Here is a 72,089-nt window from a genome sequence, read left to right on the forward strand (position 1 = left end):
GTCCTCTTGTACTTAAGTCGGCATTGTGCCTTTTGAATTTAATTCCAATGCAATTTCTGTGTTTCATCGTCAATAAGAAGGTCCAAGGTATTCAGTAAACCTGAAGTGTAGCATCGGAATCTAAAACTGGAATCACAGGAGAGGTTCAAATAATAGAACGTTAGAGTGTCAGTCCTCTTGTACTTAAGAAGGCATTATGTCCTTTGGTATTAATTTCAGATGCAATTTCTGTGTTTCATCGTCAATAGGATGGTGCAAGGGATACAGTAAAACTGAAGTGAAGCATCGGAATCTAAAACTGGACTCACAGGAGAGGTTCAAATCATAGAAAGTGGGAGTGTCAGTCCTCTTGTACTTAAGTCGGCATTGTGCCTTTTGAATTTAATTCCAATGCAATTTCTGTGTTTCATCGTCAATAAGAAGCTCCAAGGTATACAGTAAACCTGAAGTGTAGCATCGGAATCTAAAACTGGACTCACAGGAGAGGTTCAAATCATAGAACGTTAGAGTGTCAGTTCTCTTGTACTTAAGAAGGCATTATGTCCTTTGGTATTAAATTCAGATGCAATTTCTGTGTTTCGCCGTCAATAAGAATGTCAAGGTATACAGCAAACCTGAAGTGAAGCATCGGAATCTAAAGCTGGACTCACAGCAGAGGTTCAAATCATAGAAAGTTAGAGTGTCAGTCCTCTTGTACTTAGGTCTGCATTGTGATTTTTGTATTACATTCGGATGCAATTTCTGTGTTTCATCGTCAATTAGAAGGTCCAAGGGATACAGTAAACCTGAAGTAAAGCATCGGAATCTAAAACTGGACTCACAGGAGAGGTTCAAATCATTGAAAGTTGGAGTGTCAGTCCTCTTGTACATAATTCGGCATTGTGCCTTTTGTATTAAATTCGGATGCAATTTCTATGTTTCATCGTCAATTAGAAGGGCCAAGGGGTACAGTAAACCTGAAGTGAAGTATCGGAATCTAAAACTGGACTCACAGGACAGGTTCAAATCATAGAAAGTTAGAGTGTCAGTCCACTTATACTTAAGTCGGCATTGTGCCTTTTGTATTAAATTCGGATGCAATTTCGTTGTTTGATCGTCAATAAGAAGGTCCAAGGTATACAGTAAACCTGAAGTGAAGCATCGGAATCGAAAACTGGACTCACAGGAGAGGTTCAAATCATTGAAAGTTAGAGTGTCAGTCCTGTTGTACTTAAGTACGCATTGTGCCTTTTGAATTTAATTCGATGCTATTTCTGTGTTTCATCGTCAATAAGATGGGCCAAGGGATACAGTAAACCTGAAGTGAAGCATCGGATTCTAAAACTGGACTCACAGGAAAGGTTCCAATCATAGAAAGTTAGAGTTTCAGTCCTCTTGTACTTAAGTCGGCATTATGCTTTTGAATTTAATTCGATGCAATGTCTGTGTTTGATCGTCAATAAGAAGGTCCAAGGTATACAGTAACCCTGAAGAGAAGCATCGGAAACGAAAACTGGACTCACAGGAGAGGTTCCAATCATTGAAAGTTAGAGTGTCAGTCCTGTTGTACTTAAGTCGGCATTGTGCCTTTTGAATTTAATTCCAATGCAATTTCTGTGTTTCATCGTCAATAAGAAGGTCCAAGGTATTCAGTAAACCTGAAGTGTAGCATCGGAATCTAAAACTGGAATCACAGGAGAGGTTCAAATAATAGAACGTTAGAGTGTCAGTCCTCTTGTACTTAAGAAGGCATTATGTCCTTTGGTATTAATTTCAGATGCAATTTCTGTGTTTCATCGTCAATAGGATGGTGCAAGGGATACAGTAAAACTGAAGTGAAGCATCGGAATCTAAAACTGGACTCACAGGAGAGGTTCAAATCATAGAAAGTGGGAGTGTCAGTCCTCTTGTACTTAAGTCGGCATTGTGCCTTTTGAATTTAATTCCAATGCAATTTCTGTGTTTCATCGTCAATAAGAAGCTCCAAGGTATACAGTAAACCTGAAGTGTAGCATCGGAATCTAAAACTGGACTCACAGGAGAGGTTCAAATCATAGAACGTTAGAGTGTCAGTTCTCTTGTACTTAAGAAGGCATTATGTCCTTTGGTATTAAATTCAGATGCAATTTCTGTGTTTCGCCGTCAATAAGAATGTCAAGGTATACAGCAAACCTGAAGTGAAGCATCGGAATCTAAAGCTGGACTCACAGCAGAGGTTCAAATCATAGAAAGTTAGAGTGTCAGTCCTCTTGTACTTAGGTCTGCATTGTGATTTTTGTATTACATTCGGATGCAATTTCTGTGTTTCATCGTCAATTAGAAGGTCCAAGGGATACAGTAAACCTGAAGTAAAGCATCGGAATCTAAAACTGGACTCACAGGAGAGGTTCAAATCATTGAAAGTTGGAGTGTCAGTCCTCTTGTACATAATTCGGCATTGTGCCTTTTGTATTAAATTCGGATGCAATTTCTATGTTTCATCGTCAATTAGAAGGGCCAAGGGGTACAGTAAACCTGAAGTGAAGTATCGGAATCTAAAACTGGACTCACAGGACAGGTTCAAATCATAGAAAGTTAGAGTGTCAGTCCACTTATACTTAAGTCGGCATTGTGCCTTTTGTATTAAATTCGGATGCAATTTCGTTGTTTGATCGTCAATAAGAAGGTCCAAGGTATACAGTAAACCTGAAGTGAAGCATCGGAATCGAAAACTGGACTCACAGGAGAGGTTCAAATCATTGAAAGTTAGAGTGTCAGTCCTGTTGTACTTAAGTACGCATTGTGCCTTTTGAATTTAATTCGATGCTATTTCTGTGTTTCATCGTCAATAAGATGGGCCAAGGGATACAGTAAACCTGAAGTGAAGCATCGGATTCTAAAACTGGACTCACAGGAAAGGTTCCAATCATAGAAAGTTAGAGTTTCAGTCCTCTTGTACTTAAGTCGGCATTATGCTTTTGAATTTAATTCGATGCAATGTCTGTGTTTGATCGTCAATAAGAAGGTCCAAGGTATACAGTAACCCTGAAGAGAAGCATCGGAAACGAAAACTGGACTCACAGGAGAGGTTCCAATCATTGAAAGTTAGAGTGTCAGTCCTGTTGTACTTAAGTAGGCATTGTGCCTTTTGAATTTAATTCGATGCAATTTCTGCTTTTCATCGTCAATAAGAAGGTCCGAGGGATTCAGTAAACCTGAAGTGAAGCATCGGAATCTAAAACTGGACTCACAAGAGAGGTTCAAATCATAGAAAGTTAGAGTTTCAGTCCCCTTGTACTTAAGTCGGCATTGTGCCTTTTGCATTAAATTCGGATGCAATTTCTGTGTGTCAACGTCAAAAAGACGGTCCAAGGGATACAGAAAACCTGAAGTGAGGCATCGGAATCTAAAACTGGACTCACAGGAGAGGTTCAAATCATTGAAAGTTAGAGTGTCAGTCCTCTTTTACTTAACTCGGCATTGTGCCTTTTGAATTTAATTCCTATGCAATTTCTGTGCTTCATCGTCAATAAGAAGGTCCAAGGTATACAGTAAACCTGAAGTGAAGCATCGGAATCTAAAACTGGACTCACAGGAGAGGTTCAAATCATATAAAGTTGGTGTGTCAGTCCTCTTGTACTTAAGTCGGCATTGTGCCTTTTGAATTTAATTCCAATGCAATTTCTGTGTTTCATCGTCAATAAGAAGGTCCAAGGTATTCAGTAAACCTGAAGTGTAGCATCGGAATCTAAAACTGGAATCACAGGAGAGGTTCAAATAATAGAACGTTAGAGTGTCAGTCCTCTTGTACTTAAGAAGGCATTATGTCCTTTGGTATTAATTTCAGATGCAATTTCTGTGTTTCATCGTCAATAGGATGGTGCAAGGGATACAGTAAAACTGAAGTGAAGCATCGGAATCTAAAACTGGACTCACAGGTGAGGTTCAGATCATAGAAAGTTAGAGTGTCAGTCCTATTGGACTGAAGTCGGCATTGTGCCTTTCGAATTTAATTCCGATGCAATTTTTGTGTTTCGCCGTCAATAAGAAGGTCAAGGTATACAGCAAACCTATAGTGAAGCATCGGAATCTAAAACTGAAATAACAGGAGTGGTTCAAATCATAGAAAGTTAGAGTTTTAGTCCTCTTGTACTCAAGTCGGCATTGTGCCTTTTGAATTTAATTCCGATGCTATTTCTGTGCTTCATCGTCAATAAGAAGGTCCAAGGAATACAGTAAACCTGAAGTGAAGCATCGGAATCTAAAGCTGGACTCACAGGAGAGGTTCAAATCTAAAAGTGGACTCACAGGAGAGGCTCAAATCATAGAAAGTTAGATTATCAGTCCTCTTGTACTTAAGTCGGCATTGTGTCTTTTGAATTTAATTAGATGCAGATTCTGTGTTTCATCGTCAAAAAGAAGTTCGAAGGTATACAGTAAACCTGAAGTGAAGCTTCGGAATCTAAAACTGCACTCACAGCAGAGGTTCAAATCATAGAAAGTTAGAGTGTCAGTCCTCTTGTACTTAGGTCTGCATTGTGATTTTTGTATTACATTCGGATGCAATTTCTGTGTTTCATCGTCAATTAGAAGGTCCAAGGGATACAGTAAACCTGAAGTGAAGCATCGGAATCTAAAACTGGACTCACAGGAGAGGTTCAAATCATTGAAAGTTGGAGTGCCAGTCCTCTTGTACATAATTCTTCATTGTGCCTTTTGTATTAAATTCGGATGCAATTTCTATGTTTCATCGTCAATTAGAAGGGCCAAGGGGTACAGTAAACCTGAAGTGAAGTATCGGAATCTAAAACTGGACTCACAGGACAGGTTCAAATCACAGAAAGTTAGAGTGTCAGTCCTCTTATACTTAAGTCGGCATTGTGCCTATTGTATTAAATTCGGATGCAATTTCGGTGTTTGATCGTCAATAAGAAGGTCCAAGGTATACAGTAAACCTGAAGTGAAGCATCGGAATCGAAAACTGGACTCACAGGAGAGGTTCAAATCATTGAAAGTTAGAGTGTCAGTCCTGTTGTACTTAAGTAGGCATTGTGCCTTTTGAATTTAATTCGATGCTATTTCTGTGTTTCATCGTCAATAAGATGGTCCAAGGGATACAGTAAACCTGAAGTGAAGCATCGGATTCTAAAACTGGACTCACAGGAAAGGTTCCAATCATAGAAAGTTAGAGTTTCAGTCCTCTTGTACTTAAGTCCGCATTGTGCCTTTTGTATTAAATTCGGATGCAATTTCTGTGTTTGATCGTCAATAAGTAGGTCCAAGGTATACAGTAAACCTGAAGTGAAGCATCGGAATCTAAAACTGGACTCACAGGAGCGGTTCAGATCATAGAAAGTTAGAGTGTCAGTCCTGTTGTACTTAAGTCGGCATTGTGCCTTTTGAATTTAATTCCGACGCAATTTCTGTGTTTCGCCGTCAATAAGAAGGTCAAGGTATACAGCAAACTTGAAGTGAACCATCGGAATCTAAAACTGGACTCACAGGAGAGGTTCAGATCATAGAAAGTTAGAGTGTCCGTCCTTTTGTACTTAAGTCTGCATTGTGCCTTTTGTATTACATTCGGATGCAATTTCTGTGTCTCATCGTCAATAAGAAGTTCCAAGGTATACAGTAAACTTGAAGTGAAGCATCGGAATCTAAAACTGGACTCACAGGAGAAGTTCAGATCATAGAAAGTTAGAGTGTCAGTTCTCTTGTACTTAAGTCGGCATTATGCTTTTGAATTTAATTCGATGCAATGTCTGTGTTTGATCGTCAATAAGAAGGTCCAAGGTATACAGTAACCCTGAAGAGAAGCATCGGAAACGAAAACTGGACTCACAGGAGAGGTTCCAATCATTGAAAGTTAGAGTGTCAGTCCTGTTGTACTTAAGTAGGCATTGTGCCTTTTGAATTTAATTCGATGCAATTTCTGTGTTTCATCGTGAATAAAAAGTTCCAAGGGATACAGTAAACCTGAAGTGAAGCATCGGAATCTAACACTGGACTCACAGGAGAGGTTCCAATCATAGAAACTCAGAGTGTCAGTCCTCTTGTACTTAAGTCGGCATTGTGCCTTTTGTATTAAATTCAGATGCAATTTCTCTTTTTCATCGTCAATAAGAAGGTCCGAGGGATTCAGTAAGCCTGAAGTGAAGCATCGGAATCTAAAACTGGACTCACAAGAGAGGTTCAAATCATAGAAAGTTAGAGTTTCAGCCCCCTTGTACTTAAGTCGGCATTGTGCCTTTTGCATTAAATTCGGATGCAATTTCTGTGTGTCAACGTCAAAAAGACGGTCCAAGGGATACAGTAAACCTGAAGTGAAACATCGGAATCTAAAACTGGACTCACAGGAGAGGTTCAAATCATAGAAAGTTAGAGTGTCAGTCCTCTTTTACTTAAGTCGGCATTGTGCCTTTTGAATTTAATTCCGATGCAATTTCTGTGCTTCATCGTCAATAAGAAGGTCCAAGGTATACAGTAAACCTGAAGTGAAGCATCGGAATCTAAAACTGGACTCACAGGAGAGGTTCAAATCATAGAACGTTAGAGTGTCAGTCCTCTTGTACTTAAGAAGGCATTATGTCCTTTGGTATTAAATTCAGATGCAATTTCTGTGTTTCATTGTCAATAGGATGGTGCAAGGGATACAGTAAAACTGAAGTGAAGCATCGGAATCTAAAACTGGACTCACAGGTGAGGTTCAGATCATAGAAAGTTAGAGTGTCAGTCCTATTGGACTTAAGTCGGCATTGTGCCTTTCGAATTTAATTCCGATGCAATTTCTGTGCTTCATCGTCAATAAGAAGGTCCAAGGTATACAGTAAACCTGAAGTGAAGCATCGGAATCTAAAGCTGGACTCACAGGAGAGGTTCAAATCATTGAACGTTAGAGTGTCAGTCCTCTTGTACTTAATTCGCCTTGTGCCTTTTGTATTAAATTCGGATGCAATTTCTGTGTTTCGTCGTCAATAAGAAGGTCCAATTGATACAGTAAACCTGAAGTGAAGCATCGGAATCTAAAACTGGACTCACAGGAGAGGTTCAAATCATAGAAATTTAGAGGGTCAGTACTCTTGTACTTAAATCGTCATTGTGCCTTTTGTATTAAATTCGGATGCAATTTCTGTGTTTCATCGTCAATTAGAAGGTCCAAGGGATACAGTAAACCTGAAATGAAGCATCGGAATCTAAAACTGGACTCACAGGAGAGGTTCAAATCATTGAAAGTTGGAGTGTCAGTCCTCTTGTACATAATTCGGCATTGTGCCTTTTGTATTAAATTCGGATGCAATTTCTATGTTTCATCGTCAATTAGAAGGGCCAAGTGGTACAGTAAACCTGAAGGGAAGTATCGGAATCTAAAACTGGACTCACAGGATAGGTTCAAATCATAGGAAGTTAGAGTGTCTGTCCTCTTGTACTTAAGTCGGCTTTGTGCCTTTTGTATTAAATTCGGATGCAATTTCTGTGTTTGATCGTCAATAAGAAGGTCCAAGGTATACAGTAAACCTGAAGTGAAGCATCGGAATCGAAAACTGGACTCACAGGAGAGGTTCAAATCATTGAAAGTTAGAGTGTCAGTCCTGTTGTACTTAAGTAGGCATTGTGCCTTTTGAATTTAATTCGATGCTATTTCTGTGGTTCATCGTCAATACGAAGGGCCAAGGTATACAGTAAACCTGATGTGATGCATGGGAATCTAAAACTGGACTCACAGGAGAGGTTCAAATCATAGAAAGTTAGAGTATCAGTCCTCTTGTACTTAAGTCGGCATTGTGCCTTTTTGTATTCAATTCAGATGCTATTTCTGTGTTTCATCGTCAATAAGAAATTCCAAGAGATTCAGTAAACCTGAAGTGAAGCATCGGAATCTAAAACTGGACTCACAGGAGAGGTTCAAATCATAGAAAATTAGAATGTCAGTCCCCTTGTACTTAAGTCGGCATTGTGCCTTTTGTATTAATATCGGATGCAATTTCTGTGTGTCATCGTCAAAAAGATGGTCCAAGGAATACAGTAAACCTGAAGCGAAGCATCGGAATCTAAAACTGGACTCACAGGAGAGGTTCAAATCATACATAGTTAGAGTGTTAGTCCTCTTGTACTTAAGTCGGCATTGTGCCTTTTGTATTAAATTCGGATGCAATTTCGGTGTTTGATCGTCAATAAGAAGGTCCAAGGTATACAGTAAACCTGAAGTGAAGCATCGGAATCGAAAACTGGACTCACAGGAGAGGTTCAAATCATTGAAAGTTAGAGTGTCAGTCCTGTTGTACTTAAGTAGGCATTGTGCCTTTTGAATTTAATTCTATGCTATTTCTGTGTTTCATCGTCAATAAGATGGTCCAAGGGATACAGTAAACCTGAAGTGAAGCAACGGATTCTAAAACTGGACTCACAGGAAAGGTTCCAATCATAGAAAGTTAGAGTTTCAGTTCTCTTGTACTTAAGTCCGCATTGTGCCTTTTGTATTAAATTCGGATGCAATTTCTGTGTTTGATCGTCAATAAGTAGGTCCAAGGTATACAGTAAACCTGAAGTGAAACATCGGAATCTGAAACTGGACTCACAGGAGCGGTTCAGATCATAGAAAGTTAGAGTGTCAGTCCTGCTGTACTTAAGTCGGCATTGTGCCTTTTGAATTTAATTCCGACGCAATTTCTGTGTTTCGCCGTCAATAAGAAGGTCAAGGTATACAGCAAACTTGAAGTGAAGCATCGGAAACGAAAACTGGACTCACAGGAGAGGTTCCAATCATAGAAAGTTGGAGTGTCAGTCCTCTTGTAGTTAAGTCGGGATTGTGCCTTTTGAATTTAATTCCAATGCAATTTCTGTGTTTTATCGTCAATAAGAAGGTCCAAGGTATACAGTAAACCTGAAGTGAAGCATCGGAATCTAAAAATGGACTCACAGGAGAGGTTCAAATCATAGAACGTAAGAGTGTCAGTCCTCTTGTACTTAAGAAGGCATTATGTCCTTTGGTATTAAATTCAGATGCAATTTCTGTGTTTCATCGTCAATAGGATGGTGCAAGGGATACAGTAAAACTGAAGTGAAGCATCGGAATCTAAAACTTGACTCACAGGTGAGGTTCAGATCATAGAAAGTTAGAGTGTCAGTCCTATTGGACTTAAGTCGGCATTGTGCCTTTCGAATTTAATTCCGATGCAATTTCTGTGTTTCGCCGTCAATAAGAAGGTCAAGGTATACAGTAAACCTGTAGTGAAGCATCGGAATCTAAAACTGGAATAACAGGAGTGGTTCAAATCATAGAAAGGTAGAGTTTTACTCCCCTTGTACTTAAGTCGGCATTGTGCCTTTTGAATTTAATTCCGATGCAATTTCTGTGCTTCATCGTCAATAAGAAGGTCCAAGGTATACAGTAAACCTGAAGTGAGGCATCGGAATCTAAAGCTGGACTCACAGGAGAGGTTCAAATCATTGAACGTTAGAGTGTCAGTCCTCTTGTACTTAATTCGCCTTGTGCCTTTTGTATTAAATTCGGATGCAATTTCTGTGTTTCGTCGTCAATAAGAAGGTCCAATTGATACAGTAAACCTGAAGTGAAGCATCGGAATCTAAAACTGGACTCACAAGAGATGTTCAAATCATAGAAAATTAGAATGTCAGTCCCCTTGTACTTAAGTCGGCATTGTGCCTTTTGTATTAATATCGGATGCAATTTCTGTGTGTCATCGTCAAAAAGATGGTCCAAGGAATACAGTAAACCTGAAGTGAAGCATCGGAATCTAAAACTGGACTCACAGGAGAGGTTCAAATCATAGAAAGTTAGAGTGTTAGTCCTCTTTTACTTAAGTCGGCATTGTGCCTTTTGAATTTAATTCCGATGCAATTTCTGTGCTTCATCGTCAATAAGAAGGTCCAAGGTATACAGTAAACCTGAAGTGAAGCATCGGAACCTACTACTGGACTCACAGGAAAGGTTCAAATCATTCTAAGTTAGAGTGTCAGTCCTCTTGTACTTAAGTCGGCATTGTGCCTTTTGACTTAAATTCGGATGTAATTTTGTGTTTCATCGTCAATAAGAAGGTCCAAGGCATACAGTAAACCTGAAGTGAAGCATCGGAATCTAAAACTGGACTCACAGGAGAAGTTCAAATCATAGAAAGTTAGAGTTTCAGTCCTCTTGTACTTAAGTCGGTATTGTGCCTTTTGAATTTAATTCCGATGCAATTTCTGTGTTTCGTCGTCAATATGATGGTCCAAGGTATACAGTGCACCTGAAGTGAAGCATCTGAATCTAAAACTGGACTCACAGGAGAGGTTCAAGTCATAGAAAGATAGAGTGTCAGTCCTCTTGTACTTAGGTCGGCATTGTGCCGTTTGTATTAAATTCGGATGCAATTTCTGTGTATCATCGTCAATAGGAAGGTCCAAGGGATACACTAAACCTGAAGTGAAGCATCGGAATCTAAATCTGGACTCACAGGAGAGGATCAAATCATAGAAAGTTAGAGTGTCAGTCCTCTTGTACTTAAGTCGGCATTGTGCCTTTTGAATTTAATTCCGAAGCAATTTCTGTGTTTCATCGTCAATAAGAAGGTCCAAGGGAGACAGTAAACCTGAAGTGAAGCTTCGGAATCTAAAACTAGACTCACAGGAGAGGATCAAATCATAGAATGTTAGAGTGTCAGTCCTCTTGTACTTAAGTCGGCATTGTGCCTTTTGAATTTAATTCCAAAGCAATTTCTGTGTTTCATCGTCAATAAGAAGGTCCAAGGGATACAGTAAACCTGAAGTGAAGCTTCGGAATCTAAAACTAGACACACAGGAGAAACTCAAATCATAGAAAGGTAGAGTGTCAGTCCTCTTGTACTTAAGTCGGCATGGTGCCTTTTGAATTTAATTCCGATGCAATTTCTGTGCTTCATCGTCAATAAGAAGGTCCAAGGTATACAGTAAACCTGAAGTGAAGCATCGGAATCTAAAGCTGGACTCACAGGAGAGGTTCAAATCATTGAACGCTAGAGTGTCAGTCCTCTTGTACTTAATTCGCATTGTGCCTTTTGTATTAAATTCGGATGCAATTTCTGGGCTTCGTCGTCAATAAGAAGGTCCAATTGATACAGTAAACCTGAAGTGAAGCATCGGAATCTAAAACTGGACTCACAGGAGAGGTTCAAATCATAGAAATTTAGAGGGTCAGTCCTCTTGTACTTAAGTCGTCATTGTGCGTTTTGTATTAAATACGGATGCAATTTCTGTGTTACATCGTCAATAAGCAGGTCCAAGGCATACAGTGAACCTGAAGTGAAGCATCAGAAACTAAAATTGGACTCACAGGAGAGGTTAAAATCTAAAACTGGACACACAGGAGAGGCTCAAATTATAGAAATGTTAGATTGTCAGTCCTCTTGTACTTAAGGCGGCATTGTGTCTTTTGAATTTAATTCGATGCAATATCTGTGCTTCATCGTCAATAAGAAGGTCCAAGGTATACAGTAAACCTGAAGTGAAGCATCGGAATCTAAAAGTGGACACACAGGAGAGGTTCAAATCATAGAAAGATAGAGCGTCAGTCCTCTTGTACTTAAGTCGGCATTGTGCGTTTCGAATTTAATTCCGATGCAATTTCTGTGGTTCATCGTCAATACGAAGGTCCAAGGTATACAGTAAACCTGATGTGATGCATGGGAATCTAAAACTGGACTCACAGGTGAGGTTCAAATCATAGAAAAATAGAGTATCAGTCCTCTTGTACTTAAGTCGGCATTGTGCCTTTTTGTATTCAATTCAGATGCTATTTCTGTGTTTCATCGTCAATAAGAAGGTCCAAGAGAATCAGTAAACCTGAAGTGAAGCATCAGAATCTAAAACTGGACTCACAGGAGAGGTTCATATCATAGAAAGTTAGAATGTCAGTCCCCTTGTACTTAAGTCGGCATTGTGCCTTTTGTATTAAAATCGGATGCAATTTCTGTGTGCCATCGTCAAAAAGACGGTCCAAGGGATACAGTAAACCTGAAGTGAAGCATCGGAATCTAAAACTGGACTCACAGGAGAGGTTCAAATCATCGAAAGTTAGAGTGTTAGTCCTCTTTTACTTAAGTCGGCATTGTGCCTTTTGAATTTTTTATTCCGATGGAATTTCTGTGTTTCGTCGTCAATATGATGGTCCAAGGTATACAGTAAACCTGAAGTGAAGCATTTGAATCTAAAACTGGACTCACAGGAGAGGTTCAAGTCATAGAAAGATAGAGTGTCAGTCCTCTTGTACTTAGGTCGGCATTGGGCCTTTTGTATTAAATTCGGATGCAATTTCTGTGTGTCAACGTCAAAAAGACGGTCCAAGAGATACAGTGAACCTGAAGTGAAGCATCGGAATCTAAAACTGGACTCACAGGAGAGGTTCAAATCATAGAAAATTAGATTGTCAATTCTCTTGTACTTAAGTATGCATTATGCTTTTGAATTTAATTCGATGCAATGTCTGTGTTTCATCGTCAATAAGAAGGTCCAAGGTATACAGTAAACCTGAAGTGAAGCATCGGAAACGAAAACTGGACTCACAGGAGAGGTTCAAATCATTGAAAGTTTGAGTGTCAGTCCTGTTGTACTTAAGTAGGCATTGTGCCTTTTGCATTTAATTCGATGCAATTTCTGTGTTTCATCGTCAATAAGAAGTTCCAAGGGATACAGTGAACCTGAAGTGAAGCATCGGTATCTAAAACTGGACTCACAGGAGAGGTTCCTATCATAGAAAGTTAGAGTGTCAGTACTCTTGTACTTAAGTCCGCATTGTGCCTTTTGAATTTAATTCCGATGCAATATCTGTGCTTCATCGTCAATAAGAAGGTCCAAGGTATACAGTAAACCTGAAGTGAAGCATCGGAATCTAAAAGTGGACTCACAGGAGACGTTCAAATCATAGAAAGTTAGAGCGTCAGTCCTCTTGTACTTAAGTCGGCATTGTGCCTTTCGAATTTAATTCCGATGCAATTTCTGTGGTTCATCGTCAATACGAAAGTCCAAGGTATACAGTAAACCTGATGTGATGCATGGGAATCTAAAACTGGACTCACAGGTGTGGTTCAAATCATAGAAAGTTAGAGTATCAGTCCTCTTGTACTTAAGTCGGCATTGTGCCTTTTTGTATTTAATTCAGATGCTATTTCTGTGTTTCACCGTCAATAAGAAGGTCCAAGAGATTCAGTAAACCTGAAGTGAAGCATCAGAATCTAAAACTGGACTCACAGGAGAGGTTCATATCATTGAAAGTTCGAGTGTTAGTCCTCTTGCACTAAAGTCGGCATTGTGCATTTTGTATTACATTCGGATGCGATTTCTGTGTTTCATCGTCAATAGGAAGGTCCAAGGGTAAAGTAAACCTGAAGTGAAGCATCGGAATCTAAAACTGGACTCACAGGAGAGGTTCAAATCATAGAAAGTTAGAGTGTTCGTCCTCTTTTACTTAAGTCGGCATTGTGCCTTTTGAATTTAATTCCGATACAATTTCTGTGCTTCATCGTCAATAAGAAGGTCCAAGGTATACAGTAAACCTAAAGTGCAGCATCGGAACCTAATACTGGACTCACAGGAGAGGTTCAAATCATAGAAAGTTGGAGTGTCAGTCCACTTGTACTTAAGTCAGCATTGTGCCTTTTGAATTTAATTCCAATGCAATTTCTGTGTTTCATCGTCAATAAGAAGGTCCAAGGTATACAGTAAACCTGAAGTGAAGCATTGGAATCTAAAACTGGACTCACAGGAGAGGTTGAATTCATAGAACGTTAGTCAGGTCTCTTGTACTTAAGACGGCATTGTGCCTTTTGTATTAAATTCAGTTGCAATTTCTGTGTTTCATCGTCAATAAGAAGGTCCAAGGTATACAGTAAACCTGAAGCGAAGCATCGGAGTCTAAAACTGCACTCACAGGAGAGGCTCAAATCATAGAAAGTTAGAGTGTCAGTCCTCTTGTACTTAAGTCGGCATTGTGCCTTTTGTATTAAATTCGGATGCAATTTCTGTGTGTCATCATCAAAAAGACTGTCCAAGGGATACAGTAAACCTGAAGTGAAGCATCGGAATCTAAAACAGGACTCACAGGAGAGGTTCAAATCATAGAAAGTTAGAGTATCAGTCCTCTTGTACTTAAGTCGGCATTGTGCCTTTTGAATTCAATTCCGATGCAATTTCTGTGTTTCGCCGTCAATAAGAAGGTCCAAGGTATACAGTAAACCTGAAGTGAAGCATCGGAATCTTAAACTGGACTCACAGGAGAGAATCAAATCATGGAAAGTGAGAGTGTCAGTCCTCAAGTACTTAAGTCGGCATTGTGCATTTTGAAATTAATTCCGATGCAATTTCTGTTCTTCATCGTCAATATGAAGGTCCAAGGTATACAGTAAACCTGAAGTGAAGCATCGGAATCTAAAACTGGACTCACAGGAGAGGTTCAAATCATTCAAAGTTAGAGTGTCAGTCCTCTTGTACTTAAGTCGGCATTGTGCCTTTTGACTTAAATTCGGATGTAATTTCTGTGTTTCATCGTCAATAAGAAGGTCCAAGGAATACAGTAAACCTGAAGTGAAGCATCGGAATCTAAAACTGGACTCACAGGAGAGGTTCAAATCATAGAAAGTTAGAGTTTCAGTCCTCTTGTACTTAAGTCAGCATTGTGCCTTTTGAATTTAATTCCGATGCAATTTCTGTGTTTCGTCGTCAATATGATGGTCCAAGGTATACAGTAAACCTGAAGTGAAGCATTTGATCCTAAAACTGGACTCACAGGAGGGGTTCAAGTCATAGAAAGATAGAGTGTCAGTCCTCTTGTACTTAGGCCGGCATTGTGCCTTTTGTATTAAATTCGGATGCAATTTCTGTGTATCATCGTCAATAAGAAGGTCCAAGGGATACACTAAACCTGAAGTGAAGCATCGGAATCTAAATCTGGACTCACAGGTGAGGATCAAATCATAGAAAGTTAGAGTGTCAGTCCTCTTGTACTTAAGTCGGCAATGTGCCTTTTGAATTTAATTCCGATGCAATTTCTGTGTTTCATCGTCAAAAAGAAGGTCCAAGGGATACAGTAAACCTGAAGTGAAGCTTCGGAATCTAAAACTAGACTCACAGGAGAAACTCAAATCATAGAAATGTAGAGTGTCAGTCCTCTTGTACTTAAGTCGGCATTATGCCTTTTGAATTTTATTCCGAAGCAATTTCTGTGCTTCATCGTCAATAAGATGGTCCAAGGTATACAGTGAACCGGAAGTGAAGCATCGGAATCTAAAACTGGACTCACAGGAGAGGTTCAAATCATAGAAAGTTAGAGTTTTAGTCCTCTTGTACTTAAGTCGGCAATGTGCCTTTTGAATTTAATTCCGATGCAATTTCTGTGTTTCATCGTCAAAAAGAAGGTCCAAGGGATACAGTAAACCTGAAGTGAAGCTTCGGAATCTAAAACTAGACTCACAGGAGAAACTCAAATCATAGAAATGTAGAGTGTCAGTCCTCTTGTACTTAAGTCGGCATTATGCCTTTTGAATTTTATTCCGACGCAATTTCTGTGCTTCATCGTCAATAAGATGGTCCAAGGTATACAGTAAACCTGAAGTGAAGCATTTGAATCTAAAACTGGACTCACAGGAGGGGTTCAAGTCATAGAAAGATAGAGTGTCAGGCCTCTTGTACTTAGGCCGGCATTGTGCCTTTTGTATTTAATTCCGATGCAATTTCTGTGCTTCATCGTCAATAAGAAGATCCAAGGTATACAGTAAACCTGAAGTGAAGCATCGGAATCTAAAACTGGTCTCACAGGAGAGGTTCAAAACATAGAAAGTTAGACTGTCAGTCCTCTTGTACTTAAGTCGCTATTGTGCCTTTTGAATTAAATTCGATGCAATTTCTGTGTTTCATCGTCAATAAGAAGGTCCAAGGTATACAGTAAACATGAAGTGAAGCATCGGAATCTAAAACTGGACTCACAGGAGAGGTTCAAATCATTCAAAGTTAGAGTGTCAGTCCTCTTGTACTTAAGTCGGCATTGTGCCTTTTGACTTAAATTCGGATGTAATTTCTGTGTTTCATCGTCAATAAGAAGGTCCAAGGAATACAGTAAACCTGAAGTGAAGCATCGGAATCAAAAACTGGACTCACAGGAGAGGTTCAAATCATAGAAAGTTAGAGTTTCAGTCCTCTTGTACTTAAGTCGGCATTGTGCCTTTTGAATTTAATTCCGATGCAATTTCTGTGTTTCATCGTCAATATGATGGTCCAAGCTATACAGTAAACCTGAAGTGAAGCATTTGAATCTAAAACTGGACTCACAGGAGGGGTTCAAGTCATAGAAAGATAGAGTGTCAGCCCTCTTGTACTTAGGCCGGCATTGTGCCTTTTGTATTAAATTCGGATGCAATTTCTGTGTATCATCGTCAATTAGAAGGTCCAACGGATACAGTAAACCTGAAGTGAAGCTTCGGAATCTAAAACTAGACGCACAGGAGAAACTCAAATCATAGAAAGGTAGAGTGTCAGTCCTCTTGTACTTAAGTCGGCATTATGCTTTTTGAATTTTATTCCGACGCAATTTCTGTGCTTCATCGTCAATAAGATGGTCCAAGGTATACAGTGAACCGGAAGTGAAGCATCGGAATCTAAAACTGGACTCACAGGAGAGGTTCCAATTATAGAAAGTTAGAATGTCAGTCCTCTTGTACATAAGTCGGCATTGTGCCTTTTGTATTAAATTCGGATGCAATTTCTGTGTTTCATCGTCAATAAGAAGGTCCAAGGGATACACTAATCCTGAAGTGAAGCATCGGAATCTAAAACTGGACTCACAGGAGAGAATCGATTCATAGAAAGTTAGAGTGTCAGTCCTCTTGTACTTAAGTCGGCATTGTGCCTTTTGAATTCAATTCCGATGCAATTTCTGTGTTTCGCAGTCAATAAGAAGTTCTAAGGTATACAGTAAACCTGAAGTGAAGCATCGGAATCTAAAACTGACTCTGAGGAGGGGTTCAAATCATAGAAAGTTAGAGTGTCAGTCCGCATTTACTTAAGTCGGCACTGTGCCATTGTATTTAATTCCGATGCAATTGCTGTGCTTCATCGTCAATAAGAAGGTCCAAGGTATACGTAAACCCGAAGTGAAGCGTCGGAATCTAAAACTGGACTCACAGGATGGGTTAAAATCATAGAAAGTTGGAGTGCCAGTCCTCTTGTGCTTAAGTCGGCATTGTGCCTTTTGTATTACATTCGGATGCAATTTCTGTGTGTCAACGTCAAAAAGACGGTCCAAGAGATACAGTGAACCTGAAGTGAAGCATCGGAATCTAAAACTGGACTCACAGGAGAGGTTCAAATCATAGAAAATTAGATTGTCAGTTCACTTGTACTTAAGTATGCATTATGCTTTTGAATTTAATTCGATGCAATGTCTGTGTTTCATCGTCAATAAGAAGGTCCAAGGTATACAGTTAACCTGAAGTGAAGCATCGGAAACGAAAACTGGACTCACAGGAGAGGTTCAAATCATTGAAAGTTTGAGTGTCAGTCCTGTTGTACTTAAGTAGGCATTGTGCCTTTTGAATTTAATTCGATGAAATTTCTGTGTTTCATCGTCAATAAGAAGTTCCAAGTAATACAGTATACCTGAAGTGAAGCATCGGAATCTAAAACTGGACTCACAGGAGAGGTTCCAATCATAGAAAGTCAGAGTGTCAGTCCTCTTTTACTTAAGTCGGCGTTGTGCCTTTTGTATTAAATTCGGATGCAATTTCTGTGATTCATCGTCAATAAGAAGGTCCAAGGTATACAGTAAACCAGAAGTGAAGCATCGGAATCTAAAACTAGACTCACAGGAGAGGTTCAGATCATAGAAAGTTAGTGTGTCAGTCCTATAGTACTTAAGTCGGTGTTATGCCTTTCGAATTTAATTCCTATGCATTTTCTGTGTTACGCCATCAATAAGAAAGTCAAGGGATACAGTAAACCTGAAGTGAAGCATCGGAATCTAAAACTGGACTCACAGGAGTGGTTCAAATCATAGAAAGTTAGAGTTTTAGTCCTCTTGTACTTAAGACGGCATTGTGCCTTTTGAATTTAATTCCGATGCAATTTCTGTGTTTCGTCGTCAATATGATGGTCCAAGGTATACAGTAAACCTGAAGTGAAGCATTTGAATCTAAAACTGGACTCACAGGAGAGGTTCAATTCATAGAAAGATAGAGTGTCAGTCCTCTTGTACTTAGGTCGGCATTGTGCCTTTTGTATTAAATTCGGATGCAATTTCTGTGTATCATCGTCAATAAGAAGGTCCAAGGGTACACTAAACCTGAAGTGAAGCATCGGAATCTAAATCTGGACTCACAGGAGAGGATCAAATCATAGAAAGTTAGAGTGTCAGTCCTCTTTTACTTAAGTCGGCATTGTGCCTTTTTGAATTCAATTCCGATGCAATTTCTATGTTTCGCAGTCAATACGAAGTTCTAAGGTATACAGTAAACCTGAAGTGAAGCATTGGAATCTAAAACTGACTCACAGGAGGGGTTCAAATCATAGAAAGTTAGAGTGTCAGTCCTCTTTTACTTAAGTCGGCATTGTGCCTTTTGAATTTAATTCCAAAGCAATTTCTGTGTTTCATCGTCAATAAGAAGGTCCAAGGGATACAGTAAACCTGAAGTGAAGCTTCGGAATCTAAAACTAGACTCACAGGAGAAACTCAAATCATAGAAAGGTAGAGTGTCAGTCCTCTTGTAGTTAAGTCGGCATTATGCCTTTTGAATTTTATTCCGACGCAATTTCTGTGCTTCATCGTCAGTAAGAAGGTCCAAGGTATACAATTAACCGGAAGTGAAGCATCGGAATCTAAAACTGGACTCACAGGAGAGGTTCCAATCATAGAAAGTTAGAATGTCAGTCCTCTTGTACTTAAGTCGGCATTGTGCCTTTTGTATTAAATTCGGATGCAATTTCTGTGATTCATCGTCAATAAGAAGGTCCAAGGTATACAGTAAACCTGAAGTGAAGCATCGGAATCTAAATCTGGACTCACAGGAGAGGTTCCAAACATAGAAAGTCAGAGTGTCAGTCCTCTTATACTTAAGTCGTCATTGTGCCTTTTGTATTAAATTCGGATGCAATTTCTGTGATTCATCGTCAATAAGAAGGTCCAAGGTATACAGTAAACCTGAAGTGAAGCATCGGAATCTAAAACTAGACTCACAGGAGAGGTTCAGATCATAGAAAGTTAGTGTGTCAGTCCTATTGTACTTAAGTCGGCGTTGTGCCTTTCGAATTTAATTCCGATGCAATTTCTGTGTTTCGCCGTCAATAACAAGGACAAGGTTTACAGTAAACCTGAAGTGAAGCATCGGAATCTAAAACTGGACTCACAGGAGAGGTTCGATTCATAGAAAGTTAGAGTGTCAGTCCTCTTGTACTTAAGTCGGCATTGTGCCTTTTGAATTTAATTCCAATGCAATTTCTGTGTTTCATCGTCAATAAGAAGGTCCAAGGTATACAGTAAACCTGATGTGAAGCATCGGAATCTAAAACTGGACTCACAGGAGAGGTTCGATTCATAGAAAGTTAGAGGGTCAGTCCTCTTGTACTTAAGTCGGCATTGTGCCTTTTGAATTTAATTCCGATGCAATTTCTGTGCTTCATCGTCAATAAGAAGGTCCAAGGGATATAGTAAACCTGAAGTGAAGCTTCGGAATCTAAAACTAGACCCACAGGAGAAACTCAAATCATAGAAAGTTAGAGTGTCAGTCCACTTGTACTTAAGTCGGCATTGTGCCTTTTGTATTAATTTCGGATGCAATTTCTGTGTGTCATCGTCAAAAAGACTGTCCAAGGGATACAGTAAACCTGAAGTGAAGCATCGGAATCTAGAACAGGACTCACAGATGAGGTTCATATCATAGTAAGTTAGAGTGTCAGTAGTCTTGTACTTAAGTCAGCATTGTGCCTTTTGAATTCTATTCCGATGCAATTTCTGTGTTTCGCCGTCAATAAGAAGGTCCAAGGTATACAGTGAACCGGAAGTGAAGCATCGGAATCTAAAACTGGACTCACAGGAGGGGTTCCAATCATAGAAAGTTAGAATGTCAGTCCTCTTGTACTTAAGTCGGCATTGTGCCTTTTGTATTAAATTCGGATGCAATTTCTGTGTTCCATCGTCAATAAGAAGGTCCAAGGGATACACTAAACCTGAAGTGAAGCATCGGAATCTAAAACTGGACTCACAGGAGAGGTTCAATTCATAGAAAGTTAGAGTGTCAGTCCTCTTGTACTTAAGTCGGCATTGTGCCTTTTGAATTTAATTCCGAAACAATTTCTGTCTTTCATCGTCATTAAGACGGTCCAAGGGATACAGTAAACCTGAAGTGAAGCTGCGGAATTTGAAACTAGACTCACAGGAGAAATTCAAATCATAGAAAGTTAGAGTGTCAGTCCTCTTGTACTTAAGTAGGCATTGTGACTTTTGAATTAAATTCCGACGCAATTTCTGTGGTTCATCGTCAGTAAAAAGGTCCACGGTATACAGTAAACCGGAAGTGAAGCATCGGAATCTGAAACTGGAGTCACAGTAGAGGTTCCAATCATAGAAAGATAGAGGGTCAGTCCTCTTATACTTAAGTCGGCATTGTGCCTTTTGCATTAAATTCGGATTCAATTTCTGTGCTTCATCGTCAATAAGAAGGTCCAAGGGATACAGAAAACCTAAAGTGAAGCATCGGAATCGAAAACTGGACTCACAGGAGTGGTTCAAATCATAGAATGCTAGATTGTCAGTCCTCTTGTACTTAAGTCGGCATGGTGCCTTTTGTATTAAATTCGGATGCAATTTCTGTGTTTCATCGTCAATAAGAAGGTCCAAGGGATACAGTAAACCTGAAGTGAAGCATGGGAATCTAAAACTGGAATCTTAGGAGACGACCAAATCATAGAAAGTTAGAGTGTCAGTCCTCTTGTTCTTAAGTCGGCATTGTGCCTTTTGTATTAAATTCGGATGCAATTTCTGTGCTTCATCGTCAATAAGCATGTCCAAGGGATACAGAAAACCTAAAGTCAAGCATCGGAATCAAAAACTGGACTCACAGGAGATGTTCAAAACATAGAAAGTTGGAGTGTCAGTCCTCTTCTACTTAAGTCGGCATTGTGCCTTTTGTATTAAATTCGGATGCAATTTCTGTGTTTCATCGTCAATAAGAAGGTCCGAGGGATACAGTAAACCTGAAGTGTAGCATCGGAATCTAAAACTGGACTCACAGGAGAGGTTCAAATCATTGGAAGTTAGAGTGTCAGTCCTCTTGTACTTAAGTAGGCATTGAGCCTTTTGAATTTAATTCGATGGAATTTCTGTGTTTCATCGTCAATACGAAGAACCAAGAGATACAGTAAACTTGAAGTGAAGCATCGGATTCTAAAACTGGACTCACAGGAGAGGTTCAAATCATAGAAAGTTAGAGTGTCAGTCCTCTTGTACATAAGTCGGCATTGTGCCTTTTGTATTAAATTCGGATGCAATTTCTGTGTTTCATCGTCAGTAAGAAGGTCCAAGGGATACACTAAACCTGAAGTGAAGCATCGGAATCTAAAACTTTACTCACAGGAGAGAATCAATTCATAGAAAGTTAGAGTGTCAGTCCTCTTGTACTTAAGTCGGCATTGTGCCTTTTGAATTCAATTCCGATGCAATTTCTGTGTTTCGCAGTCAATAAGAAGTTCTAAGGTATACAGTAAACCTGAAGTGAAGCATCGGAATCTAAAACTGACTCACAGGAGGGGTTCAAATCATAGAAAGTTAGAGTGTCAGTCCGCTTTTACTTAAGTCGGCACTGTGCCATTGTATTTAATTCCGATGCAATTGCTGTGCTTCATCGTCAATAAGAAGGTCCAAGGTATACGTAAACCCGAAGTGAAGCGTCGGAATCTAAAACTGGACTCACAGGAGGGGTTCAAATCATAGATAGTTAGAGTGTCAGTCCTCTTGTGCTTAAGTCGGCATTGTGCCTTTTGTATTACATTCGGATGCAATTTCTGTGTGTCAACGTCAAAAAGACGGTCCAAGAGATACAGTGAACCTGAAGTGAAGCATCGGAATCTAAAACTGGACTCACAGGAGAGGTTCAAATCATAGAAAATTAGATTGTCAGTTCTCTTGTACTTAAGTATGCATTATGCTTTTGAATTTAATTCGATGCAATGTCTGTGTTTCATCGTCAATAAGAAGGTCCAAGGTATACAGTTAACCTGAAGTGAAGCGTCGGAAACGAAAACTGGACTCACAGGAGAGGTTCAAATCATTGAAAGTTTGAGTGTCAGTCCTGTTGTACTTAAGTAGGCATTGTGCCTTTTGAATTTAATTCGATGAAATTTCTGTGTTTCATCGTCAATAAGAAGTTCCAAGGGATACAGTATACCTGAAGTGAAGCATCGGAATCTAAAACTGGACTCACAGGAGAGGTTCCAATCATAGAAAGTCAGAGTGTCAGTCCTCTTTTACTTAAGTCGGCGTTGTGCCTTTTGTATTAAATTCGGATGCAATTTCTGTGATTCATCGTCAATAAGAAGGTCCCAGGTATACAGTAAACCAGAAGTGAAGCATCGGAATCTAAAACTAGACTCACAGGAGAGGTTCAGATCATAGAAAGTTAGTGTGTCAGTCCTATAGTACTTAAGTCGGTGTTGTGCCTTTCGAATTTAATTCAGATGCATTTTCTGTGTTACGCCGTCAATAAGAAAGTCAAGGGATACAGTAAACCTGAAGTGAAGCATCGGAATCTAAAACTGGACTCACAGGAGAGGTTCAAATCATAGAAAGTTAGAGTTTTAGTCCTCTTGTACTTAAGACGGCATTGTGCCTTTTGAATTTAATTCCGATGCAATTTCTGTGTTTCGTCGTCAATATGATGGTCCAAGGTATACAGTAAACCTGAAAAGAAGCATTTGAATCTAAAACTGGACTCACAGGAGAGGTTCAATTCATAGAAAGATAGAGTGTCAGTCCTCTTGTACTTAGGTCGGCATTGTGCCTTTTGTATTAAATTCGGATGCAATTTCTGTGTATCATCGTCAATAAGAAGGTCCAAGGGTACACTAAACCTGAAGTGAAGCATCGGAATCTAAATCTGGACTCACAGGAGAGGATCAAATCATAGAAAGTTAGAGTGTCAGTCCTCTTTTACTTAAGTCGGCATTGTGCCTTTTTGAATTCAATTCCGATGCAATTTCTATGTTTCGCAGTCAATAAGAAGTTCTAAGGTATACAGTAAACCAGAAGTGAAACATTGGAATCTAAAACTGACTCACAGGAGGGGTTCAAATCATAGAAAGTTAGAGTGTCAGTCCTCTTTTACTTAAGTCGGCATTGTGCCTTTTGAATTTAATTCCAAAGCAATTTCTGTGTTTCATCGTCAATAAGAAGGTCCAAGGGATACAGTAAACCTGAAGTGAAGCTTCGGAATCTAAAACTAGACTCACAGGAGAAACTCAAATCATAGAAAGGTAGAGTGTCAGTCCTCTTGTAGTTAAGTCGGCATTATGCCTTTTGAATTTTATTCCGACGCAATTTCTGTGCTTCATCGTCAGTAAGAAGGTCCAAGGTATACAATTAACCGGAAGTGAAGCATCGGAATCTAAAACTGGACTCACAGGAGGGGTTCCAATCATAGAAAGTTAGAATGTCAGTCCTCTTGTACTTAAGTCGGCATTGTGCCTTTTGTATTAAATTCGGATGCAATTTCTGTGATTCATCGTCAATAAGAAGGTCCAAGGTATACAGTAAACCTGAAGTGAAGCATCGGAATCTAAATCTGGACTCACAGGAGAGGTTCCAAACATAGAAAGTCAGAGTGTCAGTCCTCTTATACTTAAGTCGTCATTGTGCCTTTTGTATTAAATTCGGATGCAATTGCTGTGATTCATCGTCAATAAGAACGTCCAAGGTATACAGTAAACCTGAAGTGAAGCATCGGAATCTAAAGCTAGACTCACAGGACAGGTTCAGATCATAGAAAGTTAGTGTGTCAGTCCTCTTGTACTTAAGTCGGCATTGTGCCTTTTGAAATTAATTCCGATGCAATTTCTGTTCTTCATCGTCAATAAGAAGGTCCAAGGTATACAGTAAACCTGATGTGAAGCATCGGAATCTAAAACTGGTCTCACAGGAGAGGTTCGATTCATAGAAAGTTAGAGGGTCAGTCCTCTTGTACTTAAGTCGGCATTGTGCCTTTTGAATTTAATTCCGATGCAATATCTGTGCTTCATCGTCAATAAGAAGGTCCAAGGGATGTAGTAAACCTTAAGTGAAGCTTCGGAATCTAAAACTAGACCCACAGGAGAAACTCAAATCATAGAAAGTTAGAGTGTCAGTCCACTTGTACTTAAGTCGGCATTGTGCATTTTGTACTAATTTCGGATGCAATTTCTGTGTGTCATCTTCAAAAAGACTGTCCAAGGGATACAGTAAACCTGAAGTGAAGCATCGGAATCTAGAACAGGACTCACAGATGATGTTCATATCATAGTAAGTTAGAGTGTCAGTAGTCTTGTACTTAAGTCAGCATTGTGCCTTTTGAATTCTATTCCGATGCAATTTCTGTGTTTCGCCGTCAATAAGAAGGTCCAAGGTATACAGTGAACCGGAAGTGAAGCATCGGAATCTAAAACTGGACTCACAGGTGGGGTTCCAATCATAGAAAGTTAGAATGTCAGTCCTCTTGTACTTAAGTCGGCATTGTGCCTTTTGTATTAAATTCGGAAGCAATTTCTGTGTTTCATCGTCAATAAGAAGGTCCAAGAAATACACTAAACCTAAAGTGAATCATCGGAATCTAAAACTGGACTCACAGGAGAGGTTCAATTCATAGAAAGTTAGAGTGTCAGTCCTCTTGTACTTAAGTCGGCATTGTGCCTTTTGAATTTAATTCCGAAACAATTTCTGTCTTTCATCGTCAATAAGACGGTCCAAGGGATACAGTAAACCTGAAGGGAAGCTTCGGAATTTGAAACTAGACTCACAGGAGAAATTCAAATCATAGAAAGTTAGAGTGTCAGTCCTCTTGTACTTAAGTAGGCATTGTGACTTTTGAATTAAATTCCGACGCAATTTCTGTGGTTCATCGTCAGTAAAAAGGTCCACGGTATACAGTAAACCGGAAGTGAAGCATCGGAATCTGAAACTGGAGTCACAGTAGAGGTTCCAATCATAGAAAGATAGAGGGTCAGTCCTTTTTTCTTAAGTCGGCATTGTGCCTTTTGTATTAAATTCGGATTCAATTTCTGTGCTTCATCGTCAATAAGAAGGTCCAAGGGATACAGAAAACCTAAAGTGAAGCATCGGAATCTAAAACTGGACTCACAGGAGTGGTTCAAATCATAGAATGCTAGATTGTCAGTCCTCTTGTACTTAAGTCGGCATGGTGCCTTTTGTATTAAATTCGGATGCAATTTCTGTGTTTCATCGTCAATAAGAAGGTCCAAGGGATACAGTAAACCTGAAGTGAAGCATGGGAATCTAAAACTGGAATCTTAGGAGACGACCAAATCATAGAAAGTTAGAGTGTCAGTCCTCTTGTACTTAAGTCGGCATTGTGCCTTTTGTATTAAATTCGGATGCAATTTCTGTGCTTCATCGTCAACAAGCATGTCCAAGGGATACAGAAAACCTAAAGTCAAGCATCGGAATCTAAAACTGGACACACAGGAGATGTTCAAAGCATAGAAAGTTGGAGTGTCAGTCCTCTTCTACTTAAGTCGGCATTGTGCCTTTTGTATTAAATTCGGATGCAATTTCTGTGTTTCATCGTCAATAAGAAGGTCCGAGGGATACAGTAAACCTGAAGTGAAGCATCGGAATCTAAAACTGGACTCACAGGAGAGGTTCAAATCATAGAAAGTTAGAGTGTCAGTCCTCTTGTACTTGAGTCGGCATTGTGACTTTTGTATTACATTCGGATGATATTTCTGTGTGTCAACGTCAAAAAGACGGTCCAAGGGATACAGTAAACCTGAAGTGAAGCATCGGAATCTAAAACTGGACTCACAGGAGAGGTTCAAATCATAGAAAGTTAGATTGTCAGTTCTCTTGTATTTAAGTCGGCATTATGCTTTTGACTTTAAGTCGATGTAATGTCTGTGTTTGATCGTCAATAAGAAGGTCCGAGGTATACAGTAAACCTAAAGTGAAGCATCGGAAACGAAAACTGGACTCACAGGAGAGGTTCAAATCATTGAAAGTTAGAGTGTCAGTCCTGTTGTACTTAAGTAGGCATTGTGCCTTTTGAATTTAATTCGATGCAATTTCTATGTTTCATTGTCAATAAGAAGTTCCAAGGGATACAGTAAACCTGAAGTGAAGCATCGGACTCTAAAACTGGACTCACAGGAGAGGTTCCAATCATAGAAAGTCAGAGTGTCAGTCCTCTTGTACTTAAGTCGGCATTGTGCCTTTTGTATTAAATTCGGACGCAATTTCTGTGATTGATCGTCAATAAGAAGGTCCAAGGTATACAGTAAACCTGAAGTGAAGCATCGGAATCTAAAACTAGACTCACAGGAGAGGTTCAGATCATAGAAAGTTAGTGTGTCAGTCCTATTGTACTTAAGTCGGCGTTGTGCGTTTCGAATTTAATTCCGATGCAATTTCTGTGTTTCGCCGTCAATAAGGTCAAGGTATACAGTAAACCTGAAGTGAAGCATCGGAATCTAAAACTGGACTCACAGGAGAGGTTAAAATCATAGAAAGTTAGAGTTTTAGTCCTCTTGTACTTAAGTCGGCATTGTGCCTTTTGAATTTAATTCCGATGCGATTTCTGTGCTACATCGTCAATAAGAAGGTCCAAGGTATACAGTAAACCTGAAGTGAAGCATCGGAATCTAAAATTGGACTCACAGGAGAGATTCAAATCATAGAAATTTAGAGTGTCAGTCCTCTTGTACTTAAGTCGGCATTGTGCCTTTTGTATTAAATTCAGATGCATTTCTGTTTTTCATCGTCAATAAGAAGATCCAAGGGATTCAGTACACCTGAAGTGAAGCATCGGAATCTAAAACTGGACTCACAGGAGAGGTTCAAATCAACGAAATTAGAGTTTCAGTCCCCTTGTACTTAAGTCGGCATTGTGCCTTTTGTATTAAATTCGGATGCAATTTCTATGTGTCAACGTCAAAAAGACGGTCCAAGGGATACAGTAAACCTGAAGGGAAGCATCGGAATCTAAAACTGGACTCATAGGAGAGGTTCAAATCATAGAAAGTTAGAGTGTCAGTCCTCTTTTACTTAAGTCGGCATTGTGCCTTTTGAATTTAATTCCGATCCAATTTCTGTGCTTCATCGTCAATAAGAAGGTCCAAGGGATATAGTAAACCTGAAGTGAAGATTCGGAATCTAAAACTAGACTCACAGGAGAAACTCAAGTCATAGAAAGTTAGAGTGTCAGTCCTTATGTACTTAAGTCGGTATTATCCCTTTTGAATTTTATTCCGACGCAATTTCTGTGATTCATCGTCAATAAGAAGGTCCAAGGTATACAGTGAACCGGAAGTGAAGCATCGGAATCTAAAACTGGACTCACAGGAGAGGTTCCAATCATAGAAAGTTAGAATGTCAGTCCTCTTGTACTTAAGTCGGCATTGTGCCTTTTGTATTAAATTCGGATGCAATTTCTGTGTTTCATCGTCAATAAGAAGGTCCAAGGGATACACTAAACCTGAAGTGTAGCATCGGAATCTAAAACTGGACTCACAGGAGAGGTTCAATTCATAGAAAGTTAGAGTGTCAGTCCTCTTGTACTTAAGTCGGCATTGTGCCTTTTGAATTTAATTCCGAAACAATTTCTGTCTTTCATCGTCAATAAGACGGTCCAAGGGATACAGTGAACCTGAAGTGAAGCTTCGGAATTTGAAACTAGACTCACAGGAGAAATTCAAATCATAGAAAGTTAGAGTGTCAGTCCTCTTGTACTTAAGTAGGCATTGTGACTTTTGAATTAAATTCCGACGCAATTTCTGTGGTTCATAGTCAGTAAAAAGGTCCACGGTATACAGTAAACCGGAAGTGAAGCATCGGAATCTGAAACTGGAGTCACAGTAGAGGTTCCAATCATAGAAAGATAGAGGGTCAGTCCTCTTGTACTTAAGTCGGCATTGTGCCTTTTGTATTAAATTCGGATTCAATTTCTGTGCTTCATCGTCAATAAGAAGGTCCAAGGGATACAGAAAACCTAAAGTGAAGCATCGGAATCTAAAACTGAACTCACAGGAGTGGTTCAAATCATAGAATGCTAGATTGTCAGTCCTCTTGTACTTAAGTCGGCATGGTGCCTTTTGTATTAAATTCGGATGCAATTTCTGTGTTTCATCGTTAATAAGAAGGTCCAAGGGATACAGTAAACCTGAAGTGAAGCATGGGAATCTAAAACTGGAATCTTAGGAGACGACCAAATCATAGAAAGTTAGAGTGTCAGTCCTCTTGTACTTAAGTCGGAATTGTGTCTTTTGTATTAAATTCGGATGTAATTTCTGTGCTTCATCGTCAATAAGCATGTCCAAGGGATACAGAAAACCTAAAGTCAAGCATCGGAATCTAAAACTGGACTCACAGGAGATGTTCAAAACATAGAAAGTTGGAGTGTCAGTCCTCTTCTACTTAAGTCGGCATTGTGCCTTTTGTATTAAATTCGGATGCAATTTCTGTGTTTCATCGTCAATAAGAAGGTCCAAGGGATACAGTAAACCTGAAGTGAAGCATCGGAATCTAAAACTGAACTCACAGGAGAGGTTCAAATCATTGGAAGTTAGAGTGTCAGTCCTCTTGTACTTAAGTCGGCATTGTGCCTTTTGAATTTAATTCGATGGAATTTCTGTGTTTCATCGTCAATACGAAGAACCAAGAGATACAGTAAACTTGAAGTGAAGCATCGGAATCTAAAACTGGACTCACAGGAGAGGTTCAAATCATAGAAAGTTAGAGTGTCAGTCCACTTGTACTTAAGTCGGCATTGTGCCTTTTGTATTAAATGCGGATGCAATTTCTGTGTGTCATCGTCAAAAAGACGGTCCAAGGGATACAGTAAACCTGAAGTGAAGCATCGGAATCTAAAACTGGACTCACAGGAGAGGTTAAAATCATAGAAAGTTAGAGTTTTAGTCCTCTTGTACTTAAGTCGGCATTGTGCCTTTTGAACTTAATTCCGATGCGATTTCTGTGCTACATCGTCAATAAGAAGGTCCAAGGTATACAGTAAACCTGAAGTGAAGCATCGGAATCTAAAACTGGACTCACAGGAGAGATTCAAATCATAGAAATTTAGAGTGTCAGTCCTCTTGTACTTAAGTCGGCATTGTGCCTTTTGAATTTAATTCCGATGCAATTTCTGTGGTTCAACGTCAATACGAAGGTCCAAGGTATACAGTAAACCTGAAGTAATGCATCGGAATCTAAAACTGGACTCACAGGAGAGGTTAAAATCATAGAAAGTTAGAGTGACAGTCCTCTTGTACTTAAGTCGGCGTTGTGCCTTTTGTATTAAATTCAGATGCATTTCTGTTTTTCATCGTCAATAAGAAGATCCAAGGGATTCAGTACACCTGAAGTGAAGCATCGGAATCTAAAACTGGACTCACAGGAGAGGTTCAAATCAACGAAGTTAGAGTTTCAGTCCCCTTGTACTTAAGTCGGCATTGTGCCTTTTGTATTAAATTCGGATGCAATTTCTATGTGTCAACGTCAAAAAGACGGTCCAAGGGATACAGTAAACCTGAAGTGAAGCATCGGAATCTAAAACTGGACTCATAGGAGAGGTTCAAATCATAGAAAGTTAGAGTGTCAGTCCTCTTTTACTTAAGTCGGCATTGTACCTTTTGAATTTAATTCCGATGCAATTTCTGTGCTTCATCGTCAATAAGAAGTTCCAAGGGATATAGTAAACCTGAAGTGAAGCTTCGGAATCTAAAACTAGACTCACAGGAGAAACTCAAATCATAGAAAGTTAGAGTGTCAGTCCTCTTGTACTTAAGTCGGCACTATCCCTTTTGAATTTTATTCCGACGCAATTTCTGTGCTTCATCGTCAATAAGAAGGTCCAAGGTATACAGTGAACCGGAAGTGAAGCATCGGAATCTAAAACTGGACTCACAGGAGAGGTTCCAATCATAGAAAGTTAGAATGTCAGTCCTCTTGTACTTAAGTCGGCATTGTGCCTTTTGTGTTAAATTCGGATGCAATTTCTGTGTTTCATCGACAATAAGAAGGTCCAAGGGATACACTAAACCTGAAGTGTAGCATCGGAATCTAAAACTGGACTCACAGGAGAGGTTCAATTCATAGAAAGTTAGAGTGTCAGTCCTCTTGTACTTAAGTCGGCATTGTGCCTTTTGCATTAAATTCGGTTGCAATTTCTGTGTTTCATCGCCAATAAGGAGGTCCAAGGGGTACAGTAAACCTGAAGTGAAGCATCGGAATCTACAACTGGACTCACAGGAGTGGTTCAAATCATAGAATGCTAGATTGGTAGTCCTCTTGTACTTAAGTCCGCATGGTGCATTTTGTATTAAATACGGATGCAATTTCTGTGTTTCATCGTCAATAAGAAGGTCCAAGGGATACAGTAAACCTGAAGTGAAGCATCGGAATCTAAAACTGGAATCTTAGGAGACGTTCAAATCATTGAAAGTTAGAGTGTCAGTCCTCTTGTACTTAAGTCGGTATTGTGCCTTTTGTATTAAATTCGGATGCAATTTCTGTGCTTCATCGTCAATAAGCAAGTCCAAGGGATACAGAAAACCTAAAGTGAAGCATCAGAATCTGAAACTGGACTCACAGGATATATTCAAAACATAGAAAGTTGGAGTGTCAGTCCTCGTGTACTTAAGTCGGCATTGTGCCTTTTGTATTACATTCGGATGCAATTTCTGTGTTTCAATGTCAATAAAATGGTCCCAGGGATACAGTAAACCTGAAGTGAAGCATCGGAATCTAAAACTGGACTCACAGGAGAGGTTCAAATCATTGAAAGTTAGAGTGACAGTCCTCTTGTACTTAAGTTGGCATTGTGCCTTTTGAATTAAATTCGATGCAATTTCTGTGTTTCATCGTCAATACGAAGAACCAAGGGATACAGTAAACTTGAAGTGAAGCATCGGAATCTAAAACTGGACTCACAGGAGAGGTTCAAATCATAGAAAGTTAGAGTGTCAGTCCACTTGTACTTAAGTCGGCATTGTGCCTTTTGTATTAAATTCGGATGTAATTTCTGTGTGTCATCGTCAAAAAGACGGTCCAAGGGATACAGTAAACCTAAGGTGAAGCATCGGAATTAAAAACTGGACTCACAGGAGGGGTTCAAATCATAGAAAATTAGAGTGTCAGTCCTCTTGTACTTAAGTCGGCATTGTGCCTTTTGAATTTAATTCCGAAACAATTTCTGTCTTTCGTCGTCAATAAGACGGTCCAAGGGATACAGTAAACCTGAAGTGAAGCATCGGAATCTAAAACTGGAATCTTAGGAGACGTTCAAATCATAGAAAGTTAGAGTGTCAGTCCTCTTGTACTTAAGTCGGCATTGTGCCTTTTGCATTAAATTCGGTTGCAATATCTGTGTTTCATCGCCAATAAGGAGGTCTAAGGGATACAGTAAACCTGAAGTGAAGCATCGGAATATAAAACTGGACTCACAGGAGTGGTTCAAATCATAGAATGCTAGATTGGTAGTCCTCTTGTTCTTAAGTCGGCATGGTGCCTTTTGTATTAAATACGGATGCAATTTCTGTGTTTCATCGTCAATAAGAAGGTCCAAGGGATACAGTAAACCTGAAGTGAAGCATCGGAATCTAAAACTGGAATCTTAGGAGACGTTCAAATCATAGAAAGTTAGAGTGTCAGTCCTCTTGTACTTAAGTCGGCATTGTGCCTTTTGTATTAAATTCGGATGCAATTTCTGTTCTTCATCGTCAATAAGCAGGTCCAAGGGATACAGAAAACCTAAAGTGAAGCATCGGAATCTAAAACTGGACTCACAGGATATATTCAAAACATAGAAAGTTGGAGTGTCAGTCCTCTTGTACTTAAGTCGGCATTGTGCCTTTTGTATTACATTCGGATGCAATTTCTGTGTTTCAATGTCAATAAAATGGTCCCAGGGATACAGTAAACCTGAAGTGAAGCATCGGAATCTAAAACTGGACTCACAGGAGAGGTTCAAATCATTGAAAGTTAGAGTGCCAGTCCGTTTCTACTTAATTCGGCATTGTGCCTTTTGTATTAAATTCGGATGCAATTTCTGTGTTTCATCATCAATAAGAAGGTCCAAGGGATACAGTAAACCTGAAGTGAAGCATCGGAATCTAAAACTGGATTCTCAGGAGGGGTTCAAATCATAGAAATTTAGAGTGTCAGTCCTCTTGTACTTAAGTCGGTATGGTGCCTTATGTATTAAATTCGGATGCAATTTCTGTGTTTCATCGTCAATAATAAGGTCCACGGTATACAGTAAACGTGAAGTTAAGCATCGGAATCTAAAACTGGACTCACAAGAGAGGTTCAAATCATTGGAAGTTAGAGTGTCAGTCCTCTTGTACTTAAGTCGGCATTGTGCCTTTTGAATTTAATTCGATGCAATTTCTGTGTTTCATCGTCAATACGAAGAACCAAGGGATACAGTAAACTTGAAGTGAAGCATCGGAATCTAAAACTGGACTCACAGGAGGGGTTCAAATCATAGAAACTTGGAGTGTCAGTCCTCTTGTACTTAAGTCGGCATTGTGCCTTTTGTATTAAATTCGGATGCAATTTCTGTGTGTCATCGTCAAAAAGACGGTCCAAGGGATACAGTAAACCTGAAGTAAAGCATCGGAATCTAAAACTGGACTCACAGGAGGGGTTCAAATCATAGAAAGTTGGAGTGTCAGTCCTCTTGTACTTAAGTCGGCATTGTGCCTTTTGTATTACATTCGAATGCAATTTCTGTGTGTCAACGTCAAAAAGACGGTCCAAGGGATACAGTAAACCTGAAGTGAAGCATCGGAATCTAAAACTGGACTCACAGGAGAGGTTCAAATCATAGAAAGTTAGATTGTCAGTTCTCTTGTACTTAAGTCGGCATTATGCTTTTGAATTTAATTCGATGCAATGTCTGTGTTTGATCGTCCATAAGAAGGTCCAAGGTATACAGTAAACCTGAAGTGAAGCATCGGAAACGAAAACTGGACTCACAGGAGAGGTTCCAATCATAGAAAGTCAGAGTGTCAGTCCTCTTGTACGTAAGTCGGCATTGTGCCTTTTGTATTAAATTCGGATGCAATTTCTGTGATTCATCGTCAATAAGAAGGTCCAAGGTATACAGTAACCCTGAAGTGAAGCATCGGAATCTAAAACTAGACTCACAAGAGAGGTTCAGATCATAGAATGTTAGTGTGTCAGTCCTATTGTACTTAAGACGGCGTTGTGCCTTTCGAATTTAATTCCGATGCAATTTCTGTGTTTCGCCGTCAATAAGAAGGTGAAGGTATACAGTAAACCTGAAGTGAAGAATCGGAATCTAAAACTGGACTCACAGGAGAGGTTCAAATCATAGAAAGTTAGAGTTTTAGACCTTTTGTACTTAAGTCGGCATTGTGCCTTTTGAATTTAATTCCGATGCGATTTATGTGCTACATCGTCAGTAAGAAGGTCCAAGGTATACAGTAAACCTGAAGTGAAGCATCGGAATCTAAAACTGGACTCACAGGAGAGATTCAAATCATAGAAATTTAGAGTGTCAGTCCTGTTGTACTTAAGTCGGCATTGTGCCTTTTGAATTTAATTCCGATGCAATTTCTGTGGTTCATCGTCAATACGAAGGTCCAAGGTATACAGTAAACCTGAAGTGATGCATCGGAATCTAAAACTGGACTCACAGGAGAGGTTCAAATCATAGAAATTAGAGTGTCAGTCCTCTTGTACTTAAGTCGGCATTGTGCCTTTTGTATTAAATTCAGATGCATTTCTGTTTTTCATCGTCAATAAGAAGGTCCAAGGGATTCAGTAAACCTGAAGTGAAGCATCGGAATCTAAAACTGGACTCACAGGAGAGGTTCAAATCATTGAAAGTTAGAGTGACATTCCTCTTGTACTTAAGTCGGCATTGTGCCTTTTGAATTAAATTCGATGCAATTTCTGTGTTTCATCGTCAAAAAGACGGTCCAAGGTATACAGTAAACCTGAAGTGATGCATCGGAATCTAAAACTGGACTCACAGGAGAGGTTCAAATCATAGAAATTAGAGTGTCAGTCCTCTTGTACTTAAGTCGGCATTGTGCCTTTTGTATTAAATTCAGATGCATTTCTGTTTTTCATCGTCAATAAGCAGGTCCATGGGATTCAGTATACCTGAAGTGAAGCATCGGATTCTAAAACTGGATTCTCAGGAGAGGTTCAAATCATAGAAATTTAGAGTGTCAGTCCTCTTGTACTTAAGTCGGCATGGTGCCTTATGTATTAAATTCGGATGCAATTTCTGTGTTTCATCGTCAATAATAAGGTCCACGGTATACAGTAAACGTGAAGTTAAGCATCGGAATCTAAAACTGGACTCACAAGAGAGGTTCAAATCATTGGAAGTTAGAGTGTCAGTCCTCTTGTACTTAAGTCGGCATTGTGCCTTTTGAATTTAATTCGATGCAATTTCTGTGTTTCATCGTCAATACGAAGATCCAAGGGATACAGTAAACTTGAAGTGAAGCATCGGAATCTAAAACTGGACTCACAGGAGAGGTTCAAATCATAGAAAGTTAGAGTGTCAGTCCACTTGTACTTAAGTCGGCATTGTGCCTTTTGTATTAAATTCGGATGCAATTTCTGTGTGTCATCGTCAAAAAGACGGTCCAAGGGATACAGTAAACCTGAAGTAAAGCATCGGAATCTAAAACTGGACTCACAGGAGGGGTTCAAATCATAGAAAGTTGGAGTGTCAGTCCTCTTGTACTTAAGTCGGCATTGTGCCTTTTGTATTACATTCGAATGCAATTTCTTTGTGTCAACATCAAAAAGACGGTCCAAGGGATACAGTAAACCTGAAGTGAAGCATCGGAATCTAAAACTGGACTCACAGGAGAGGTTCAAATCATAGAAAGTTAGATTGTCAGTTCTCTTGTACTTAAGTCGGCATTATGCTTTTGAATTTAATTCGATGCAATGTCTGTGTTTGATCGTCCATAAGAAGGTCCGAGGTATACAGTAAACCTGAAGTGAAGCATCGGAAACGAAAACTGGACTCACAGGAGAGGTTCCAATCATAGAAAGTCAGAGTGTCAGTCCTCTTGTACTTAAGTCGGCATTGTGCCTTTTGTATTAAATTCGGATGCAATTTCTGTGATTCATCGTCAATAAGAAGGTCCAAGGTACACAGTAACCCTGAAGTGAAGCATCGGAATCTAAAACTAGACTCACAAGAGAGGTTCAGATCATAGAAAGTTAGTGTGTCAGTCCTATTGTACTTAAGACGGCGTTGTGCCTTTCGAATTTAATTCCGATGCAATTTCTGTGTTTCGCCGTCAATAAGAAGGTCAAGGTATACAGTAAACCTGAAGTGAAGAATCGGAATCTAAAACTGGACTCACAGGAGAGGTTCAAATCATAGAAAGTTAGAGTTTTAGACCTTTTGTACTTAAGTCGGCATTGTGCCTTTTGAATTTAATTCCGATGCGATTTATGTGCTACATCGTCAGTAAGAGGGTCCAAGGTATACAGTAAACCTGAAGTGAAGCATCGGAATCTAAAACTGGACTCACAGGAGAGATTCAAATCATAGAAATTTAGAGTGTCAGTCCTGTTGTACTTAAGTCGGCATTGTGCCTTTTGAATTTAATTCCGATGCAATTTCTGTGTGTCATCGTCAAAAAGACGGTCCAAGGGTTACAGTAAACCTGAAGTGAAGCATCGGAATCTAAAACTGGGCTCACAGGAGGGGTTCAAATCATAGAAAATTAGAGTGTCAGTCCTCTTGTACTTAAGTCGGCATTGTGCCTTTTGTATTACATTCGGATGCAATTTCTGTGTGTCAACGTCAAGAAGACGGTCCAAGGGATACAGTAAACCTGAAGTGAAGCATCGGAATCTAAATCTGGACTCACAGGAGAGGTTCAAATCATTAAAAGTTAGAGTGACAGTCCGTTTCTACTTAATTCGGCATTGTACCTTTTGTATTAAATTCGGATGCAATTTCTGTGTTTCATCATCAATAAGAAGGTCCAAGGGATACAGTAAACCTGAAGTTAAGCATCGGAATCTAAAACTGGATTCTCAGGAGAGGCTCAAATCATAGAAATTTAGAGTGTCAGTCCTCTTGTACTTAAGTCGGCATGGTGCCTTATCTATTAAATTCGGATGCAATTTTTGTGTTTCATCGTCAATAATAAGGTCCGCGGTATACAGTAAACCTGAAGTTAAGCATCGGAATCTAAAACTGGACTCACAAGAGAGGTTCAAATCATTGGAAGTTAGAGTGTCAGTCCACTTGTACTTAAGTCGGCATTGTGCCTTTTGAATTTAATTCGATGCAATTTCTGTGTTTCATCGTCAATACGAAGTACCAAGGGATACAGTAAACTTGAAGTGAAGCATCGGAATCTAAAACTGGACTCACAGGAGAGGTTCAAATCATAGAAAGTTAGAGTGTCAGTCCACTTGTACTTAAGTCGGCATTGTGCCTTTCGAATTTAATTCCGATGCAATTTCTGTGTTTCGCCGTCAATAAGAAGGTCAAGGTATACAGTAAACCTGAAGTGAACAATCGGAATCTAAAACTGGACTCACAGGAGAGGTTCAAATCATAGAAAGTTAGAGTTTTAGACCTTTTGTACTTAAGTCGGCATTGTGCCTTTTGAATTTAATTCCGATGCGATTTATGTGCAACATCGTCAATAAGAAGGTCCAAGGTATACAGTAAACCTGAAGTGAAGCATCGGAATCTAAAACTGGACTCACAGGAGAGATTCAAATCATAGAAATTTAGAGTGTCAGTCCTGTTGTACTTAAGTCGGCATTGTGCCTTTTGAATTTAATTCCGATGCAATTTCTGTGGTTCATCGTCAATACGAAGGTCCAAGGTATACAGTAAACCTGAAGTGATGCATCGGAATCTAAAACTGGACTCACAGGAGAGGTTCAAATCATAGAAAGATAGAGTGTCAGTCCTCTTGTACTTAAGTCGGCATTGTGCCTTTTGTATTAAATTCAGATGCATTTCTGTTTTTCATCGTCAATAAGAAGGTCCAAGGGATTCAGTAAACCTGAAGTGAAGGCATCGGAATCTAAAACTGGACTCACAGGAGAGGTTCAAATCATTGAAAGTTAGAGTGACAGCCCTCTTGTACTTAAGTCGGCATTGTGCCTTTTGAATTAAATTCGATGCAATTTCTGTGTTTCATCGTCAATACGAAGAACCAAGGGATACAGTAAACTTGAAGTGAAGCATCGGAATCTAAAACTGGACTCACAGGAGAGGTTCAAATCATAGAAAGTTAGAGTGTCAGTCCACTTGTACTTAAGTCGGCATTGTGCCTTTTGTATTAAATTCGGATGCAATTACTGTGTGTCATCGTCAAAAAGACGGTCCAAGGGAAACAGTAAACCTGAAGTGAAGCATCGGAATCTAAAACTGGACTCACAGGAGGGGTTCAAGTCATAGAAAATTAGAGTGTCAGTCCTCTTGTACTTAAGTCGGCATTGTGCCCTTTGTATTACATTCGGATACAATTTCTGTGTGTCAACGTCAAAAAGACGGTCCAAGGGATACGGTAAACCTGAAGTGAAGCATCGGAATCTAAAACTGGACTCACAGGAGAGGTTCAAATCATTGAAAGTTAGATTGTCAGTCCTGTTGTACTTAAGTAGGCATTGTGCCTTTTGAATTTAATTCGATGCAATTTCAGTGTTTCATCGTCAATAAGAAGTTCCAAGGGATACAGTAAACCTGAAGTGAAGCATCGGAATCTAAAACTGGACTCACAGGAGAGGTTCCAATCATACAAAGTCAGAGTGTCAGTCCTCTTGTACTTAAGTCGGCATGGTGCCTTTTGTATTAAATTCGGATGCAATTTCTGTGATTCATCGTAAATAAGAAGGTCCAAGGTATACAGTAAACCTGAAGTGAAGCATCGGAATCTAAAACTAGACTCACAAGAGAGGTTCAGATCATAGAAAGTTAGTGTGTCAGTCCTATTGTACTTAAGTCGGCGTTGTGCCTTTCGAATTTAATTCCGATGCAATTTCTGTGTTTCGCCGTCAATGAGAAGGTCAAGGTATACAGTAAACCAGAAGTGAAGAATCGGAATCTAAAACTGTACTCACAGGAGAGGTTCAAATCATAGAAAGTTAGAGTTTTAGTCCTCTTGTACTTAAGTCGGCATTGTGCCTTTTGAATTTAATTCCGATGCGATTTCTGTGCTACATCGTCAATAAGAAGGTCCAAGGTATACAGTAAACCTAAAGTGAAGCATCGGAATCTAAAACTGGACTCACAGGAGAGATTCAAATCATAGAAATTTAGAGTGTCAGTCCTCTTGTACTTAAGTTGGCATTGTGCATTTTGAATTTAATTCCGATGCAATTTCTGTGGTTCATCGTCAATACGAAGATCCAAGGTATACAGTAAACCTGAAGTGATGCATCGGAATCTAAAACTGGACTCGCAGGAGAGGTCCAAATCATAGAAAGTTAGAGTGTCAGTCCTCTTGTACTTAAGTCGGCATTGTGCCTTTTGTATTAAATTTAGATGCATTTCTGTTTTTCATCGTCAATAAGCAGGTCCATGGGATTCAGTATACCTGAAGTGAAGCATCGGAATCTAAAACTGGACTCACATGAGAGGTTCAAATCATTGAAAGTTGGAGTGTCAGTCCTCTTGTACATAATTCGGCATTGTGCCTTTTGTATTAAATTCGGATGCAATTTCTATGTTTGATCGTCAATTAGAAGGTCCAAGTGGTACAGTAAACCTAAAGTGAAGCATCGGAATCTAAAACTGGACTCACAGGACAGGTTCAAATCATAGAAAGTTAGAGTGTCAGTCATCTTGTACTTAAGTCGGCATTGTGGCTTTTGTATTAAAATCGGATGCAAATTCTGTGTTTGATCGTCAATAAGAAGGTCCAAGGTATCCAGTAAACCTGAAGTGAAGCATCGGAATCGAAAACTGGACCCACAGGAGAGGTTAAATCATTGAAAGTTAGTGTGTCCGTCCTGTTGTACTTACGTAGGCATTGTGCCTTTTGAATTTAATTCGATGCAATTTCTGTGTTTCATCGTCAATAAGAAGGTCCAAGGGATATAGTAAAACTGAAGTGAAGCATCGGAATCTAAAACTGGACTCACAGGAGAGGTTCAGATCATAGAAAGTTAGAGTGTCAGTCCTATTGTATTTAAGTCGGCGTTGTGCCTGTCGAAAATAATTCCGATGCAATTTCTGTGTTCCGCCGTCAATAAGAAGGTCACAGTATACAGTACACCTTAAGTGAAGCATCGGAATCTAAAACTGGACCCACAGGAGAGGTTCAAATCATAGAAACTTAGATTTTTAGTCCTCTTGTACTTAAGTCGGAATTGTGCCTTTTGTATTTAATTCCGATGCAATATCTGTACTTCATCGTCAATAAGAATGTCCAAGGTATACAGTAAACCTGAAGTGAAGCATCGGAATCTAAAACTGGACTCACAGGAGAGGTTCAAATCATAGAAAGTTAGAGCGTCAGTTCTCTTGTACTTAAGTCGGCATTGTGCATTTTGAATTTAATTCCGTGCAATTTCTGTGGTTCATCGTCAATACGAAGGTCAAAGGTATACAGTAAACCTGAAGTGATGCATGGGAATCTAAAACTGGACTCACAGGAGAGGTTCAAATCATAGAAAGTTAGAGTATCAGTCCTCTTGTACTTAAGTCGGCATTGTGCCTTTTGTATTCAATTCAGATCCTATTTCTGTGTTTCATCGTCATTAAGAACGTCCAAGGGATTCAGTAAACCTGAAGTGAAGAATCGGAATCTAAAACTGCACTCACAGGAGAGGCTCAAATCATAGAAAATTAGAGTGTCAGTCCTCTTGTACTTAAGTCGGCTTTGTGCCTTTTGTATTAAATTGGGTTGCAATTTCTGTGTCTCATCGTCAAAAAGACTGTCCAAGGGATGTAGTAAACCTGAAGTGAAGCATCGGAATCTAAAACAGGACTCACAGGAGAGGTTCATATCATAGAAACTTAGATTGTCAGTCGTCTTGTACTTAAGTCGGCATTGTGCCTTTTGAAATCAATTCCGATGCAATTTCTGTGTTTCGCCGTCAATAAGAAGGTCCAAGGTATACAGTAAACCTGAAGTGAAGCATCGGAATCTAAAACTGGACTCACAGAAGAGAATCAAATCATAGAAAGTGAGAGTGTCAGTCCTCAAGTACTTAAGTCGGCATTGTGCCTTTTGAAATTAATACCAATGCAATTTCTGTTCTTCATCGTCAACAAGAAGGTCCAAGGTATACAGTAAACCTGATGTGAAGCATCAGAATCTAAAACTGGACTCACAGGAGAGGTTTAATGCATAGAAAGTTAGAAGGTCAGTCCTCTTGTACTTAAGTCGGCATTGTGCCTTTTGAATTTAATTCCGATGCAATTTCTGTGCTTCATCGTCAATAAGAAGATCCAAGGTATACAGTTAACCTGAAGTGAAGCATCGGAATCTAAAATTGGTCTCACAGGAGAGGTTCAAATCATAGAAAGTTAGACTGTCAGTCCTCTTGTACTTAAGTCGCCATTGTGCCTTTTGAATTTAATTCGATGCAATTTCAGTGTTTCATCGTCAATAAGAAGTTCCAAGGGATACAGTAAACCTGAAGTGAAGCATCGGAATCTAAAACTGGACTCACAGGAGAGGTTCCAATCATAGAAAGTCAGAGTGTCAGTCCTCTTGTACTTAAGTCGGCATTGTGCCTTTTGTATTAAATTCGGATGCAATTTCTGTGATTCATCGTAAATAAGAAGGTCCAAGGTATACAGTAAACCTGAAGTGAAGCATCGGAATCTAAAACTAGACTCACAAGAGAGGTTCAGATCATAGAAAGTTAGTGTGTCAGTCCTATTGTACTTAAGTCGGCGTTGTGCCTTTCGAATTTAATTCCGATGCAATTTCTGTGTTTCGCCGTCAATAAGAAGGTCAAGGTATACAGTAAACCTGCAGTGAAGAATCGGAATCTAAAACTGTACTCACAGGAGAGGTTCAAATCATTGAAAGTTGGAGTGTCAGTCCTCTTGTACATAATTCGGCATTGTGCCTTTTGTATTAAATTCGGATGCAAATTCTATGTTTGATCGTCAATTAGAAGGTCCAAGTGGTACAGTAAACCTAAAGGGAAGCATCGGAATCTAAAACTGGACTCACAGGACAGGTTCAAATCATAGAAAGTTAGAGTGTCAGTCCTCTTGTACTTAAGTCGGGATTGTGCCTTTTGTATTAAAATCGGATGCAAATTCTGTGTTTGATCGTCAATAAGAAGGTCCAAGGTATTCAGTAAACCTGAAGTGAAGCATCGGAATCGAAAACTGGACCCACAGGAGAGGTTCAAATCATTGAAAGTTAGAGTGTCCGTCCTGTTGTACTTACGTAGGCATTGTGCCTTTTGAATTTAATTCGATGCAATTTCTGTGTTTCATCGTCAATAAGAAGGTCGAAGGGATATAGTAAAACTGAAGTGAAGCATCGGAATCTAAAACTGGACTCACAGGAGAGTTTCAGATCATAGAAAGTTAGAGTGTCAGTCCTATTGTATTTAAGTCGGCGTTGTGCCTGTCGAAAATAATTCCGATGCAATTTCTGTGTTCCGCCGTCAATAAGAAGGTCACGGTATACAGTACACCTTAAGTGAAGCATCGGAATCTAAAACTGGACCCACAGGAGAGGTTCAAATCATAGAAACTTAGATTTTTAGTCCTCTTGTACTTAAGTCGGAATTGTGCCTTTTGTATTTAATTCCGATGCAATATCTGTACTTCATCGTCAATAAGAATGTCCAAGGTATACAGTAAACCTGAAGTGAAGCATCGGAATCTAAAACTGGACTCACAGGAGAGGTTCAAATCATAGAAAGTTAGAGCGTCAGTCCTCTTGTACTTAAGTCGGCATTGTGCATTTTGAATTTAATTCCGATGCAATTTCTGTGGGTCATCGTCAATACGAAGGTCAAAGGTATACAGTAAACCTGAAGTGATGCATGGGAATCTAAAACTGGACTCACAGGAGATGTTCAAACATATAAAAGTTAGAGTATCAGTCCTCTTGTACTTAAGTCGGCATTGTGCCTTTTGTATTCAATTCATATCCTATTTCTGTGTTTCATCGTCAATAAGAAGTTCCAAGGGATTCAGTAAACCTGAAGTGAAGAATCGGAATCTAAAACTGCACTCACAGGAGAGGCTCAAATCATAGAAAGTTAGAGTGTCAGTCCTCTTGTACTTAAGTCGGCTTTGTGCCTTTTGTATTAAATTCGGTTGCAATTTCTGTGTCTCATCGTCAAAAAGACTGTCCAAGGGATATAGTAAACCTGAAGTGAAGCATCGGAATCTAAAACAGGACTCACAGGAGAGGTTCATATCATAGAAACTTAGAGTGTCAGTCGACTTGTACTTAAGTCGGCATTGTGCCTTTTGAAATCAATTCCGATGCAATTTCTGTGTTTCGCCGTCAATAAGAAGGTCCAAGGTATACAGTAAACCTGAAGTGAAGCATCGGAATCTAAAACTGGACTCACAGAAGAGAATCAAATCATAGAAAGTGAGAGTGTCAGTCCTCAAGTACTTAAGTCGGCATTGTGCCTTTTGAAATTAATACCAATGCAATTTCTGTTCTTCATCGTCAACAAGAAGGTCCAAGGTATACAGTAAACCTGATGTGAAGCATCAGAATCTAAAACTGGACTCACAGGAGAGGTTTAATGCATAGAAAGTTAGAAGGTCAGTCCTCTTGTACTTAAGTCGGCATTGTGCCTTTTGAATTTAATTCCGATGCAATTTCTGTGCTTCATCGTCAATAAGAAGATCCAAGGTATACAGTTAACCTGAAGTGAAGCATCGGAATCTAAAACCGGTCTCACAGGAGAGGTTCAAATCATAGAAAGTTAGACTGTCAGTCCTCTTGTACTTAAGTCGCCATTGTGCCTTTTGAATTAAATTCGATGCAATTTCTGTGTTTCATCGTCAATAAGAAGGTCCAAGGTATACAGTAAACCTGAAGTGAAGCATCGGAATCTTAAACTGGACTCACAGGAGAGGTTGAAATCATTCAAAGTTAGAGTGTCAGTCCTCTTGTACTTAAGTCGGCATTGTGCCTTTTGAATTAAATTCGGATGTAATTTCTGTGTTTCATCGTCAATAAGAAGTTCCAAGGAATACAGTAAACCTGAAGTGAAGCATCGGAATCTAAAACTGGACTCACTGAAGAGGATCAAATCAAAGAAAGTTAGAGTTTCAGTCCTCTTGTACTTAAGTCGGCATTGTGCCTTTTGAATTTAATTCCGATGCAATTTCTGTGTTTCGTCGTCAATATGATGGTCCAAGGGATACAGTAAACCTGAAGTGAAGCATCTGAATCTAAATCTGGACTCACAGGAGAGGTTCAAGTCATAGAAAGGTAGAGTGTCAGTCCTCTTGTACTTATGTCGGCATTGTGCCTTTTGTATTAAATACGGATGCAATTTCTGTGTTTCATCGTCAATAAGAAGGTCCAAGGGATACACTAAACCTGAAGTGAAGCATCGGAATCTAAAACAGGACTCACAGGAGAGGTTCAATTCATAGAAAGTTAGAGTGTCAGTCCTCTTGTACTTAAGTCGGCATTGTGCCTTTTGAATTTAATTCCGAAACAATTTCTATCTTTCATCGTCAATAAGACGGTCCAAGGGATACAGTAAACCTGAAGTGAAGCTTCGGAATTTGAAAGTAGACTCACAAGAGAAATTCAAATCTTAGAAAGTTAGAGTGTCAGTCCTCTTGTACTTAAGTAGGCATTGTGACTTTTGAATTAAATTCTGACGCAATTTCTGTGTTTCATCGTCAATAAGAAAGTCCAAGGTATACAGTAAACCGGAAGTGATGCATCGGAATCTAAAACTGCAGTCACAGTAGAGGTTCCAATCATAGAAAGTTAGAGTGTCAGTCCTCTTTTACTTAAGTCGGCATTGTGGCTTTTGTATTAAATTCGGATGCAATTTCTGTGTTTCATCGTCAATAAGAAGGTCCAAGGGATACAGTAAACCTGAAGTGAAGCATCGGAATCTAAAACTGGACTCTTAGGAGACGTTCAAATCATAGAAAGTTAGAGTGTCAGTCCTCTTGTACTTAAGTCGGCATTGTGCCTTTTGTATTAAATTCGGATGCAATTTCTGTGCTTCATCGTCAATAAGAAGGTCCAAGGTATACAAAAAACCTGAAGTGAAGCATCGGAATCTAAAACTGGACTCACAGGAGATGTTCAAAACATAGAAAGCTGGAGTGTCAGTCCTCTTGTATTTAAGTCGGCATGGTGCCTTATGTATTAAATTTGGATGCAATTTCTGTGTTTCATCGTCAATAATAAGGTCCACGGTATACAGTAAACCTGAAGTGAAGCATAGGAATCTGAAACTGGACTCTCAAGAGAGGTTCAAATCATTGGATGTAAGAGTGTCAGTCCTCGTGTACTTAAGTCGGCATTGTGCCTTTTGAATTTAATTCAATGCAAATTCTGTGTTTGATCGTCAATAAGAAGGTCCAAGGTATTCAGTAAACCTGAAGTGAAGCATCTGAATCTAAATCTGGACTCACAGGAGAGGTTCAAGTCATAGAAAGATAGAGTATCAGTCCTCTTGTACTTAAGTCGGCATTGTGCCTTTTGTATTACATTCGGATGCAATTTCTGTGTTTCAATGTCAATAAGAAGGTCCAAGTGATACAGTAAACCTGAAGTGAAGCATCGGAATCTAAAACTGGACTCACAGGAGAGGTTCAAATCATAGAAAGTTAGAGTGACAGTCCGTTTCTACTTAATTCGGCATTGTGCCTTTTGTATTAAATTCGGATGCAATTTCTGTGTTTCAACGTCAATAAGAAGGTCCAAGGGATACAGTAAACCAGTAGTGAAGCATCGGAATGTAAAACTGGATTCACAGGAGAGGTTCAAATCATAGAAATTTAGAGTGTCAGTCCTCTTGTACTTGAGTCGCCATTGTGCCTTATGTATTAAATTTGGATGCAATTTCTGTGTTTCATCGTCAATAATAAGGTCCACGGTATACAGTAAACCTGAAGTGAACCATCGGAATCTGAAACTGGACTCACAAGAGAGGTTCAAATCATTGGATGTAAGAGTGTCAGTCCTCGTGTACTTAAGTCGGCATTGTGCCTTTTGAATTTAATTCAATGTAATTCCTGTGTTTCATCGTCAATACGACGAACCAACGGATACAGTAAACTTGAAGTAAAGCATCGGAATCTAAAACTGGACTCACAGGAGAGGTTCAAATCATAGAAAGTAAGAGTGTCAGTCCACTTGTACTTAAGTCGGCATTGTGTCTTTTGTATTAAATTCGGATGCAATTTCTGTGTGTCATCGTCAAAAAGACGGTCTAAGGGATACAGTAAACCTGAAGTGAAGCATCGGAATCTAAAACTGGACTCATAGGAGAGATTCATATCATAGAAAATTAGAGTGTCAGTCCTCTAGTACTTAAGTCGGCATTGTGCCTTTTGAATTCAATTCCGATGCAATTTCTGTGTTTCGCAGTCACTAAGAAGTTCTAAGGTATACAGTAAACCTGAAGTGAGGCATTGGAATCTAAAACTAGACTCACAGGAGGGGTTCAAATCATAGAAAGTTTGATTGTCAGTCCTCTTTTACTTAAGTCGGCATTGTGTCATTTGAATTTAATTCCGATGCAATTTCTGTGCTTCATCGTCAATAAGACGGTCCAAGGTATACAGTAAACCCGAAGTGAAGCATCGGAATCTAAAACTGGACTCACAGGAGTGGTTCGAATCACAGAAAGTGTGAGTGTCGATCCTCTTGTACTTAAGGTGGCATTGTGACTTTTGTATTAAATTCGGATGCAATTTCTGTGTATCATCGTCAATAAGAAGGTCCAAGGGATACAGTAAACCTGAAGTGAAGCATCGGAATCTAAAACTGGACACACAGGAGAGGTTCAAATCATTGAAAGTTAGTGTGTCAGTCCTTTTGTACCTAATTCGGCATTGTTCCTTTTGTATAAAATTCGGATGAAATTTTTGTATTTCATCGCCAATAAGAAGGTCTAAGGCATACAGTAAACCTGAAGTGAAGCATCGGAATCTAACACTGGACTCACAGGAGAGGTTCAAATCATAAAAAGTTAGAGTGTCAGGCCTCTTGTACTTAAGTCGGCATTGTGCCTTTTGAATAAAATTCCGATGCAACTTCTGTGCTTCATCGTAAATAAGAAGGTCCAAGGGATACAGTAAACCTGAAGTGAAGCATCGAAATGTAGAAATGGACTCACAGAAGATGTTCAAATCAAAGAAAGTTAGAGTGTCAGTCCTTTTGAACTTAAGTCGGCATTGTGCATTTTGAATTTAAATCCGATGCAATTTATGTGCTTCATCGTCAATAAGAAGGTCCAAGGTATACAGTAAACCTGAAGTGAAGCATCGGAATCTAAAACTGGACTCACAGCAGAGGTTCAAATCATAGAAAGTTAGACTATCAGACCTCTTGTACTTAAGTCGGCGTTGTGCCTTTTGAATTTAATTCCGATGCAATATCTGTGCTTCATCGTCAATAAGAGGGTCCAAGGTATACAGTAAACCTGAAGTGAAGCATCGGAATCTAAAACAGGACTCACAGGAGAGGTTCAAATCATAGAAAGTTAGAGTGTCAGTCCTCTTGTACCTAGGTCGGCATTCTGCCTTTTGTATTAAATTCGGATACAATTTCTGTGTTTCATCCTCAATAAGAAGGTCCAAGGGATACACTAAACCTGAAGTGAAGCATCGGAATCTAGAACAGGACTCACAGCGGAGGTTCAAATCATAGAAAGTTAGAGTGTCAGAGCTCTTGTACTTAAGTCGGCATTGTGCCTTTTGTATTAAATTCGGATGCAATTTCTGTGTTTCATCCTCAATAAGAAGGTCCAAGGGATACACTAAACCTGAAGTGAAGCATCGGAATCTAAAACTGGACTCACAGGAGAGTTTCAAAGAATTGAAATTTAGACTGTCAGTCCTCTTGTACTTAAGTCGGCATTGTGCCTTTTGTATTAAATTCGGATGCAATATCTGTGCTTCATCGTCAATAAGAAGGTCCAAGCGATACAGTAAACCAGAAGTGAAGCATCGGAATCTAACACTGGACTCACAGGAGAGGTTCAAATCATAAAAAGTTAGAGTGTCAGTCCGCTTGTACTTAAGTCGGCATTGTGCCTTTTGAATTTAATTCCGATGCAATTTCTGTGCTTCATCGTCAATATGAAGGTCCAAGATATACAGTAAACCTGAAGTGAAGCATCGGAATCTAAAACTAGACTCACAGGAGAAATTTAAATCATAGAAAGTTAGAGTGTCAGTCCTCTTGAACTTAAGTAGGCATTGTGACTTTTGAATTAAATTCCGAAGCAATTTCTGTGCTTCATCGTCATTAAGAAGGTCCAAGGTATCCAGTAAACCGGAAGTGAAGCATCGGAATCTAAAACTGGAGTCACAGGAGAGGTTCAAATCATAGAAAGTTCGAGTGTCAGTCCTCTTGTACTTAAGTCGGCATTGTGCCTTTTGTATTAAATTCGGATGCAATTATTGTGTTTCATCGTCAATAAGAAGGTCCAAGGGAATCAGTAAACCTGAAGTGAAGCATCGGAATCTAAAACTGGACTCACAGGAGAGGTTCAAATCAAAGAAAATTAGAGTATCACTCCTCTTGTACTTAAGTCGGCATTGTGCCTTTTGAATTTAATTCGATGCAATTTCTGTGTTTCATCGTCAATAAGAAGGTCCAAGGGATTCAGTAAACCTGAAGTGAAGCATCGGAATTAAAACTCGACTCACAGGAGAGGTTCAAATCATTGAAAGTTAGAGTTTCAGTCCTCTTGTGCTTAAGTCGGCATTGTGCCTTTTGTATTAAATTCGGATGCAATATCTGTATTTCATCATCAATAAGAAGGTCCAAGGGATACAGTAAACCTGAAGTGAAGCATCGGAAACTAACTCTGGACTCAAAGGAGAGATTCAAATCATAAAAAGTTAGAGTGCCAGTCCTCTTGTACTTAAGTCGGCATTGTGCCTTTTGAATTTAATTCCGATGCAATTTCTGTGTTTCGTCGTAAATAAGAACGTCAAAGGTTTACAGTAAACCTGAAGTGAAGCATCGGAATCTAAAACTGGACTCACAGGAGAGGTTCAAATCATAGAAAGTTAGAGTGTCAGTCCTCTTGTACTTAAGTTGGCATTGTGACATTTGTATTAAATTCGGATTCAATTTCTGTGTTTCATCCTTAATAAGAAGGTCCAAGGGATACACTAAACCTGAAGTGAAGCATCGGAATCTAAAACTGGACTCACAGGAGAGGTTCAAAGCATAGAAAGTTAGAGTGTCAGTCCTCTTGTACTTAAGTCGGCATTGTGCTTTATGAATTTAATACCGTTACAATTTCTGTGCTTCATCGTCAATAAGAAGGTCCAAGGTATACAGTAAACCTGAAGTGAAGCATTGGAATCTAAAACTAGACTCACAGGAGAGGTTCATATCAAAGAAAGTTAGAGTGTCAGTCCACTTGTAGTTAAGTCGGCATTCTGCCTTTTGTATTAAATTCGGATGCAATTTCTGTGTTTCATCGTCAATAAGACGGTCCAAGGGATACAGTTAACTTGATGTAAAGCATCGGAATGTAAAACTGGACTCACAGGAGATGTTCAAATCATAGAAAATTAGAAGGTCAGACCTCTTGTACTTAAGTCGGCATTGTGCCTTTTGAATTTAATTCCGATCCAATTTCTGTGCTTCATCGTCAATAAGAAGGTCCAAGGGATACAGTAAACCTGAAGTGAAGCATCGGAATCTGAAACAGGACTCACAGGAGAGGTTCAAATCATAGAAAGGTAGAGTGTCAGTCCTCTTGTACTTAAGTCTGCATTGTGCCTTTTGTATTAAATTCGGATGGAATTTCTGTGTTTCATCGTCAATAAGAAGGTCCAAGGGTTACACTAAACCTGAAGCGAAGCATCGGAACCTAAAACTGGACTCACAGGAGAGGTTCAAATCATAGAAAGTTAGAGTGTCAGTCCTCTTGTACTTAAGTCGGCATTGTGGCTTTTGTATTAAATTCGGATGCAATTTCTGTGTTTCATCGTCAATAAGAAGGTCCAAGGGATACACTAAACCTGAAGTGAAGCATCGGAATCTAAAACTGGACTCACAGGAGAGTTTCAAAGAATTGAAATTTAGACTGTCAGTCCTCTTGTACTTAAGTCGGCATTGTGCCTTTTGTATTAAATTCGGATGCAATATCTGTGCTTCATCGTCAATAAGAAGGTCCAAGCGATACAGTAAACCAGAAGTGAAGCATCGGAATCTAACACTGGACTCACAGGAGAGGTTCAAATCATAAAAAGTTAGAGTGTCAGTCCGCTTGTACTTAAGTTGGCATTGTGCCTTTTGTATTAAATTCGGATTCAATTTCTGTGTTTCATCCTTAATAAGAAGGTCCAAGGGATACACTAAACCTGAAGTGAAGCATCGGAATCTAAAACTGGACTCACAGGAGAGGTTCAAAGCATAGAAAGTTAGAGTGTCAGTCCTCTTGTACTTAAGTCAGCATTGTGCTTTATGAATTTAATACCGTTACAATTTCTGTGCTTCATCGTCAATAAGAAGGTCCAAGGTATACAGTAAACCTGAAGTGAAGCATTGGAATCTAAAACTAGACTCACAGGAGAGGTTCATATCATGGAAAGTTAGAGTGTCAGTCCACTTGTAGTTAAGTCGGCATTCTGCCTTTTGTATTAAATTCGGATGCAATTTCTGTGTTTCATCGTCAATAAGACGGTCCAAGGGATACAGTTAACTTGAAGTAAAGCATCGGAATGTAAAACTGGACTCACAGGAGATGTTCAAATCATAGAAAATTAGAAGGTCAGACCTCTTGTACTTAAGTCGGCATTGTGCCTTTTGAATTTAATTCCGATCCAATTTCTGTGCTTCATCGTCAATAAGAAGGTCCAAGGGATACAGTAAACCTGAAGTGAAGCATCGGAATCTGAAACAGGACTCACAGGAGAGGTTCAAATCATAGAAAGGTAGAGTGTCAGTCCTCTTGTACTTAAGTCGGCATTGTGCCTTTTGTATTAAATTCGGATGGAATTTCTGTGTTTCATCGTCAATAAGAAGGTCCAAAGGTTACACTAAACCTGAAATGAAGCATCGGAATCTACAACTGGTCTCACAGGAGAGGTTCAAATCATAGAAAGTTAGAGTGTCAGTCCTCTTGTACTTAAGTCGGCATTGTGGCTTTTGTATTAAATTCGGAAGCAAATTCTGTGTTTCATCGTCAATAAGAAGGTCCAAGGAGTACACTAAACCTGAAGTGAAGCATCGGAATCTAAAACTAGACTCACAGGAGAGGTTCAAAGCATAGAAAATTAGAGTGTCAGTCCTCTTGTACTTATGTCGGCATTGTGCTTTTTGAATTTAATTCCGATGCAATTACTGTGCTTCATCGTCAATAAGAAGGTCCAAGGTATACAGTAAACCTGAAGTGAAGCATCGGAATCTATAACTGGACTCACAGGAGAGGTTCAAATCATAGAAACTTAGCGTGTCAGTCCTCTTGTACTTAAGTCGGCATTATGCTTTTTGAATTTAATTCCGATGCAACTTCTGTGCTTCATCGACAATAAGATGGTCCAAGGTATACAGTAAACCTAAAGGGAAGCATCGGAATCTTAAACTGTACTCCCAGGAGAGGTTCAAATCATAGAAAGTTAAAGTGTCAGACCTCTTGTACTTAAGTCGGCATTTTGCCTTTTGTATTGAATTCGGATGCAATATCAGTGTTTCACCGTCAATAAGAAGGTCCAAGGGATACAGTAAACCTGAAGTGAAGCATTGAATTCTAAAACTAGACTAACAGGAGAGGTTCAAATCATAGAAAGTTAGAGTGTCAGTCCTCTTGTACTTAAGTCGGCATTGAGCATTTTGAATTTAATTCCGACGCAACTTCTGTGCTTCATCGTCAATAATAAGGTCCAAGGCATACGGTAAACCTGAAGTGAAGCATCGGAATCTAAAACTGGACTCACTGGAGAGGTTCAAATCATAGAAAAAGAGAGTGTCGGTCCTCTTGTACGTAAGTAGGCATTGTGCATTTTGCATTAAATTCGGATACAATTACTGTGTTTCATAGTCCATAAGAAGGTCCAAGGGATACAGTAAACTTGAAGTGAAGCATCGGAATGTAAATTGGACTCACAGGAGATGTTCAAATAATAGAAAGTTAGAGTGTCAGTCCTCTTGTACTTAAGTCGGCATTGAGCATTTTGAATTTAATTCCGACGCAACTTCTGTGCTTCATCGTCAATAATAAGGTCCAAGGCATACGGTAAACCTGAAGTGAAGCATCGGAATCTAAAACTGGACTCACAGGGGAGGTTCAAATCAAAGAAACTTAGAGTATCACTCCTCTTGTACTTAAGTCGGCATTGTGCCTTTTGAATTTAATTCGATGCAATTTCTGTGTTTCATCGTCAATAAGAAGGTCCAAGGGATTCAGTAAACCTGAAGTGAAGCATCGGAATTAAAACTCGACTCACAGGAGAGGTTCAAATCATTGAAAGTTAGAGTTTCAGTCCTCTTGTGCTTAAGTCGGCATTGTGCCTTTTGTATTAAATTCGGATGCAATATCTGTATTTCATCATCAATAAGAAGGTCCAAGGGATACAGTAAACCTGAAGTGAAGCATCGGAAACTAACTCTGGACTCAAAGGAGAGATTCAAATCATAAAAAGTTAGAGTGCCAGTCCTCTTGTACTTAAGTCGGCATTGTGCCTTTTGAATTTAATTCCGATGCAATTTCTGTGTTTCGTCGTAAATAAGAACGTCAAAGGTTTACAGTAAACCTGAAGTGAAGCATCGGAATCTAAAACTGGACTCACAGGAGAGGTTCAAATCATAGAAAGTTAGAGTGTCAGTCCTCTTGTACTTAAGTTGGCATTGTGACATTTGTATTAAATTCGGATTCAATTTCTGTGTTTCATCCTTAATAAGAAGGTCCAAGGGATACACTAAACCTGAAGTGAAGCATCGGAATCTAAAACTGGACTCACAGGAGAGGTTCAAAGCATAGAAAGTTAGAGTGTCAGTCCTCTTGTACTTAAGTCGGCATTGTGCTTTATGAATTTAATACCGTTACAATTTCTGTGCTTCATCGTCAATAAGAAGGTCCAAGGTATACAGTAAACCTGAAGTGAAGCATTGGAATCTAAAACTAGACTCACAGGAGAGGTTCATATCAAAGAAAGTTAGAGTGTCAGTCCACTTGTAGTTAAGTCGGCATTCTGCCTTTTGTATTAAATTCGGATGCAATTTCTGTGTTTCATCGTCAATAAGACGGTCCAAGGGATACAGTTAACTTGATGTAAAGCATCGGAATGTAAAACTGGACTCACAGGAGATGTTCAAATCATAGAAAATTAGAAGGTCAGACCTCTTGTACTTAAGTCGGCATTGTGCCTTTTGAATTTAATTCCGATCCAATTTCTGTGCTTCATCGTCAATAAGAAGGTCCAAGGGATACAGTAAACCTGAAGTGAAGCATCGGAATCTGAAACAGGACTCACAGGAGAGGTTCAAATCATAGAAAGGTAGAGTGTCAGTCCTCTTGTACTTAAGTCGGCATTGTGCCTTTTGTATTAAATTCGGATGGAATTTCTGTGTTTCATCGTCAATAAGAAGGTCCAAGGGTTACACTAAACCTGAAGCGAAGCATCGGAACCTAAAACTGGACTCACAGGAGAGGTTCAAATCATAGAAAGTTAGAGTGTCAGTCCTCTTGTACTTAAGTCGGCATTGTGGCTTTTGTATTAAATTCGGATGCAATTTCTGTGTTTCATCGTCAATAAGAAGGTCCAAGGGATACACTAAACCTGAAGTGAAGCATCGGAATCTAAAACTGGACTCACAGGAGAGTTTCAAAGAATTGAAATTTAGACTGTCAGTCCTCTTGTACTTAAGTCGGCATTGTGCCTTTTGTATTAAATTCGGATGCAATATCTGTGCTTCATCGTCAATAAGAAGGTCCAAGCGATACAGTAAACCAGAAGTGAAGCATCGGAATCTAACACTGGACTCACAGGAGAGGTTCAAATCATAAAAAGTTAGAGTGTCAGTCCGCTTGTACTTAAGTTGGCATTGTGCCTTTTGAATTTAATTCCGATGCAATTTCTGTGTTTCGTCGTAAATAAGAACGTCAAAGGTTTACAGTAAACCTGAAGTGAAGCATCGGAATCTAAAACGGGACTCACAGGAGAGGTTCAAATCATAGAAAGTTAGAGTGTCAGTCCTCTTGTACTTAAGTTGGCATTGTGCCTTTTGTATTAAATTCGGATTCAATTTCTGTGTTTCATCCTTAATAAGAAGGTCCAAGGGATACACTAAACCTGAAGTGAAGCATCGGAATCTAAAACTGGACTCACAGGAGAGGTTCAAAGCATAGAAAGTTAGAGTGTCAGTCCTCTTGTACTTAAGTCAGCATTGTGCTTTATGAATTTAATACCGTTACAATTTCTGTGCTTCATCGTCAATAAGAAGGTCCAAGGTATACAGTAAACCTGAAGTGAAGCATTGGAATCTAAAACTAGACTCACAGGAGAGGTTCATATCATGGAAAGTTAGAGTGTCAGTCCACTTGTAGTTAAGTCGGCATTCTGCCTTTTGTATTAAATTCGGATGCAATTTCTGTGTTTCATCGTCAATAAGACGGTCCAAGGGATACAGTTAACTTGAAGTAAAGCATCGGAATGTAAAACTGGACTCACAGGAGATGTTCAAATCACAGAAAATTAGAAGGTCAGACCTCTTGTACTTAAGTCGGCATTGTGCCTTTTGAATTTAATTCCGATCCAATTTCTGTGCTTCATCGTCAATAAGAAGGTCCAAGGGATACAGTAAACCTGAAGTGAAGCATCGGAATCTGAAACAGGACTCACAGGAGAGGTTCAAATCATAGAAAGGTAGAGTGTCAGTCCTCTTGTACTTAAGTCGGCATTGTGCCTTTTGTATTAAATTCGGATGGAATTTCTGTGTTTCATCGTCAATAAGAAGGTCCAAAGGTTACACTAAACCTGAAGTGAAGCATCGGAATCTAAAACTGGTCTCACAGGAGAGGTTCAAATCATAGAAAGTTAGAGTGTCAGTCCTCTTGTACTTAAGTCGGCATTGTGGCTTTTGTATTAAATTCGGAAGCAAATTCTGTGTTTCATCGTCAATAAGAAGGTCCAAGGAGTACACTAAACCTGAAGTGAAGCATCGGAATCTAAAACTAGACTCACAGGAGAGGTTCAAAGCATAGAAAATTAGAGTGTCAGTCCTCTTGTACTTATGTCGGCATTGTGCTTTTTGAATTTAATTCCGATGCAATTACTGTGCTTCATCGTCAATAAGAAGGTCCAAGGTATACAGTAAACCTGAAGTGAAGCATCGGAATGTAAGACTGGACTCACAGGAGATGTTCAAATCGTAGAAAGTTCGAGTGTCAGTCCTCTTGTACTTAAGTCGGCATTGTGCCTTTTGTATTAAATTCGTATGCAATATCTGTATTTCATCGTCAATAAGAAGGTCCAAGGGATACAGTAAACCTGATGTGAAGCATCGGAATCTAAGACTGGACTCACAGGAGAGGTTCAAATCATAGAAAGTTAGAGTGTCAGTCCTCTTGTACTTGCATTGAGCATTTTGAATTTAATTCCGACGCAACTTCTGTGCTTCATCGTCAATAATAAGGTCCAAGACATACGGTAAACCTGAAGTGAAGCATCGGAATCTAAAACTGGACTCACTGGAGAGGTTCAAATCATAGAAAAAGAGAGTGTCGGTCCTCTTGTACTTAAGTTGGCATTGTGATTTTTGTATTAAATTCGGATGCAATATCTGTATTTCATCGTCAATAAGAAGGTCCAAGGGATACAGTAAACCTGAAGTGAAGCATCGGAATCTAACACTGGACTCACAGGAGAGGCTCAAATTATAGAGAGTTAGAGAGTCAGTCCTCTTGCACTTAAGTCGGCATTGTGCCTTTTGTATTAAATTCGGATGCAATTTCTGTGTTACATCCTCAATAAGAAGGTCCAAGGGATACAGTAAACCTGAAGTGAAGCATCGGAATCTAACACTGGATTCACAGGAGAGGTTTAAATCATAAAAAGTTAGAGTGTCAGGCCTCTTGTACTTAAGACGGCATTGTGCCTTTTCAATTTAATTCCGATGCAATTTCTGTGCTTCATCGTCAATAAGAAGGTCAAAGGTATACAGTAAACCTGAAGTGAAGCATCGGAATCTAAAACTGGACTCACAGGAGGGGTTCAAATCATAGAATGTTAGAGTGTCATTCCTCATGTACTTAAGTCGGCATTGTAACTTTTGAATTTAATTCCGATGCAATTTCTGTGTTTCATCGTCAATAAGAAGGTCCCAGGGATACAGTAAACCTGAAGTGAAGCATTGGAATCTAAAACTAGACTAACAGGAGAGGTTCAAATCATAGAAAGTCAGAGTGTCAGTCCTCTTGTACTTAAGTCGGCATTGAGCGTTTTGAATTTAATTCCGACGCAATTTCTGTGCTTCATCGTCAATAAGATGGTCCAAGGCATACAGTAAACCTGAAGTGAAGCATCGGAATCTAAGACAGGACTCACAGGAGTGGTTCAAATCATAGAAAGTTAGAGGGTCAGTCCTCTTGTCCTTAAGTCGGCATTGTACCTTTTGTATGAAATTCGGATGCAATTTCTGTGTTTCATCGTCAATAAGAGGGTCCAAGAGATACAGTAAAGCTGAAGTGAAGCATCGGAATCTAACACTGGACTACCAAGAGAGGTTCAAATCATAGAAAGTTAGAATGTCAGTCCTCTTGTACTTAAGTCGGCATTATGCCTTTTGTATTAAATTCGGATGCGATATCTGTGTTTCATCGTCAATAAGGTCCAACGGATGCAGTAATCCTGAAGTGAAGCATCGGAATCTAACACTGGACTCACAGGAGAGGTTCAAATCATAAAAAGTTAGAGTGTCAGTCCTCTTGTACTTAAGTCGGCATTGTGCGTCTTGAATTTAATTACGATGCAATTTCTGTGCTTCATCGACAATAAGAAGGGTGAAAGGTATACAGTAAACCTGAAGTAAGGCATCGGAATCTAAAACTGGACTCCCAAGAGAGGTTCAAATCATAGAAAGTTAGAATGTCGGTCCTCTTGTACTTAAGTCGGCATTGTGCCTTTTGTATTAAATTCGGATGCAATATCTGTGTTCCATCGTCAATAAGGTCCAACGGATGCAGTAATCCAGAAGTGAAGCATCGGAATCTAACACTGGACTCACAGGAGAGGTTCAAATCATAGAAAGTTAGAGTGTCAGTCTTCATGTACTTAAGTCGGCATTGTGATTTTTGAATTTTATTCCGATGCAATTTCTGTGTTTCATCGTCAATAACAAGATCCAAGGGATACAGTAAACCTGAAGTGAAGCATTGGAATCTAAAACTAGACTCACAGGAGAGGTTCAAATCATAGAAGGTTAGAGTGTCAGTGCTCTTGTACTTAAGTCGGCATTGTGCCTTTTGTATAAAATTCGGATATAATTTCTGTATTTCATCGTCAAGAAGAAAGTCCAAGGGATACAGAAAACTTGAAGTAAAGCATCGGAATGTAAAACTGGTCTCACAGGAGATGTTCAAATCATAGAAAATTAGAGTGTCAGTTCTCTTGTACTAAAGTCGGCATTGTGCCTTTTGAATTTAAATCCGATCCAATTTCTGTGCTTCATCGTCAATAAGAAGGTCCAAGGGATACGGTAAACCTGAAGTGAAGCATCGGAATCTGAAACAGGGCTCACAGGAGAGGTTCAAATCATTTAAAAGTAGAGTGTCAGTCCTCTTGTACTTAAGTCGGCATTGTGCCTTTTGTATTAAGTTCGGATGCAATTTCTGTGTTTCATCGTCAATAAGAATGTCCAAGGGGTACACTAAACCTGAGGTGAAGCATCGGAATCTGAAACTGGCCTCACAGGAGAGGTTCAAAGCATAGAAAGTTAGAGTGTCAGTCCTCTTGTACTTAAGTCGGCATTGTGCCTTTTGAATATAATTCGGATGCGATTTCTGTGTTTCATCATCAATAAGAAGGTCCAAGGGATACAGTAAACCTGAAGTGAAGCATTGAAATCTAAAACTAGACTAACAGGAGAGGTTCAAATCATAGAAAGTTAGAGTGTCAGTCCTCATGTACTTAAGTCGGCATTGAGCATTTTGAATTTAATTCCGACGCAATTTCTGTGCTTCATCGTCAATAAGAAGGTCCAAGGCATACGGTAAACCTGAAGTTAAGCATCGGAATCTAAAACTGGACTCACTGGAGAGGTTCAAATCATAGAAAAAGAGAGTGTCGGTCCTCTTGTACGTAAGTAGGCATTGTGCATTTTGCATTAAATTCGGATGCAATTACTGTGTTTCATAGTCCATAAGAAGGTCCAAGGGATACAGTAAACTTGAAGTGAAGCATCGGAATGTAAATTGGACTCACAGGAGATGTTCAAATCATAGAAAGTTAGAGTGTCAGTCCTCTTGTACTTAAGTCTTCATTGTGCTTTTTGTATTAAATTGGGATGCAATTTCTGTGTTTCTTCGTCAATAAGAAGTTCCAAGGGATACAGTAAACCTCAAGTGAAGCATCGGAATCTAAAACTGGACTCACAGGAGAGGTTCAAATCATAGAAAGTTAGACTGTCAGTCATCTTGTACTTAAGTCGGCATTGTGCTTTTTGAATGTAATTCCATTGCAATTTCTGTGCTTCATCATCAGTAGGAAGGTTCAAGGGATACAGTAAACCTGTACTGATGCATCGGAATGTAAGACTGGACTCACAGGAGATGTTCAAATCGTAGAAAGTTCGAGTGTCAGTCCTCTTGTACTTAAGTCGGCATTGTGCCTTTTGTATTAAATTCGTATGCAATATCTGTATTTCATCGTCAATAAGAAGGTCCAAGGGATACAGTAAACCTGAAGTGAGGCATCGGAATCTAACACTGGACTCACAGGAGAGGTTCAAATCGTAAAAAGTTAGACTGTCAGTCCTCTTGTACTTAAGTCTTCATTGTCCCTTTTGTATTAAATTTGGTTGCAATTTCTGTGTTTCTTCGTCAATAAGAAGGTCCATGGGATACAGTCAACCTGAAGTGAAGCATCGGAATCTAAAACTGGACTTTCAGGAGAGGTTCAAATCATAGAAAGTTAGAGTGTCAGTCCTCTTGTACTTAAGTTGGCATTGTGATTTTTGTATTAAGTTCGGATGCAATATCTGTATTTCATCGTCAATAAGAAGGTCCAAGGGATACAGTAAACCTGAAGTGAAGCATCGGAATCTAACACTGGACTCACAGGAGAGGTTCAAATCATAGAGAGTTAGAGAGTCAGTCCTCTTGCACTTAAGTCGGCATTGTGCCTTTTGTATTAAATTCGGATGCAATTTCTGTGTTTCATCCTCAATAAGAAGGTCCAAGGGATACAGTAAACCTGAAGTGAAGCATCGGAATCTAACACTGGATTCACAGGAGAGGTTTAAATCATAAAAAGTTAGAGTGTCAGTCCTCTTGTACTTAAGACGGCATTGTGCCTTTTCTATTTAATTCCGATGCAATTTCTGTGCTTCATCGTCAATAAGAAGGTCCAAGGTATACAGTAAACCTAAAGTGAAGCATCGGAATCTAAAACTGGACTCACAGGAGGGGTTCAAATCATAGAATGTTAGAGTGTCATTCCTCATGTACTTAAGTCGGCATTGTAACTTTTCAATTTAATTCCGATGCAATTTCTGCGTTTCATCGTCAATAAGAAGGTCCCAGGGATACAGTAAACCTGAAGTGAAGCATTGGAATCTAAAACTAGACTAACAGGAGAGGTTCAAATCATAGAAAGTCAGAGTGTCAGTCCTCTTGTACTTAAGTCGGCATTGAGCGTTTTGAATTTAATTCCGACGCAATTTCTGTGCTTCATCGTCAATAAGATGGTCCAAGGCATACAGTAAACCTGAAGTGAAGCATCGGAATCTAACACTGGACTCACAGAAGAGGTTCAAATCATAAAAAGTTAGAGTGTCAGTCCTCTTGTACTTAAGTCCTCATTGTGCCTTTTGAAATTAGTTCCGACGCCATTTCTGTTCTTCATCGTCAATAAGAAGGTCCAAGGTATACAGTAAACCTGAAGTGAAGCATCGGAATCTAAAACTGGACTCACAGGAGATGTTCAAATCATAGAAAGTTAGAGTGTCAGTCACCTTGTAGTTAATTCGGCATTGTGCCTTTTGTATTAAATTCGGATGCAATTTCTGTATTTCATCGTCAATAAGACGGTCGAAGGGATACAGTAAACTTGAAGTAAAGCATCGGAATGTAAAACTGGACTCACAGGAGATGTTCAAATCATACAAAGTTAGAGTGTCAGTCCTCTTGTACTTAAGTCGGCATTGTGCCTTTTGAATTTAATTCCGGTGCAATTTCTGTGCTTCATCGTCAATAAGATGGTCCAAGGGATACAGTAAACCTGAAGTGAAGCATCGGAATCTGAAACAGTACTCACAGGAGAGGTTCAAATCATAGAAAGGTATAGTGTCAATCCTCATGTACTTAAGTCGGCATTGTGCCTTTTGTATTAAATTCGGATGCAATATCTGTATTTCATCGTCAATAAGAAGGTCCAAGGGATACAGTAAACCTGAAGTGAAGCATCGGAATCTAACACTGGACTACCAAGAGAGGTTCAAATCATAGAAAGTTAGAATGTCAGTCCTCTTGTACTTAAGTCTGCATTGTGCCTTTTGTATTAAATTCGGATGCAATATCTGTGTTTCATCGTCAATAAGGTCCAACGGATGCAGTAATCCTGAAGTGAAGCATCGGAATCTAACACTGGACTCACAGGAGAGGTTCAAATCATAAAAAGTTAGAGTGTCAGTCCTCTTGTACTTAAGTCGGCATTGTGCTTCTTGAATTTAATTACGATGCAATTTCTGTGCTTTATCGTCAATAAGAAGGGTGAAAGGTATACAGTAAACCTGAAGTGAGGCATCGGAATCTGAAACTGGACTCCCAAGAGAGGTTCAAATCATAGAAAGTTAGAATGTCGGTCCTCTTGTACTTAAGTCGGCATTGTGCCTTTTGTATTAAATTCGGATGCAATATCTGTGTTTCATCATCAATAAGGTCCAACGGATGCAGTAATGCTGAAGTGAAGCATCGGAATCTAACACTGGACTCACAGGAGAGGTTCAAATCATAAAAAGTTAGAGTGTCAGTCCTCTTGTACTTAAGTTGTCATTGTGCCTTTTGAATTTAATTCGGATGTAATTTCTGTTCTTCATCGTCAATAAGAAGGTCCAAGGTATACAGTAAACCTGAAGTGAAGCATCGGAATCTATAACTGGAGTCACAGGAGGGGTACAAATCATAGAAAGTTAGAGTGTCAGTCTTGATGTACTTAAGTCGGCATTGTGATTTTTGAATTTTATTCCGATGCAATTTCTGTGTTTCATCGTCAATAACAAGATTCAAGGGATACAGTAAACCTGAAGTGAAGCATTGGAATCTAAAACTAGACTCACAGGAGAGGTTCAAATCATAGAAAGTTAGAGTGTCAGTCCTCTTGTACCGAAGTCGGCATTGTGCCTTTTGTATAAAATTCGGATATAATTTCTGTATTTCAGCGTCAATAAGAAAGTCCAAGGGATACAGAAAACTTGAAGTAAAGCATCGGAATGTAAAACTGGTCTCACAGGAGATGTTCAAATCATAGAAAATTAGAGTGTCAGTTCTCTTGTACTTAAGTCGGCATTGTGCCTTTTGAATTTAAATCCGATCCAATTTCTGTGCTTCATCGTCAATAAGAAGGTCCAAGGGATACAGTAAACCTGAAGTGAAGCATCGGAATCTGAAACAGGGCTCACAGGAGAGGTTCAAATCATTTAAAAGTAGAGTGTCAGTCCTCTTGTACTTAAGTCGGCATTGTGCCTTTTGTATTAAGTTCGGATGCAATTTCTGTGTTTCATCGTCAATAAGAAGGTCCAAGGGGTACACTAAACCTTAGGTGAAGCACCGGAATCTAATACTGGACTCATAGGAGGGTTCAAAGCATAGAAAGTTAGAGTGTCAGTCCTCTTGTACTTAAGTCGGCATTGTGCTTTTTGAATTTATTTCCGATGCAATTACTGTGCTTCATCGTTAATAAGAAGTCCAAGGTATACAGTAAGCCTGAAGTGAAGCATCGGAATCTATAACTGGACTCACAGGAGAGATTCAAATCATAGAAAGTTAGCGTGTCAGTCCTCTTGTACTTAAGTCGGCATTGTGCCTTTTGAATTTAATTCCGATGCAACTTTTGTGCTTCATCGACAATCAGAAGGTCCAAGGTATACAGCAAACCTGAAGGGAGGCATCGGAATCTTAAACTGGACTCCCAGGTGAGGTTCAAATCATAGAAAGTTAGAGTGTCAGTCATCTTGTACTTAAGTCGGCATTGTGCCTTTTGAAATTAATTCCGACGCCACTTCTGTGCTTCATCGTCAATAAGAAGGTCCAAGGGATACAGTAAACCTGAAGTGAAGCATCGGAATCTAAAACTGGACTCACAGGAGAGGTGCAAATCGTAGAAAGTTAGAGTGTCAGTCCACTTGTAGTTAAGTCGGCATTGTGCTTTTTGTATTAAATTGGGATGCAATTTCTGTGTTTCATCGTCAATAAGACGGTCCAAGGGATACAGTAAACTTGAAGTAAAGCATCGGAATGTAAAACTGGACTCACAGGAGATGTTCAAATCATAGAAAGTTAGAGTGTCAGTCCTCTTGTACTTAAGTCGGCATTGTGCCTTTTGAATTTAATTCCGATGCAATATCTGTGCTTCATCGTCAATAAGATGGTCCAAGGGATACAGTAAACCTGAAGTGAAGCATCGGAATCTGAAACAGGACTCACAGGATAGGTTCAAATCATAGAAAGGTAGAGTGTCAGTCCACATGTACTTAAGTCGGCATTGTGCCTTTTGTATAAAATTCGGATGCAATTTCTGTGTTTCATCGTCAATAATAAAGTCTAATGGATATAGTAAACCTGAAGTGAAGCATCGGAATCTAACACTGGACTCACAGGAGAGATTCAAATCATAAAAAGTTAGAGTGTCACTCCTCTTGTACTTAAGTCGGCATTGAGCCTTTTGAATTTAATTCCAATGCAATTTCTGTGTTTCGTCGTCAATAAGATGGTCCAAGGTATACAGTAAACCTGAAGTGAAGCATCGGAATCTAAAACTGGACTCACAGGAGAAGTTCAAATCATAGAAAGTTAGAGAGTCAGTCCTCTTGCACTTGAGTCGGCATTGTGCCTTTTGTATTAAATTCGGATGCAATTACTGTGTTTCATCCTCAATAAGAAGGTCCAAGGGATACACTAGACCTCAAGTGAAGCTTCGGAATGTAAAACTGGACTCACAGGAGAGGTTCAAAGCATACAAAGTTAGAGTGTCAGTCCTCTTGCACTTAAGTCGGCATTGTGCTTCTTGAATTTAATTACGATGCAATTTCTGTGCTTCATCGTCAATAAGAAGGTAGAAAGTTATACAGTAAACCTGAAGTGAGGCACCGGAATCTAACACTGGACTCACAGGAGAGGTTCAAATCATAAAAAGTTAAGTGTCAGTCCTCTTGTACTTAAGTTGTCATTGTGCCTTTTGAATTTAATTCGGATGCAATTTCTGTTCTTCATCGTCAATAAGGGGGTCCAAGGTATACAGTAAACCTGAAGTGAAGCATCGGAATCTAAAACTGGACTCACAGGAGGGGTACAAATCATAGAAAGTTAGAGTGTCAGTCTTGATGTACTTAAGTCGGCATTGTGATTTTTGAATTTAATTCCGATGCAATTTCTGTGTTTCATCGTCAATAACAAGATCCAAGGGATACAGTAAACCTGAAGTGAAGCATTGGAATCTAAAACTAGACTCACAGGAGAGGTTCAAATCATAGAAAGTTAGAGTGTCAGTCCTCTTGTACTTAAGTCGGCATTGTGCCCTTTGTATAAAATTCGGATATAATTTCTGTATTTCATCGTCAACAAGAAAGTCCAAGGGATACAGAAAACTTGAAGTAAAGCATCGGAATGTAAAACTGGACTCACAGGAGATGTTCAAATCATAGAAAATTAGAGTGTCAGTTCTCTTGTACTTAAGTCGGCATTGTGCCTTTTGAATTTAAATCCGATCCAATTTCTGTGCTTCATCGTCAATAAGAAGGACCAAGGGATACAGTAAACCTGAAGTGAAGCATCGGAATCTGAAACAGGGCTCATAGGAGAGGTTCAAATCATTTGAAAGTAGAGTGTCAGTCCTCTTGTACTTAAGTCGGCATTGTGCCTTTTGAATTTAATTCCGATGCAACTTCTGAGCTTCATCGACAATTAGAAGGTCCAAGGTATACAGTAAACCTGAAGGGAAGCATCGGAATCTAAAACTGGACACACAGGAGAGGTTCAAATCAAAGAAAATTAGAGTATCACTCCTCTTGTACTTAAGTCGGCATTGTGCCTTTTGAATTTAATTCGATGCAATTTCTGTGTTTCATCGTCAATAAGAAGGTCCAAGGGATTCAGTAAACCTGAAGTGAAGCATCGGAATTAAAACTCGACTCACAGGAGAGGTTCAAATCATTGAAAGTTAGAGTTTCAGTCCTCTTGTACTTAAGTCGGCATTGTGCCTTTTGTATTAAATTCGGATGCAATATCTGTATTTCATCATCAATAAGAAGGTCCAAGGGATACAGTAAACCTGAAGTGAAGCATCGGAAACTAACTCTGGACTCACAGGAGAGATTCAAATCATAAAAAGTTAGAGTGCCAGTCCTCTTGTACTTAAGTCGGCATTGTGCCTTTTGAATTTAATTCCGATGCAATTTCTGTGTTTCGTCGTAAATAAGAACGTCAAAGGTTTACAGTAAACCTGAAGTGAAGCATCGGAATCTAAAACTGGACTCACAGGAGAGGTTCAAATCATAGAAAGTTAGAGTGTCAGTCCTCTTGTACTTAAGTTGGCATTGTGCCTTTTGTATTAAATTCGGATTCAATTTCTGTGTTTCATCCTTAATAAGAAGGTCCAAGGGATCCACTAAACCTGAAGTGAAGCATCGGAATCTAAAACTGGACTCACAGGAGAGGTTCAAAGCATAGAAAGTTAGAGTGTCAGTCCTCTTGTACTTAAGTCGGCATTGTGCTTTATGAATTTAATACCGTTACAATTTCTGTGCTTCATCGTCAATAAGAAGGTCCAAGGTATACAGTAAGCCTGAAGTGAAGCATTGGAATCTAAAACTAGACTCACAGGAGAGGTTCATATCATAGAAAGTTAGAGTGTCAGTCCACTTGTAGTTAAGTCGGCATTCTGCCTTTTGTATTAAATTCGGATGCAATTTCTGTGTTTCATCGTCAATAAGACGGTCCAAGGGATACAGTTAACTTGAAGTAAAGCATCGGAATGTAAAACTGGACTCACAGGAGATGTTCATATCATAGAAAATTAGAAGGTCAGACCTCTTGTACTTAAGTCGGCATTGTGCCTTTTGAATTTAATTCCGATCCAATTTCTGTGCTTCATCGTCAATAAGAAGGTCCAAGGGATACAGTAAACCTGAAGTGAAGCATCGGAATCTGAAACAGGACTCACAGGAGAGGTTCAAATCATAGAAAGGTAGAGTGTCAGTCCTCTTGTACTTAAGTCGGCATTGTGCCTTTTGTATTAAATTCGGATGGAATTTCTGTGTTTCATCGTCAATAAGAAGGTCCAAGGGGTACACTAAACCTGAAGTGAAGCATCGGAATCTAAAACTAGACTCACAGGAGAGGTTAAAAGCATAGAAAGTTAGAGGGTCAGTCCTCTTGTACTTATGTCGGCATTGTGCTTTTTGAATTTAATTCCGATGCAATTACTGTGCTTCATCGTCAATAAGAAGGTCCAAGGTATACAGTAAACCTGAAGTGAAGCATCGGAATCTATAACTGGACTCACAGGAGAGGTTCAAATCATAGAAACTTAGCGTGTCAGTCCTCTTGTACTTAAGTCGGCATTATGCTTTTTGAATTTAATTCCGATGCAACTTCTGTGCTTCATCGACAATAAGATGGTCCAAGGTATACAGTAAACCTAAAGGGAAGCATCGGAATCTTAAACTGTACTCCCGGGAGAGGTTCAAATCATAGAAAGTTAAAGTGTCAGACCTCTTGTACTTAAGTCGGCATTTTGCCTATTGTATTGAATTCGGATGCAATATCAGTGTTTCATCGTCAATAAGAAGGTCCAAGGGATACAGTAAACCTGAAGTGAAGCATTGAATTCTAAAACTAGACTAACAGGAGAGGTTCAAATCATAGAAAGTTAGTGTCAGTCCTCTTGTACTTAAGTCGGCATTGAGCATTTTGAATTTAATTCCGACGCAATTTCTGTGCTTCATCGTCAATAATAAGGTCCAAGGCATACGGTAAACCTGAAGTGAAGCATCGGAATCTAAAACTGGACTCACTGGAGAGGTTCAAATCATAGAAAAAGAGAGTGTCGGTCCTCTTGTACGTAAGTAGGCATTGTGCATTTTGCATTAAATTCGGATACAATTACTGTGTTTCATAGTCCATAAGAATATCCAAGGGATACAGTAAACTTGAAGTGAAGCATCGGAATGTAAGACTGGACTCACAGGAGATGTTCAAATCGTAGAAAGTTCGAGTGTCAGTCCTCTTGTACTTAAGTCGGCATTGTGCCTTTTGTATTAAATTCGTATGCAATATCTGTATTTCATCGTCAATAAGAAGGTCCAAGGGATACAGTAAACCTGAAGTGAAGCATCGGAATCTGACACTGGACTCACAGGAGAGGTTCAAATCGTAAAAAGTTAGACTGTCAGTCCTCTTGTACTTAAGTCTTCATTGTCCCTTTTGTATTAAATTTGGTTGCAATTTCTGTGTTTGTTCGTCAATAAGAAGGTCCAAGGGATACAGTCAACCTGAAGTGAAGCATCGGAATCTAAAACTGGACTTTCAGGAGAGGTTCAAATCATAGAAAGTTAGAGTGTCAGTCCTCTTGTACTTAAGTTGGCATTGTGATTTTTGTATTAAATTCGGATGCAATATCTGTATTTCATCGGCAATAAGAAGGTCCAAGGGATACAGTAAACCTGAAGTGAAGCATCGGAATCTAACACTGGACTCACAGGAGAGGCTCAAATTATAGAGAGTTAGAGAGTCAGTCCTCTTGCACTTAAGTCGGCATTGTACCTTTTGTATTAAATTCGGATGCAATTTCTGTGTTACATCCTCAATAAGAAGGTCCAAGGGATACAGTAAACCTGAAGTGAAGCATCGGAATCTAACACTGGATTCACAGGAGAGGTTTAAATCATAAAAAGTTAGAGTGTCAGTCCTCTTGTACTTAAGACGGCATTGTGCCTTTTCAATTTAATTCCGATGCAATTTCTGTGCTTCATCGTCAATAAGAAGGTCAAAGGTATACAGTAAACCTGAAGTGAAGCATCGGAATCTAAAACTGGACTCACAGGAGGGGTTCAAATCATAGAATGTTAGAGTGTCATTCCTCATGTACTTAGGTCGGCATTGTAACTTTTGAATTTAATTCCGATGCAATTTCTGTGTTTCATCGTCAATAAGAAGGTCCCAGGGATACAGTAAACCTGAAGTGAAGCATTGGAATCTAAAACTAGACTAACAGGAGAGGTTCAAATCATAGAAAGTCAGAGTGTCAGTCCTCTTGTACTTAAGTCGGCATTGAGCGTTTTGAATTTAACTCCGACGCAATTTCTGTGTTTCATCGTCAATAAGATGGTCCAAGGCATACAGTAAACCTGAAGTGAAGCATCGGAATCTAAGACAGGACTCACAGGAGTGGTTCACATCATAGAAAGTTAGAGGGTCAGACCTCTTGTCCTTAAGTCGGCATTGTACCTTTTGCATCAAATTCGGATGCAATTTCTGTGTTTCATCGTCAATAAGAGGGTCCTAGAGATACAGTAAACCTGAAGTGAAGCATCGGAATCTAACACTGGACTACCAAGAGAGGTTCAAATCATAGAAAGTTAGAATGTCAGTCCTCTTGTACTTAAGTCGGCATTGTGCCTTTTGTATTAAATTCGGATGCAATATCTGTGTTTCATCGTCAATAAGGTCCAACGGATGCAGTAATCCTGAAGTGAAGCATCGGAATCTAACACTGGACTCACAGGAGAGGTTCAAATCATAAAAAGTTAGAGTGTCAGTCCTCTTGTACTTAAGTCGGCATTGTGCTTCTTGAATTTAATTACGATGCAATTTCTGTGCTTCATCGACAATAAGAAGGGTGAAAGGTATACAGTAAACCTGAAGTGAGGCATCGGAATCTAAAACTGGACTCCCAAGAGAGGTTCAAATCATAGAAAGTTAGAATGTCGGTCCTCTTGTACTTAAGTCGGCATTGTGCCTTTTGTATTAAATTCGGATGCAATATCTGTGTTCCATCGTCAATAAGGTCCAACGGATGCAGTAATCCTGAAGTGAAGCATCGGAATCTAACACTGGACTCACAGGAGAGGTTCAAATCATAGAAAGTTAGAGTGTCAGTCTTCATGTACTTAAGTCGGCATTGTAATTTTTGAATTTTATTCCGATGCAATTTCTGTGTTTCATCGTCAATAACAAGATCCAAGGGATACAGTAAACCTGAAGTGAAGCATTGGAATCTAAAACTAGACTCACAGGAGAGGTTTAAATCATAGAAGGTTAGAGTGTCAGTCCTCTTGTACTTAAGTCGGCATTGTGCATTTTGTATAAAATTCGGATATAATTTCTGTATTTCATCGTCAATAAGAAAGTCCAAGGGATACAGAAAACTTGAAGTAAAGCATCGGAATTTAAAACTGGTCTCACAGGAGATGTTCAAATCATAGAAAATTAGAGTGTCAGTTCTCTTGTACTTAAGTCGGCATTGTGCCTTTTGAATTTAAATCCGATCCAATTTCTGTGCTTCATCGTCAATAAGAAGGTCCAAGGGATACGGTAAACCTGAAGTGAAGCATCGGAATCTGAAACAGGGCTCATAGGAGAGGTTCAAATCATTTAAAAGTAGAGTGTCAGTCCTCTTGTACTTAAGTCGGCATTGTGCCTTTTGTATTAAGTTCGGATGCAATTTCTGTGTTTCATCGTCAATAAGAAGGTCCAAGGGGTACACTAAACCTGAGGTGAAGCACCGGAATCTAAAACTGGACTCACAGGAGAGGTTCAAAGCATAGAAAGTTAGAGTGCCAGTCCTCTTGTACTTAAGTCGGCATTGTGCTTTTTGAATTTATTTCCGATGCAATTACTGTGCTTCATCGTTAATAAGAAGTCCAAGGTAAACAGTAAGCCTGCAGTGAAGCATCGGAATCTATAACTGGACTCACAGGAGAGATTCAAATCATAGAAAGTTAGCGTGTCAGTCCTCTTGTACTTAAGTCGGTATTGTGCCTTTTGAATTTAATTCCGATGCAACTTCTGTGCTTCATCGACAATTAGAAGGTCCAAGGTATACAGTAAACCTGAAGGGAAGCATCGGAATCTTAAACTGTACTCCCAGGAGAGGTTCAAATCATTGAAAGTTAGAGTGTCAGACCTCTTGTACTTAAGTCGACATTTTGCCTTTTGTATTGAATTCGGATGCAATATCAGTGTTTCATCGTCAATAAGAAGGTCCAAGGGATACACTAAACCTGAAGTGAAGCATCGGAATCAAACACTGGACCTACAGGAGAGGTTCAAATCATAAAAAGTTAGAGTGTCAGTCCTCTTGTACTTAAGTCGGCATTGTGCCTTTTGAATATAATTCGGATGCGATTTCGGTGTTTCATCATCAATAAGAAGGTCCAAGGGATACAGTAAACCTGAAGTGAAGCATTGAAATCTAAAACTAGACTAACAGGAGAGGTTCAAATCATAGAAGTTAGAGTGTCAGTCCTCACGTACTTAAGTCGGCATTGAGCATTTTGAATTTAATTCTGACGCAATTTCTGTGCTTCATCGTCAATAAGAAGGTCCAGGGCATACGGTAAACCTGAAGTGAAGCATCGGAATCTAAAACTGGACTCACTGGAGAGGTTCAAATCATAGAAAAAGAGAGTGTCGGTCCTCTTGTACGTAAGTAGGCATTGTGCATTTTGCATTAAATTCGGATGCAATTACTGTGTTTCATAGTCCATAAGAAGGTCCAAGGGATACAGTAAACATGAAGTGAAGCATCGAAATGTAAATTGGGCTCACAGGAGATGTTCAAATCATAGAAAGTTAGAGTGTCAGTCCTCTTGTACTTAAGTCTTCATTGTGCTTTATGTATTAAATTGGGATGCAATTTCTGTGTTTCTTCGTCAATAAGAAGTTCCAAGGGATACAGTAAACCTCAAGTGAAGCATCGGAATCTAAAACTGGACTCACAGGAGAGGTTGAAATCATAGAAAGTTAGACTGTCAGTCATCTTGTACTTAAGTCGGCATTGTGCTTTTTGAATGTAATTCCATTGCAATTTCTGTGCTTCATCATCAGTAAGAAGGTTCAAGGGATACAGTAAACCTGTAGTGATGCATCGGAATGTAAGACTGGACTCACAGGAGATGTTCAAATCGTAGAAAGTTCGAGTGTCAGTCCTCTTGTACTTAAGTCGGCATTGTGCCTTTTGTATTAAATTCGTATGCAATATCTGTATTTCATCGTCAATAAGAAGGTCCAAGGGATACAGTAAACCTGAAGTGAAGCATCGGAATCTAACACTGGACTCACAGGAGAGGTTCAAATCGTAAAAAGTTAGACTGTCAGTCCTCTTGTACTTAAGTCTTCATTGTCCCTTTTGTATTAAATTTGGTTGCAATTTCTGTGTTTCTTCGTCAATAAGAAGGTCCAAGGGATACAGTCAACCTGAAGTGAAGCATCGGAATCTAAAACTGGACTTTCAGGAGAGGTTCAAATCATAGAAAGTTAGAGTGTCAGTCCTCTTGTACTTAAGTTGGCATTGTGATTTTTGTATTAAGTTCGGATGCAATATCTGTATTTCATCGTCAATAAGAAGGTCCAAGGGATACAGTAAACCTGAAGTGAAGCATCGGAATCTAACACTGGACTCACAGGAGAGGTTCAAATCATAGAGAGTTAGAGAGTCAGTCCTCTTGCACTTGAGTCGGCATTGTGCCTTTTGTATTAAATTCGGATGCAATTTCTGTGTTTCATCCTCAATAAGAAGGTCCAAGGGATACAGTAAACCTGAAGTGAAGCATCGGAATCTAACACTGGATTCACAGGAGAGGTTTAAATCATAAAAAGTTAGAGTGTCAGTCCTCTTGTACTTAAGACGGCATTGTGCCTTTTCTATTTAATTCCGATGCAATTTCTGTGCTTCATCGTCAATAAGAAGGTCCAAGGGATACAGTAAACCTGAAGTGAAGCATCGGAATCTAACACTGGACTCACAGGAGAGGTTCAAATCATAGAGAGTTAGAGAGTCAGTCCTCTTGCACTTAAGTCGGCATTGTGCCTTTTGTATTAAATTCGGATGCAATTTCTGTGTTTCATCCTCAATAAGAAGGTCCAAGGGATACAGTAAACCTGAAGTGAAGCATCGGAATCTAACACTGGATTCACAGGAGAGGTTTAAATCATAAAAAGTTACAGTGTCAGTCCTCTTGTACTTAAGACGGCATTGTGCCTTTTCTATTTAATTCCGATGCAATTTCTGTGCTTCATCGTCAATAAGAAGGTCCAAGGTATACAGTAAACCTGAAGTGAAGCATCGGAATCTAAAACTGGACTCACAGGAGGGGTTCAAATCATAGAATGTTAGAGTGTCATTCCTCATGTACTTAAGTCGGCATTGTAACTTTTCAATTTAATTCCGATGCAATTTCTGTGTTTCATCGTCAATAAGAAGGTCCCAGGGATACAGTAAACCTGAAGTGAAGCATTGGAATCTAAAACTAGACTAACAGGAGAGGTTCAAATCATAGAAAGTCAGAGTGTCAGTCCTCTTGTACTTAAGTCGGCATTGAGCGTTTTGAATTTAATTCCGACGCAATTTCTGTGCTTCATCGTCAATAAGATGGTCCAAGGCATACAGTAAACCTGAAGTGAAGCATCGGAATCTAAGACAGGACTCACAGGAGAGGTTCAAATCATAGAAAGTTAGAGTGTCAGTCCTCTTGTCCTTAAGTCGGCATTGTACCTTTTGTATCAAATTCGGATGCAATTTCTGAGTTTCATCGTCAATAAGAGGGTCCAAGAGATACAGTAAACCTGAAGTGAAGCATCGGAATGTAAGACTGGACTCACAGGAGATGTTCAAATCGAAGAAAGTTAGAGTGTCAGTCCTCTTGTACTTAAGTCGGCATTGTGCCTTTTGTATTAAATTCGTATGCAATATCTGTATTTCATCATCAATATGAAGGTCCAAGGGATACAGTAAACCTGAAGTGAAGCATCGGAATCTAACACTGGACTCACAGAAGAGGTTCAAATCATAAAAAGTTAGAGTGTCAGTCCTCTTGTACTTAAGTCCTCATTGTGCCTTTTGAAATCAGTTCCGACGCCATTTCTGTTCCTCATCGTCAATAAGAAGGTCCAAGGTATACAGTAAACCTGCAGTGAAGCATCGGAATCTAAAACTGGACTCACAGGAGATGTTCAAATCATAGAAAGTTAGAGTGTCAGTCAACTTGTAGTTAATTCGGCATTGTGCCTTTTGTATTAAATTCGGATGCAATTTCTGTATTTCATCGTCAATAAGACGGTCGAAGGGATACAGTAAACTTGAAGTAAAGCTTCGGAATGTAAAACTGGACTCACAGGAGATGTTCAAATCATA

Source organism: Schistocerca serialis, unplaced genomic scaffold (genome assembly GCF_023864345.2).
Source record: "Schistocerca serialis cubense isolate TAMUIC-IGC-003099 unplaced genomic scaffold, iqSchSeri2.2 HiC_scaffold_1417, whole genome shotgun sequence".
In the NCBI taxonomy this organism is placed as follows: Eukaryota; Metazoa; Arthropoda; class Insecta; order Orthoptera; family Acrididae; genus Schistocerca; species Schistocerca serialis.